At 39.6% G+C, this 72,089-nt stretch overlaps 2 protein-coding genes across 12 annotated transcripts in view; both read right to left on the reverse strand.

Moving 5' to 3' along the window:
- Positions 1-7,076: 7,076 nt before the first annotated feature.
- On the reverse strand, positions 7,077-30,986 carry RAB12 (RAB12, member RAS oncogene family). Its single transcript, XM_015619033.3, has 6 exons — positions 30,594-30,986; positions 19,051-19,111; positions 11,226-11,364; positions 10,608-10,697; positions 9,576-9,680; positions 7,077-9,296 (listed from the first exon to the last, which is right to left on the reverse strand). The coding sequence occupies exons 1-6, from the start codon at positions 30,835-30,837 to the stop codon at positions 9,183-9,185; spliced, it is 753 nt and encodes a 250-aa protein (XP_015474519.1). The 5' UTR covers positions 30,838-30,986; the 3' UTR covers positions 7,077-9,182.
- A 36,469-nt stretch (positions 30,987-67,455) lies between these two features.
- Positions 67,456-72,089, reverse strand: part of PTPRM (protein tyrosine phosphatase receptor type M) — a 441,320-nt gene continuing 436,686 nt past the window's right edge. For all 11 annotated transcript variants that reach the window (XM_015618484.3, XM_015618479.3, XM_015618477.3 and 8 more), the window contains one exon: positions 67,456-68,355. In XM_015618484.3, the coding sequence (XP_015473970.1) occupies positions 68,302-68,355 (54 nt within the window). In that variant the 3' untranslated portion in view covers positions 67,456-68,301. The remainder of the gene's footprint in view (positions 68,356-72,089) is intronic.

Genomic DNA, 72,089 nt, shown 5'->3' on the forward strand with positions numbered 1-72,089 from the left:
AGGTAGCAAATTCCAACTGCTATTGGCAGCCACTGCCCAAGGCCAGATTACAACAAGCCCAGAGCAATCCCCTCCCTAGCAGGGTCCAACACCAACTCATTTCAGCAGAACTGCTCATTTTGGATCACATCACTTGTTAAGATTGACATACCATCCATACCATAAGCAATCACAACCTTTTCCTGTTTTAAGCTGGTGGTGCGTTGCAAGAAGGCACCTATAGAGGATCTACAGCTATGTATAGAAAAGAGTAAGTTATTTTGCTAATCTTTTTGTTGTAAGTGATGCCTCTTCAATCTGATGTTTATTACAATAGTTAATTCTCCCCTTTGTTAATAGTTAGTTCTCCCCTTTGGCTGAACTCATCTCAGCCTGACTGGTAACCTTGGTTTAGCTTGCTTAGTTGTAACATTTTTTTTTTCCTAGTGATCAGATAGCTGCTCCCCACTCTATGTACTTTTGCATATTTTAGTCACATGATGTAAGAGTTTTTATAGAGACAATGGTGGCAGCTGGTTTTTCTACATAGAAAGATGTATTTAGGACTCACACATAGAGCAGCTAGTGCATTTATATAGGAATAATAGCAAGGCCTTCAAAGTGGGAATAGTGGATGTGGTCTAGACAAATACAGGCCTGGGTTGATAAAAGGGGGTTTGGAATCACACTAAGGATTCAAATACTCATAAATGGTAAATTAAAGATACTCACAATTTGGAGCTGGGCAAAACTAGTGTTAGGAGCAAAAGAGAGAAGAAAGCATTATCCAACACATGCAAAATGCACTGTATATTGTAAATGAAGATGAAATGCACTTGCAGACCAGTGAAAAGAAGAAAGGTCCACAGAAGTATCAGCAAACATGAAAACAGCGCCAAATAGAACCTGAAGTGAGGAAGAAGTTGCCAACATCGCATTCCTCTTGGCAAGGAAGAAGAGGATACCCAGTTATCACCACACCCCTCTCAGTGTGAGGAGGGCACGTGCTCATGTGCATTTCTCTGCAACAGTTTAAACTGATTATTTTTCATACAGCCAGAAGTGTAAATTTAGTTGGATAATAGGGAATGTGAAATTTAGTAACTAACTGCAGTAAAATCTTAGAAACTGTTTATTGCATTTTATTTAAGTCTACTAAAACGTCAGTTACGTGAACATTAAACTCTTGACTTCTCAAATAAGGCATGTCCCCATTTTTGCTTATAATAAGACTTTGAGAATAACAAACTGATTTCAATTAAGATGTATTTTGTTGCCAGTTTAAGTGACTCTTTCCTGGATGCATAGAGTTTAAAAAAAAAAAAACAACAAACCTGCAAAAGGTAGTTATTTTGATATAGATGTTAAATGTAACCAAGCTTAAACTTTTAAGTGTGTCAATGTGGAGATTTTCAAAGCTCTTGAACGGCTTTTAATCTGCACATAAGGTGACAGAAATAGTGTAACTTGTCTGTGCTTTCTTTGGAGTGGTGACTATACATGTCTTGTACAAAAACCAGCCCTTTTTTCTTCCCTCCCACACATGTTCCACTGAGGAGAATTCTCTAAGGGACGTTGGAGTGACATTGATTTAGGATAGTTGATAGATACTGTAATCAAAGACTATAAGTCATGTAGAAAAATAATATTGGGTATCTAAGAATATCTGTTATATCCAGCATTCATAGACTGCATGAAAAGGGGTTTAATTTACCTGGATTTATAAAAGCCATTCAACATGTCTCTCACTGAAGGCTCTTAGAGATACTAAGATGCCATGGAACAAAAGTCCTCTTCTGGATAAATTGCAGATTAAATGATAAAAAGTTATTGTGTAAACTGCTGCTGAAACCACATTTTTGAACGCAGTTCTGGCCCTCTTGGAAAGAGATGATAAAAGATATACAGAGGAGGGGTGTAAGGATGTTTAAAGGTATGAAATGCCTTCAATAACAGGAACAACTGAAGATAACAGGACTTGCCAAGACTGCAAAGGATATGACTGATGGAAACACTTGATATAGGACCTTAAAATTATGGGAAGTTATTTTACCATAGAAATGGTAGAAAGGAAACAATTGTTCAACTGTTTCTTCCTGTAAAATAATGCTGGGGAATGAAACAAATTAGCAGATAATAAATTCAAAATTAAAAAAGCTCTTTTTTTCCCATAGTCTATTTTTATGATGTAGCACTTACCACCACAGTATATTGAAGATGCCAATAACTCACATGGGTCTAAAAAAATGCAAACAAATGGACAAATCCTTGAGAAAAAAAAATCCATTTTGCCATTATGATTCATCAGCTCAGGGACAGCAGAAGTTTACCATCAAGACTTCCTGCCCAGCAGGGGAAAAACTTAATTTTCTGTAAATCCTTGTCTATTTTAGGATTGCAGAAGGGAAAAAGCCTTCATTTTATGTCTGTCTATAAAACAGGGGATTAAGTTAATGAGGCTTGAGCCCCTTCCATTTATCTGTTCTTAAAAATCAAAACTGCACTGGAGAAGAGAAAGCAATGCCCTTATCCAGAGGTTATCTCTGGCTGCAAATGGATGTTCTGGTCTCCTCTTCCTTCCAGTGGTTATTGGAGCTCTTTGGATTTTGTCCTTCCCCTCCAACATGCCACTAAAACCCCATTAGAAGCAGCTGCAGTATCCTGCAAGAAGGACTACAGTCAGAAGCCTAGAGCATAAAGCAATTTTATAATTTGGCAGTCAACACATTTTGGCTTCCTTCCCTCTACCGCCTTCCCTCTTTCCAGGCAAGCTTGGACAATTCCATAAAGCCTGTGTTTACATGGCTACTGTGAATCTGCATCACAATCCCTGAGGAAAAAACCCGACTTCTTTCTTCAGGGCTGGCTAGCTTTAGGGACCCAAACTGTTACGCCACCTAGGGAAGGTGTCTGTGGGATTGTTTGTATTAACACACTGAGATACACATGGTAGATTTTATAATCCCTAAATACAACATAAGGCAGCTTTAGAGAACATGATAAGCAACTCTGGGTTAGAAGAAAGCATAACAACTTTAATCTAAACAAGCATCTTAATTCCTTCATCACAACAAAAATCACAGCCAATGCCGACCAGGTCTCCTCTTTTCTAAGAGCTAAAATCATCTTCAGGAAATAAAAATGAAAACTTTCAACTAAAATAAAACTAAATATTTCAGAAATATCTGTTAGGATCTACAGGAAGCTGGATTCTTTTGTAAGGGCTGGCACATGGCCAGACTGACATAAAATTTTGTTTTAATAATATTGACCCTGTAATCCTCTGTGACACAACTCCAGGAATAACTAATTGAAGCAGAACTCTGAAATACGTAGTATTAAAATAAAAAGTTTACCTTTACAATTTGAATGGAAAACACCCTTGACAAGAGACGTTTTGCCTCTATTTTGGCCAGAATTGGAAGGAAAAATAGTTTAATTCCAGACCATCTAATCAAGTATAGAGAACAGATTCCACAGGAAGTTCTAAGAATAATAAAAATTATGAGTCCTGAGCAAAAGCAAGGTAGTAAATCACACTGAGGATGGGTTTGGAGTTTTTTTTGCTTGTTTGTTTGTTTGTTTGTTTTTTTAATATTTTGATTCATTTTTATTAGGAAATTAGGAAAGCCCATCTGGATATTTACTGATTTTTGAATAAGTCACTGAAGGAGGTCACCAAGAAGTACAACTAAACAGCTTGTATCTATCATGCACTTAGCTAACTGGAAGTTAGCTAAGAATAGCTTTTCTGTCAGAAAAGATACTTAGGAAAACAGTTTTGCAAACAGAAAATGAAGTGTCTTTCTAATACTTCAGTACTTCCTTCCTTGTACCAAAACAACACACTCGTGCATTTCTTTGGCTGTATTTTCAGTGCCCACAGCTAAGCCCCACTCAAGCTGCTGCTTTGGAAAAAGCAGGGGTTCTGTCGGAAGAGGCGTTCACTCAGGAGGAAGCAGTGAGGAGGAATTGCTCATCCAGCAGGGCAGGGAACAGGCTCCTCCACTGGCGGAGCTCCACTGACCCCTAATGGACAATCCCCAGCACTGCGCTGCCCTGGCAGGCATTCCCAACCCGGCCCGAAAACCCCACCGTGATCAGCACTCCTCCTTTCAGCCCATTACCAACTCTGACACCTCAGCTTTTCATTATTTACTGTCAACATAGTTATTCCACCTTCGTATCTCACCGTCTGAGGCGTTCTAAGAAGCCAGAAAGAAGAGGAGGGTGAACAGTGTTTAACACAGCCATTTTGACACCTAGCTAGGACAGAGGAAATTCAGATCTTTAAAAACTAAAGCAAACCAGTTTTACATCTTTGAACAAGAAATAGAAAACGTTAAGGACTAGCATCTCTAACTGACCCATTTAAACTACTTTAAAAAGGAAGACGTGAAATCAGCACAATCAAGAATCTGTATAAACGACTGTAGTAATTTTAAAGGCACAGCCCAAGTATTTGTGCCTTTTCTCCCCAAGGAATGCCTATACCTGCCATCAGGAGATAAATGAGATGTTTCCATTAGAGGAAAAGGACTCTGCTTGAGAAAAACCCCAGCTGCTTCCACTGAGTGAGAACCCACCAGCACCATGGCTCTGGAAGGGAGAATGAATCCATGCTGGTCGGGGCAGTTTCTTTTTGTCTTTCACAGACCGCGGAGATGAACTCATGGGAATGAACTCCCAGTACAGAAAAGTGACCAAGTTGGATACAGGCTGTGTTTCCCATTCCCTGTCTAGAAAAGGGTTTTGTTATTTTTTTACTAGTTTGGGTGCTCTGCTCCACTTTTCCTATGCACCTTTCCTACTCCAGAAACGTAGCTGCTATAAATCTTCCAAACTAGAGAGATTTTGATGTGAGGAAGTAATGGCATGGAACGAAAAGGATCCCAGAGCTAATGCCCGCATTGACAGCCAGGAGAACAGCCCCATTTAGACAAGCAGCACTAGTCTGTAAGAAAACTACTGGCTTACAAAGTTAATTGGATTAACTAAAAATCCTTGCCCAAGTCAAAAAGATCCACCAGATTTCAAACCCTGCTTAAATCTAGCACTCAAAATAACGATCATTTTATGGTATCACTTTCACAAACAATGATAAAAGGGAAACCAGTTCAGGCAAACTCTTTGCTGCCAGAAACTCCTGCCCCTTCAGTGTGGTGACATAAATAACAGATTAAATTAAATTACATTAACTTCTGGTTAACAGAGCCCCTTGGGAGACAGTCTTGAAGGGTAAAGGACTCCAAGAAGGCTGGACATGCTTCCAGAAGGAAATCCTGAAGCTGTAGTAGCAGGCCATCCCCTTATGCTGAAAGATGAGCAGCCAGGAAGAAGACTGGCCTGGCTGAACAGTTTTGGCTGAAACTCAGAAAAAAAGGGTTTATGATCTTTGGAAGAATGGGCAGGCAACTAAGGACGACTACATGGATGTGTTAAGGTTATATAGAGATAAAATTAGAAGCAACAGGGCCCAGCTAGAACTTAATCTGGCTATTGCCATACAAGACAATAAAAAATGCTTCCGTAAGTACATCAGCAACAAAAGGAGGGCTAAGGAGAATTACTGTGCTTTATAAGAGGCAGGGGTAAACATAGTGACAAAGGATGAGGAAAAGGCTGAGGGACTTAATGCCCTCATTGCCTTGGTCTTTAATAGTAAAGCCAGCTGCCCTTTGGGTACCCAGCCTCTAAGATGGAAGACAGGGATGGGGAGCAGAATGAAGCCCTCACAATCCAAAGGGAAATAGTGTCCTGCTACACCAGTAAAGACACATGCAAGTCTATGGGGCTGGATGGGATCCAAGGGTCCTGAGGTAGCTGCTGATAGTGTTCAGTAGGCCACCTTCTGTCATTTTGAATCCTGTGTTTGATTTCACAACAAAATAGACATTGAGTTGCTGGAGTGTCCAGGAAAGGGCAATGTAGCTGGTGCAGGGTCTGGAGCACAAGGCTTATGAGGAGTGGCTGAGGGACCACTCACCTTCTCATCTTTCTTCAAAGAATCTTGACATTAGTTGTGTATCTCAAAATCTAGTGAAAGGAAGATCAGTCACTATTTCTCTAGCACACAGCACAACAGTGCATAATTCAAGATGTCCTGGTAAGCCAGTGGTTTCAGTTTTTTCTGTGCCATGACTAATAGAAACAAGGCGAATTTCCAGTGTTCCTATTTTCTATTCACTTGTGAAGAAATGATCTGTTAACCCACTGGTTGAATACCCATTACAGTCAGGTTAAAAAGTTTAGGGACACAATCAAATATTGTTTTAGTCTCCTGACAGAGATGAATTTTAGCTTTGGTAAAAGACACAGTGCTAACTGGATGCAATACAATATCAGGAATTTACTGTATTAAATCCTCACTACATTGAAATCAGTGGCAAACCACCCTTCAATGACCATAATCTATCTAATAATTTCAGTATTTCATTATTTCTCTGATTCAAGAAAGTAAAAAAACCCCAATATTTCAGAGCAGATGGTACTAACCAATTTCTGACACTCCTGAGATTTCTGCTTGCCATTCTTGCTCATCAAAGTGCTCTCACGTTTATTTTGTCTGTCACGAAGAACCTGCCAGGGACTAAAGGATCTCAGCAGCACCTGGTGAGTTTAGTGGTAAAAAGCATTTTGGGCTCAGTGTTAGAAGGAAACAATCCCCACACACTCCCTGAAGAGTGGGAATGCTGCCTCTTCTAACCAGGGCTTCTAAAGAACAGGGATCTGCTAACACAGATGTCTCTGTGCCCATCTTCCCTTTTTTCTCCCATCCTATGATCCTCAATGATTGTGCAGACCATTCAAGTAGTCCATCATTAGATGCTAACATAGGTTGGGGTGACTGCTGAACTTCCATATCCTGCATGACTAACTTTTTTCCCCCTCCCCTCTTCCCACATCACACCACTAATGCCTGCTCTGGGTGGAGCAAGGGCAAAAATAAACTGGTTTTGATTCATATAACAGTTGTAGAGATAAAATCAGGAGACAAAACCATCATCACAGTATAATGGATGTAAAGCAAACAGGTTTCCTGAAAATTTTATGATTTATAATGAATAATAAAACATTCAAGCACTCAAATAAATATGTCCTTCTTAAATGCAATAGTTTTTAATTTTTGGTACAAGAGACTGAGATCCCAATCTGCCTATATACAAACAGCACAGAATTACAAAAAGAAAGTTTATCTAAGTCAAATTTCTTAATTTTTATTAAATTCATAAACTGCAGGAAAAATCACAAGTTTCTAAGTACAAATAAAAACAAATCAGCTAAAATAAAATGGTTGTCAAGTTAAAACCCACTTTCCATAATTTTCCCTTCCTTGCTATTGCCCACAGTATCTGAACTCCTAGAAGTGCTTTAGAAATTCACTTTATCTTACCAATAGGATAGTAAACTGTAAGTTTACTATTTAAAAAAGCAAACTGCTTAGGCACAAGGTGGCAGAAGACATAAGCACAAATATCAACCATGCTTTCCTTAATTTTTCAGTAGAAAGCCAGGTGTGCTACAGGCCTGCATGGCATTGAATTCAGAATGTCAGAGCTTATTCAGTGAAATAAGGGCTTTTTTTTTTTTTCCCTGTGTGTGTTAACAGTTTGTTGTGTCTTTTTTCTCCCATAAAACAGAGAGAATCTGTTTAAGTCAGTGGTATACTTTACTGTTCAGTGCCAGTGCTCTGGCTAGAAGAGTGGCAAAAGTGACAAAATAGGTTCCAGCACCAGAGAATGCAAAGTAGAGAAGCTGTAGTGCGAAAAAGACTGGTTCATACTTGTGTTGTCAGTGTAATTAATAGTCTGGCGACCACCTGCTAAGACAGCATGACAAGCAGTCACATGCTATTTGAAGATATCAGCTGGGCCAGGTCATCAGCTGCTCTCCCAACAGAGCAGTGACCAAGGTGAACAACTAACGTCTGCTGCTCTTCCAACTACACCTAAAGGAACTGTCAAACAGAAAGTTAAATCATAACAAAATTAACACAAGTATTGTTCCATATTCCAGATTCTACCTTTTACCCATCACTTGATACTTGCCATTCTAATAACAGGTGCAGTTCCACTGTCATTCATAAATACAAAATTTTATTTGCACTTCATTAGTTTAGAAAGACCACAATGTTTTTCAATACCACAACATTCAGGACACACCAAGTTATTCAAATATGCATCTACTGATTTACCACAGCTAAACTAAACAGTGCATTTAATAAAAGATATACCAAAGATATAATTCACAAGTTCATTATCAGACAAAATCCTAACACAGTATTTGCTTGATGGGAATAATTTCCACCATTAGGAAAGAAAATAATTTTACCTTAGGTTCCCTTCCCCCATCCCTACAGATGTCCAGACAAAAATACACATATATATTCCTTAACACAGGAAAATGTATCATCTTATTTTTTTTTTTTTAATCAAGAATTTGTCTAGGACAGCAGCATTGCTTTTTTATACCTTCTTTTAGAACTTGATATATCTCCATTCCTTTATTGAAACTTAATGATTCTTGTAACCAAATTTATGTTTATGCAAAAAATTATATATGCTTTTTCAAAGTGCAATCTTAGATCTGCACCAGATGTGATGTCTTAGTACATAAAGAAAGGGTGCAGCATTAAACAAAATAAATAAAAGACTGCCAAAAATTAAACTTAGCTTTTCAATAAATCCAGTCAGCAGAGGATGCTACAGCCAAAAATGTTTTCACTACATTAAAAGGAAACATAGTGCTGATTATGGAAGCTTTGTACATAAAGTCCTCTGTTTTTAAAAAATTTGTCTTTAAAATAGTTAGCAAAGCACCATATACTTATCTTCATACCAGAAGAGCTTCTGCCTGCCTGTTTATAATAACAAAGAACTATTACAACATTTATGTCAAGAATAGGTATAGATTTAACTTCTCCTCCTCCTCAACTGGATGTGTGGCAAACCCCCACCAACTGTACAGTATTTATAACACTGGGGCAATGAATGAAACATCATTGTGAGGGAGAGGGGTAATAATTAAATGTTATAGTTGAATCCTACATAGGATCGCATATTTGCATATTTACAAGTTAGTGTGTAGCTCTGACTCGAATAACAAAGTGCAACGAGAAACTGCCAAATGATTGTAGTGCAGAGTAGTACAGATATTTTCTTTACCCTCCTGCTCATATTTTTCATTCTGGAGGAAGGAACAAGTCAACAGCAACGGACATGTGGCCTTGGAGGAGGCAGTTCTGGTGGGATTTCTGGCTCTGGTTGCAGGGACAGGATACTGTTGGACAACTCATTTCTTATAACATCCAGTGGCATCTTAAAGAAAAGAAAAATCACTTGTAACAGTCATCTGCATAGAAAGAACTCATTTCAAGAGTTCACTGACAGCTAAAGCCTCAATTCTGGGGTCTTTTGTGTCTTATTAATGAAATGCAGTAGTCAGCAGCCTGTGAACTGCATCATGCCCACTACGCATTATTCAAAAATTTCACCTGACAATCTGTACTTGCTCTCTGTCCTCCAAGTATGTGCAGTCATTATTTAAACATTGACCATTTGTGTGACCAGAGGAATACTACCACCTGAGTATTTTACCTTTTTCAGAATGTCATCAACAAGTTTTAGAAATATTTCATCCACATTAAAATTATCCTTGGCACTTGCTTCACAGAACCGCATCCCAGTTATTTGCTGTGCAAACTGATGGGAGAGAAAATAAAATAACTCCATGAAGATATGTGCAAACAGCCACAGACAGCAAGTATATTTGCCTCATAAAACCTTAAAAAAACCCCAAACACACAACTTTCCCCAAATCTGTGACAGAGGTCTAATTCAATAAATAATCTAGAATCTGCATGGTACAGCAAATATTGCAACATATACCTAATTTTTGCTTAAAATACATTTATTGGAAAAGTGCTCTACATTTTTCCAGACTTAATTCATGTATTCAGTTGACACGTATTGCTGCAGACTGCCAAAAAGGAAGAACTTCTCAGAACAGCTAGTCTCAACTTTATTATTCAAAATGTAGAAAAGGGAAGTACAGATGCAAGAATCAGTTCCAAAATTACTTGAAAAGTTTGTAATAAGCCTTCACTTCCAAATGTTTGTGTATGCCCATACTGACATCATTCTGGTCAAGATGGTGCTGAGTATCACACTAAAACAAACATACTCTCTTGGCAGTTTCCTTAACACTTCTGGGGTTGCAAGAGAAAAAAGGAACATGAAAACAGAGGTGAGCCAAGTAATCAACCAGGGCTGTTGCCTGTCCAAAAACAGTACTGAGAAGCAAACATCTGAAAGAAGGCCCACAAAGATTTCATGAGTAGAGATCTCCATTTGTTCTTCAAGTCTTCACTATGTCCCCCAAAAAGGAGTATCCCCTACACTACTGGTACAGTGTAAGCCAACTTGTAGCTTACTCTTTCTTTAGACCTAAAATGCACTACTCCAACAGGAACACTTATAACTGCATAATATATACAAATGAGCACCACATGGATTTTGAGACCACCACCACTCTCAATATGCTCCCTTACGTGCAACAGTCCAAACAAGAGTAGCCATGGACCACCAGCAGCAATGTCACAACAGCTTTGCCTCTAAACCTGTCCTTACCTTCTCTCCCTGCTGCCGAGTAATCTCTCGATCAACTTCACAGTCCAGTTTATTTCCAACTAATAGAAGCTCTGCATCTTCTGAAGCATACTGCAATTAGAACATTTCTAATTAACTAAGATTTTGTAATGCAAACACAACACAAAAAAGGGCAATTCCACTACTAAATAAGGAACCATACTGACACAGTTTATAGGTAAGTGTTCTTCCCAAACATTATTTCAAAAAATCCCAATTTTTAAATTCCATTTTTAAAACATGACTTGAGAACTAGCTGCTCTAGTTTATCTAAGAATGAACACAATGACCTTATTTCACAGACAGGAAACAAACACCACCCCCACCCCCCCCCACCACCCACAAAGGTAAGTGAGCAACATTAGAGATTTTCACTGACACTTCTAACTGGGACAATTCTAGTTCAAGAAAGCAGGAATGGACAACCATTTTGCAACAAAAACACATCAATATTAAATTCTGGCTAAAAGTAATCAATGAAAATTAGCTGACAGTAGTTTATTAATCCTAAACTGATGCTATAAATTTATTTGAGGGGAAATAAAAAAAAATCCTTGTTAAAAAAAAAAAGCACATGAAAAGAAAATACTTAAGGCATACCTTATCAATCATTTTCATCCATTTTGGTAAATCATCAAATGTTTCCTTCTTGGTGATATCATACACCAAAATAATTCCCTTGGCACTTCTGTAATAAGCTGAGGTAATGCTGTTGAATCTCTCCTGACCTGCTGTGTCCCTAAGAAGCAGCAGCAAACAGTGGCACAAATATTTCACCAATTTGCAAAGTACAGAGTAACTTTGTTTACATTTTAATAATAACACTCCCACATTCATTAGAGACACTACATTTCCTTCCATATGTGTGAATTTAAGGAAAAAAAAAAGGAGGAACAGTACATTCAATCATAAAAAGTTTTCATATTAAAACTATTTATCCCATACTAACTTCACCAAGAAAGGCCACCAAACATTTCTACATCTGAGTGAAGCTATCCAGTGAAAATGTACCAGGAGATAAAGCCGGTTTTGTGTTATTGGGGTTTGTTGTTTGTTTTGTGGACTTTTGGTTTGGTTCTTTAACAGCCCTGAAAAATTGAAAAAATAAATGGATACATGCTTATTAAACACAGCCAACTATAAAATAAGCAATGTACTAATCAATATAATTTGAGCTTTCAGATTCTTTTTTGATCAACCATAGCACTTCAGCCACAGTTCTAGAACTACTACAAAACCTACTGGCACAGAAGTGAACGATAAGAGTGAGAAGACACTAAGTGATACAACTTTTGCACTAGATATGTGGCTTTCCAGCTTGCATCTACTTATCTGAGGTGTGCAAGTAACATTTTTGTGCTCACTGTCAGCACTGTAGGCATTTCAGACAGGCTGCATTCACATTGGAGACAGATTTCCAGCAATGACACTAAGTCACCCATACTAGCTATGGCTTCTGTTCCAAAGTAGACGAGACAGAAGAGTTATTTTTTACTGAACCATGAAAACTTTTGAACTGCTTTTAATCACATCATCAAGCCTGCCTAGGGAAGATTTTTTGGCAGTTATACTAAAAAAATAGCTGGTGCATATCCTAAGTCTTAAAATGTGACTGGCATCTCAACTGGAAAGTAAGTTATATGGTGTTCCAAAGTGATCAAGCATTTGCTGCTTGAGTTCAGCCCCCAAAGTCAATTGATAATTTTGAAATTTCACTGTTAGAACAAATTAAAAGATGGATCACAATTAAGAGTGGAGGGAGGAAAACTGTGTGCATGTATGTTGGGACTCAAAACTTCAAAATTAATCCTCTTCAACAGTCACATTTTAGACAAAAGGAGGAGGAGAATGAGCTTGGGAATGAGATTAACAATGGAGACCTGAAACACTTGTTACCAAAAAAAAAAAAAAAGTCATGTCCACAAAATGCCACATTGATTGTCCTAAAGTTTTAATCCTTTTAAGGTTCTATCCACAACAAGCAGTAGAATAGACTACCACAAGCCTATCTTACTCTGCACAAAATCTTTAGGAATTTCAAGCAAGTTTCAAAGTGAAGTATTTAACTTGCCCCTGAAATTGCCACAAGTGTACTTGATAGCAACAAATATTTGCTAGTGATTTTAAAAAGTAAAGCAGTGTCCACTAGAAAAAGATTTGGAACTTCTGCTTCATAGCTTGCGGGAAAATAATGACTTATACTTCACTGCAAGCCAAGGACGCAGCAACAAGGGCCAGAAAAGAGCAAATTCCTACTACATCCATTTTTGTTTTATTTTTATTCAAACCCCACTCTCAGAACTTAAGAATTATATTCATATAAACCTCTGGCACCCTACAGAAAATGAAAATAGGTAGCCTGTTTCAATAAAGTCAAACACCAGTAGTATTGCAGACCAGTTTTAGATAGTTAATTGGTTGTTTTCTTAATACTAATGAGGCATTTTTTGTAAGGCAATACAAGTTCTGGCAGCTGATATTATATATATATAATATTATTCAGAGCAAGTAACTCTACATTCTTTTTCATTACTTCTTATGGTCAGATTCATTCTTTGGAAGGTCCTTTGGATGTTCAGTCTTAAAAATTTAATAATTTTAGTATGAACCGTTGATTTTCCACATATGGATAACATTGCTCTAGTGCTTATGAACAGAACTCTCAGAATTATGACCTTGCAGACCAGCCCCTGTCATGTGTTGCTAACCCAGCCTACTGATGAGGTCTACTAGGGATGGGAGTTCCATCATTCTGAGCACAAATAACTACACGGTAGGTGGAAGGGCACATCTCATGTGGGAGAATATACCAATTCTATCTTTGTTCAGAGTAATAGGAAAAGTTGCTTTTTGGTTTTGTTTGTCAGTTTGTTTTGCTGGCAGTCTTTTCCCTCTTTTCTGTGTCCTTAGTGTTACACAGAAATAAAGAGGATATTTCAGAGTCACCTGTCTGCACCTTCAGATGAGTGCTAAGGACCTGTAGTAACTCCATCACAGGGTACCAGATCACGGAGTACATAAATTATAAAAACAGAGGAGAAACAAATGTTCACTAATGTTCAACCACCCTCCCTGAAGGCAGTCATCAGTGGATAAGTAGGCCATGAAGAGAACTATGCAACAGCACACAACTCTCCCACTCCAGCTGTCTCCAGCCCCCCATTTCCCCAGCTCTGCTGAGTACTCTGTCTCCAAGTCCACCTGGTACTATCAACTTCTCCTCTCTCCACAACACTCTCAGGCTCTTTAAAAGTTTATAGCATTCCTAGGCAGCTGCACCCTGCGCTCCTGTTTGTGTAGGTCCTTCACCCAAATGTCACACAACCTGTGGTTTGGCTTGCTGACTGTTTGGGAAACACCACATGCTGTGGCCAGTTTAGAACACCCGTGGACAGTCTGGCTGCTGACTACTTATAATAAATGGCCAGATGACCACTGACTGACACTCGAGTCATGCCAATTACAGTGGATCATGGCTGACTTTCTTTGCCTTGACTCTCCCACACTTCACCTCTCCTGCAGCAGGTGGAAATGAAAGCAGTCAGCAGGTTTCTAATTGTGAGCATGATATTCTAACACTTATTTCATTTGAGAAGTGGAAGAAAAATAGCTCAATTTGTTGTCTCTAACCTTACCCTTATGTTGTACTAGTCTTCAAACTGTAAGGTGAAAGCTGGAAAACTATTTCTGCAATAAGTAAGTTTAAAATGCAACCCCAGGCTACCTAAGTAAACTGCAGTTTGAGTATCAAGTTGATCTTCAGCATGGAAAATCTTGTTTTCTACCAGGTGCTGTCATATTTTTCATGAAAATGTGCAGCAAATTTATCCAATGTTGAGGAAAAAAATTACAACCCCTAATGCAGAGCTAACATTAAAAGCACATCCTACTTCAAATGCTTTCTTCTAATGTGCAGGGCTGGAGTAATTATTCTTGCTATACTATTTTCTTGCTGCACTCCTGCAGCTGGAGTATTTTAGTATGAATAGCTATTGAAGCACTAGTGGAAAGCTGGAAGAAGAGATGACCACTGTTTAACTGGGCTAACAGTACATAGCTTCATGACTTTCAGAAGTGATACTAAGTGCTACTAGTTCTTTATTTGCTCTGGTCAGAATCAACACAATAGAAGAAGTCAGTTCAATTTAATTCCAATTAAATTAAACTCGAGAAGTTCAAATAAGAAGTTACTACAACTTAAATAATGACATGGCATAACTGAAAAACCTCATCAGATTACTTTTTTTAATGCTAAAAGCAGTTTTCTAAATGAAAAGCATTGGTCTTTCTAATTTGTAATCAGAAACATACAGTGTATGACTCCTCAACCAGCTATAATGTGCAATTAGAGAATCCAACTGCTTGATCGTTTTTACTTCCCAAACAGAAACTAGACATTGCTCCAAAACTACAAACACACATTACAACAAACAAAAGCAAATTAAAAAATCACACAAAGGCCATTTTCAAGTGTTGACTTGTCATGTTCTATGGCAGACTGCATAAAACACAATACAAATACAGTTAATTAAAATATCTTTGGATAATTTCTCTTTTATATAAATGTTCTCTGTGTCTATCTAAACCAGCTGAAACAAACACATGGACAGACTCAAAACTGTCTCTGGCTCTCTAGTTAAATTAACTTTTTATGAGTGGTGGTGTAAAGCAGTAATAGGAGTGAAAATATTTTGAAATTACCTAAAAACTTAACACTAATTTAACACTTTCACATGCTCTATATAATTCTATGGAACCTACAGGCAATATTTTCAAAAATGCTTTAAAGTATTTTTAGAGGCTAGTTCTACCTGTGAGACAGTTTTTTTTTCCTCCCCTAAACCACAAATATATTTAAGATTTTTTATTATATAAATAATTTATTTCAGAGGTACTGAACCAAAGAAACTACATTCTTACATATTCTAGAACTGGGACTTTCCAAGACAACTGTCTCTCAGGAAACAGAGCAGGCTGAATGTGAATTTTTTATGAGAATGCACCGGTTTAAAACACCTTCAGAAAAAAAACAAGCTTGTTTTGTTCCCAGGTTGCTGGCTACCTTGAGCATTACGCCCCCTGAGGTATTGGAGAGCTCCCTTGGAGACACAGTGACAAACTGGGCACAGTGGCAGGGCAGCAGGGCAGGGCAGCACTGCTTCCCACAGCCAGGTCCTTCCCTTCAGAGGGGAAGTTGCTGACTGCTGTGTCTGTGACTGCCCAGATTACTCAGGTGAGAGGGCACAGTTCCTGTCCTGCTTCAAAGCATCAGAGAGGGCTTCCTATTATTTAATCCAGTTTTCCAGCTTTGAAGAAGCACTGATTCACAGATGCTTTGATTTACCTGGACACTCGCAATATCCAGCAGTTCTGGTTACTCTACCTCATGACTTGAGCTGCATGCAGGTATTACTTCTTACAGGACACAGGAGCTTTTGTCAGCCCAGGACTGCATGGCAGAAGCTGATTTACCACATCCTACAACTTTTGGCAACACAAGGGGCACTATTAGGTGTTCCAGGTGGCACAGAAAAGGTGGATACTACTCTGTGTCTTCAGTGAAGCACTATCATTGCATAATCTAAGGTGCAGAAGGATGTTTCCTGACTGGAAGTCAGGGAAATAGGGAAAGCAGGGACTAGATAGGAAGCTAGAGGCAAGAGCAGATACCTCTGTGATCCTCAGGGCACAGATCCCCATTATTGAAGGAACACAGGAGATAAGTCTTTTTGTATTCTACTCTCCTAACAGCAGCAGGTGTGAAAGCTGCTTTCAAAAGGATGTCTTGCACACCTGATTGCTTGAAATATTCAGCACTGTACTATTCTAATGTATCTTTTGATAAACTCAAGTAGAGTTTTGTGGAAAACACTCTGCTGATAGTGGTCAGGGGAGAGACAGGTCAAGTGACCATAAAAATACCAAAGTAAACTTTTTAAAAACCATTCTTGTTTGACTCTAGAAGTAGAATCTTTGGATTGCTAAAAAAATAAGTAAAATTTCATGCTTTGAAATGTAACTTTAGTAATTTTAAGAAAAGAGGTAAGTGTAAACTTCAGAAATTATCTGTTCACTGAACAAAACAGGTCTTTTTGTAGTAAAGTTACCACAATCAATGTATATAACACTACCAAGGAAGTATGAGGCAGCCTAAATTCTGTCACTGTGTAGGCATGAAAGGAGGCTGACTTATGATCAGCCATGCAATTGAAGTCTGCATTTCTAAACCTCCAAGTGTTTGACTTGGTAAATTGCTTTCCTCTTGAATCCAACAACTGGAGGTACAATAAGGAGCTGAGGCAGCTGGGGTTGTTTAGCCTGGAGGAGGCCCAAGGGGAGACCTTGTCACTCTCTACAACTCCCAGAAAGGTGGCTGCAGCCAGGTGGGGGTCGGCCTCTTCTCCCAAGTAACAGGGGACAGAACAAGAGAAAACAGCCTCAAGTTCCACTAGGGGAGATTTAGATTGGCTACTAGGAAAAAAAATCTCTTTACCAAAAGGATTGCCAAGCACTGGAACAGGCTGCCCAGGGCAACCCGAACAGATATGCAGACATGACCCTTGGGGCCAGGGTTTAGTGGTGGACTTAGCAGCACTGGGTTAATGGTTGGATTCACTGATCTTAAGGGTCTTTTTAAACCTAAATTATTCTGTGGTAGTAAGAGTTTATATATGTAGGCCAAATAACAAGCACAACAGAATTCAGAATTAATTAGCAAAAGTTGTGCTTATCTAACTGCTTTTCTAAAAAAAAAAAAATGGAAGCATGCCAAGGCAGTTTTAAAGATTAAGTATAAGAACAACATTTTAACAGCTACGGTTGGAGAGAAAGTGATACTTAGGAGCAGGATGTCATGTTTATGGATTTGATCATATTTTGAAGTATTATCTCTTAATATTGTGTTTTCCTTGCCATTTTAGTAAGGCTTCCCATAGGGGTAATTATCACATCTTAGCAGCCTATCAGCTTTGAATTCAATTTTTAACATTTCCTATATCCTACTAGCATATTCTCAATATGTGGAAAATAATGGTTTAAACATCTCTTTTCCAAAAAAACTTCACTCCTGTAAAATATTTATTCAACACGAGAATTTTTTGTTATAGGCTTAGCACATTTCATAGTAAGAATGCATATTAGGCGTACATTAGCATCTCCACATCAGAATTTTTTGTTACCTCTGTCAGCTCCAGCAGACCCTGGCTAACAATTGCTGGCTCAACTGCCAGTCTTGTGGTCATAGGTTTCCAAACATGGACAGATGAATGAAGACATGCCACTAACATTCAAGTATTAGGTGATGGATGAGACCAAAGATGAAGCAGCAGTTAACTCAGAGGGAAGCAAGACAGACACATGGTGTGACAGACAGAATTGATGGTGACCTGCCAAGAGGAGTTAGTAAACTGAATTCACTGCATCCATGTAGTTAAGAATGAAAAACTACCAGAATATCCCAAAAGTGTAATAAAAAATATTTAGAGCTTTTTCCCCCCCTCTATGGATTGTTAAGAAGCTTTAACAGTTTAACTACAATGCCAATTATGCATCACACACTGTTAAGAAACCAAAGCTAAGCTTCTACATAGCAGTATATAAGATTAATGTATAGAACATAGCTGGTTTATTCTCTCATAATTACGTTTATGTATTGTACTACTCTGCAAAAGAAAGGAGTGTTTAGCTCAATAATTTCTAAACAATAAAAACTGTATCAATCACCAACATGGAGAACCATTACCAAAAATCAAGTAACCTACTCCAGAAAGGTAGAGTTTAGCTCTTTGACACTGAGCTTTCTGTAGCAGGACATCAGTACCAGTTAAGGTATAATCTTATTTGCATGGGATTGCTTTATTTTTCCACGCTGTTTAGAGTGGATATGATTTACTTAAGTCTTGAATGCCCTCCACTTTGAAGTTATTTAAAAACAGTGTTAAAGAAACAGCACTGCCTATACCAAATTTTAGAAAAAGTTTAGAAAATACTTTACAGTTGCTTTATAATTGCTGCTACAATGAAGGTCAGTTTTAATCAGTCCAGAAAAATAAAGAAAACAAAATATACTTTCCCTAGTGTCTATTTAACACAGTCCACTTTTGTTGTTTGTAGAACTCCTATTTCTTGTGTAGGTGATATCATTCTTCCAGGAAAAGGGGCTCAAGGCCTCTGTGATGCATTAATATTTCAGTAATTACATTCATGCCCTACTTCTAACTTTATCTCTCCTTCTCCTCCTTTACCCTCACAAAAATCGAAGATCTATTTGGTTTTGTTTAAGTCTTGTGGGAATGGAGGAGAGAAGTAATAGGGTAAGAGCTAAACCAGCTTATAACAGTTAATAGTAGTATTAGACAAGCATATTAATTCATGCTAGAACATAAAAATTAAAACATACTGCTGGTTGCATGTTTGTTTTACTTACCAGATTTGTAATCTAATTTTCTTTCCTCTTAGCTCTACTGTTTTGATTTTAAAATCAACACCTATAAATAAAATACAGTAAACAGAAAAGGAGGAATAAGAAGCAAAAGTAATGAGGGTGTAATTATTAATTTTCGATACTTTTTTTTTTTTTTTAGATCAACTTTTAACAGTCTGAACAAGCAGAAGGGTTTGCACCACTATGGTCAACTCAGGAACATCATGGGGACTTGACAACCACTATACAGCCTGTAAGCCATCCAATTTGGTAGCATCACAACATAAACCTTCCACTTTGTGCAAAATTTCCAGCAGCAGGTAAACCCAACACAACAGTAAAACAACAGGCACAGTATGATTCTCTCCTATTCACCTTGACTGTCAAGGACAAGCCTGCTCTACTTCCAACTGGCACAGATGCCCCAGAGGCATGGAGCAGAACCAATCCCTCCGCATCAATTTTGCTGTTTGTGAAGCAGGAACTACACAGATCTGGCTCCCAGGATGGATGCTTAGCATCTGTAAAGTGCTGTAGTAGAGTGCTGGAATTGAGGTTGGTTTATGAAGAAGTTTGTCAAGACTGGCATTGTTAAGTCCTGCGAATATTTATTAACAAACTTCTTACATTCAAAGAGGTTATTTGATTTTTAAAATTTTGTTTTATACCTGTATGGTACTTTTATTCATTGTCTCAAAACCCCAGTCAAATTTTGAATGCATGCTAAATATCAAAGATAGAAACATGATGACTTTGTTATACAGAAAGATTTAACTTCTATTAAAAAAATAATGCTGGCCAGCAACACATAAGACATATTGTGGTCAATAATAAGGTCGACAATACCTAGACACAACAGATTACCACCTTAACTACAAAAATGTGTCAGGAATAAACGTCTTGGAATATCATAGATTTGCAGATTGTGAACCTGTTCATTTTAGGATACATTTGTATGAAGATTTTTGCTTCAGTTCTTCCTTCTACACATCATCTCTCCTAACAGAGCTAAATTAAAAAGGGAGAAATAGAAAGACATGAGAACATGCTTCAGACCTGTACACTTAAAACTCACACAGAAGTGTAGAAGCATAATGTGTTGGAAACACTTCTGCTATTTCACATGCAATTGTAAACTAAGAACAAGGATGAAACTTAAGAGGAAAAATGGGTTTTATTTTCTCTAACAAAAATGACACATTTTCCCAAAGACTACCCATGGTAAAAGCTGAGTGTCCCTGCTGATATTAAGAATTGAGACTGAATTTAAACTTTGACAGAAGGGACTGAACTTGACCATTGTGTCCATATTTTTAGTTTGCAAATCAGGTGGGCATTGTTCACCCAGAATAAATAAATGGAAGTATCACTGACCTTCATTCTCCTGAACAAATATCCCCGCTAACAGCTTGCATATTGCATATGATAAAAGTAATAGTCATCACACCATGACATTTTCCCTCGTTCTCCATGTCCTTAATAGTGTCTAGCACACTTAATCACCAATTCTTGGAGAGATATTCAGGACATATGATGCCTGTACTTACAAACATGTATCTCTGTCAAACCTCAGGAGGTAATGTGTTAAACTGATTTGTACTAAACAGTCTAAAACTTTATTGGCAATTTTCAAGTATTCATATGCATATTGACAAAGATATTAAAATGATTAAAATTTCAAAGAATTTATTAATCCTAACTTCAAGAAATCTTTTTGCACACTTCTGAAAAGCAACTGTCTTAGTGCAAAAGCAGAAGAGAAATGATCCAGCTATGTTCTAGTATCCAAAGTGTGTGAAATGAGATTTTTTGTAATTGTATTCTAATAATATTTTTTAAAGAAACACATATCCATTTCGACTGTTATAAGACTTTTCTCTATATAAATGCATTTAAACTATAAAATGCAATTGTCTTAATAGTCGCAACTTTGTCTACGAGACAGAACTTTACTTAATTAACCATAATTGCTTGCCTCAAAGCTCTCCTGTCCTCAAAGAAGTTAGAATGTAACTGCCCAGACACCTCAATCCCAATTCCCAATCCTGTCATTCTGTCATACACAACATACTCTATGATCTGCCATTCATCTGGTGTTAAAGAAGTCTAAATTATCTCTGATCCCAAGCTGAGTATTAAAACCACAACAGGGATTTCATGTAGGTTTCAGTAACTACAAAAAGAAAATATTTTTATTTTTATGGAAGTGGTTTATACAAACCACTGCTCTCTTATAAAAACAAACAAACAAACAAAAAAAAAATGAAAAGCTTTTGCTATATTTTTAATAACTAAAATAATTAACTATGGAGAGAAAATCCAACTGTTGTAATAAACCACGTTTTCAACATGGGACTTGAAGGCACAATATATGAATAAAATGAAGCAGAAAAAAGTGTACACATTGAAGAGATGGTTTCAAAATAAATAATATATCAACAGCAGTCCTACTTTAAAGGCAGATCTTTCTACTGATCATCTGAAAGTCATACCATGAAATATTTCCCTACTGTGAAATTTTGGAAGGAATAATACAAGCAAGTAACAGTTTTGGAGAAGCAGACACAATCTTCTACAGAATTGTTTGAATCATTTAACACTTAAGTCAGACAGAGTGCCAGAACTCTGCAAAGGTTGCTCAACTACTTTTTATAATTAGTAATGCTCAGCAAGCATCAACACAATACCAGAAGCTGCATGTCTGCCAATACCAAAGGAAAAAATCTGGCAGCTTTCCTTTTGCACACAAAGAAACAAATTCCTAAGCCTGTCAGGTTTCATTAGCGTGTTTCACCATAGACTGCCAAAGCCAGTGCTTCAAGTTTACATACAAATTAGTAATTCAATTAAAACAACAACACAATAATTTGTTTTCCACTTCAATTTCAAATATTGCATTGAGTTAAGAAAAAGGTTAATGAAAGAAATTATTTAGCTTGACATATGCTAATGGAATTACCTCAATGGAAAGTTTTGCTATCCATACGATTACTATGGCATGGTTTTATATATAGTTCAATAAAACAGAAGAATCAACAATTACTGTTGACAACTACATTAAATCTGAATAACATGTCTTATACAAAGAAAGGATTAAAAAAAACTCACTTTAGCTGCTACAATACCAGCAAACTATCAGTGGTTTGCATGCTACCTAGCTTGGATTTAAAGGTCTGCTGGCCAATTTATTGTCAGTGAATAACAGAATACACACATGCCAGGAAATCTGACAAGTACATGTGCTTATGACCATACTGAAGCATGCCATTTGACAGGTCACACTGATGTAAGAGGAACCAAAAGGCTTGTTACAATCTCCCATTAAAAAGTCAGCCTTGTCTCTATGTATCAGGCTTGCATGGACAACAGGCAATCAATAATTTTCCAAAATTATTACACTCAGACAACAAGTAAATCCAAATCACCATCTCTCTTTTTTTTTTCTTTTTAATTTTATGGATTAAAATGTTATGTGTCTTGGATGTCACATTTTGACCTTCATTTTTTGCTGGAAAGGCCTTTTTCAGGAGTCCAAACAAACATCCTCCAAAAACTAATGAAAAAGGCACAAAAACACAGATCTCAGCCTCTTGTTTGGGTCTCTGATTTTGCATTTACTGAAGCATTTGAAAGTATACTGATTGAGTTTGCACTACGACTTAAATCTGCAAAGAAGCATCACCTCTCCCCACAGGCTAGATATATGTCAAATAAGGCATTAAGGACAGCAACACTAACCTGGTGTGTTTAATGTAAGGAATTGGAACATTTTATTTAATGTGCACAGTTGTTGTTAGTAGCACATGAACTTTGGATGAAAAATATACTTCATGCAAAGAACATCTATCATAACATGGGCTCAACTGAACCTATGCCTCCTCCAGGAAAAACTAAGGGCTACCAAGATACAAGGGTTTAAAGTATATTAAACACACAGCCAAACAACCTGTCTGCACTCTGTTTAAAACTAAACAGCCTTAAAAGAAAGAGAACAGAGACTCAAAACAAAAGTGCATTAATGAAGTTCTAGATAAGGGCAAGTCACTGAGGATGACATCTCTTGTCAATGAACCAAACTTGAGACTGTTTCAAAGTTGAGACTGGAATCCTACAGAAAATGAAGCCTAGCCCAGAACTGACTACAGTACATTAATTTCTCACCCCAAACAGGAACTAGAGATTACCTGCTAAAGCACAAACTGGGATACACACAACTGGGTGCAGCCTTTCTTCTTAAAGCTAAAAGTATTTGTTTAGAAATAAAATAGTAAAGAAACTTCTTACAATGCATTTTATGTTTAAATTTGCAACGTGTAATTTCCTCATAAGGGACAGAAAAAGAAAGTGGAAACAGTTTTGCTTTATGCAAACATAGTGACCTTTCAGTGGACAAGATTTCCTGGTAACAAAGTTAATGGAAGAGCTGGGAAAACAGATGCAAATAGAGCACAAAAAACCCCCTCCAACTAAAATCAATTCCAATGGATTCAATTTTCAGAGGCCTGTTAGTGATTTGCATCAAAGTAATTCAATCAGTGAAAGATAATCAGACCATGCTTAAAGAAACACAGTTTAAAAATTCAGAAGTTATATATCAATTAACCCTTAAAACAGATATATAATTTGAAGGCTATGACAGGTTATTGAATTTGGACATCTGACAGCATTATGCAGAAAAATTTTCTTACTTATCCTGCATTTGATAACTGAGGTCACATGACTTTTCAACTAACAACCATCTTTATTAGTCCTGGTTTGTAACTCAAACAATACTTACACCTATCCCCAAACTGCCAAAGTCAATGAAAAGAGCATGCCTTCTGATTTCTATGTCTTGCTTGAGGGGAGAAAGCAATCAACAACAAAAGGTACATAGGGAGGACAGGAAAAGGTTACAGAAACTGTTACCAGGAAAAAATACCCTAAACCATTTTGTCTTCTTTTAATGTAATTTTGGCTGTTTTTAAAACACACCAAAGTGAAAATGCCTCTTTCAAACTGCACATTCCAAATTAAAAAAAAAATTGAAGAAGAGACTTGGAATCATTTAGTCCTAAATCAGATATAAGTATGTCTGGGGATTATTTTAGAGGCAGGTAAAATACGTTGTCCATAGAGCTCCAAGTTTGTAATTCTAGAACGATTAACATGCAGACATTTGAGACTGCTTGCCTAAAATAAAAGTGTACCCATACCTCAACTGGCAACTGGGCTACAGACTAGAATAAAACAGATACCAATTTTCTTTTTTTTCTGTGTGATATACACAAGTGAGTAAATGTTGAAGGTGTAGCCAAATTATTTTATGGGTTTTTTTGAGCGTCCGATATACAGCTTCTAAACATTTCAGACACTTGGTGCTTCCCAATTCAGTGAGAAATGAGGAAATTAACATTTCTTTACATTCTTGTGGACAGTAAAATCATAAGACCCTCCAGAAAACCTAGGTTTTTGATGCTATTTAAGACACTAAGTTCAAAGCTCGTACCAAAATGCTGTCAAACAGAATGAGGTGGAAGAGGAAATTGGAAGGAATAAGCCTCTCTGTGGCTTCATGAACAAGACTTCTTTTCAAATTTCTGATTATAAATCAGAAAAACACACTAAGCTACTGGTCAACAACTACTTGACCTGAAGGGAAAACTGAATGGAGAAAGAAAGGTTATTTCATGAGCAACAACATTGATTTTTAGAAGGCAGTACCTATAAGCATTTTGTTTTGGGTATCAAGTTTCCCTCTCCTTAGAATATCAGCAGAAATAAGTAGTAAAAGTGTTGCTAACCAACTTGCAGAAGTCCTTGAGAATCATATGGCCCTATTTTCTTTTTTTTTTTCTTTGCTATGACACGCTCAGCTGTTCACAGCAGAGACTGAGTCTGACAGCTGCATTCCACTCTCCTGCAAACCTAACTTCCCATTTGACACCATTCAAGTGGCCTCTTCACTCTGCCTGTTGTTTTATTTGCGCATTCTCATATATGTCCTGACTAGGGACTACAAGGCTCTCTGACAGTCCTCTAGTGTTGATATAACCCAGTGCCTGAATATTTCTATCAGCTGAAGTTAACAAATGAAAAAAAAACAAAGTTGAAATTTACTCTTTCTTGTAATTTCTTGTTAATTAAAATCCCAATACGTCCACAAAACCCTATTCCTAAACCCTAATAATTTATATTATCTACCTTTTCGTGTTTGAAATTACAATTTTTCTCACTTAAGAAGATTCAAATGATTATGCATAGCAAACCATTGCTGGCTATACCAAACACTGTAAAATACACTTAGTTGACATATCTGGGGCAAACAATGACTGGCCAGGTGTTTTCACTTGCTGGAGTCTCTATGTTGTCCATTACAAGTGACTACACTGCTCCAAAAGGTAAGAGGCATCTCCCAGGGCACAGGCTTCTGTCATAATTTGCACCTCCAAAGACAAACAACAAGGTTCATACATGCCCCCTAATTATCTTAAGGTTTTGTGTAAGACAAAACTGTTTTTCTCTTCAAGTTTCCAGCCTCCTGCTCCTCTCTGTTTATAGTTAGGCAAGAAACTGCAGCACACCATTAATAATGTACCAGTATGGCTTATTTACACTATTCTGCACTAGTCAAAAAGCCAACACATAAAACCAGATGTATTAACACCCTGGATACGCAAAAGTAAGAACAGTTAATTCTCTCAGAATTACTTATCCCTCATCAAAACTTCTTTCCTTTTAACAGTGGAAGAAATTGCTCACATTAAAAGCTATTTCTTGATTAAAGCAAGAACATCTTACTGTTACTATGTCATGATATGGTAAACTAAGAAAGATCTATTTCTACTCTTTCTCCCTTTCCCCACACCAAGTAAGCTTTCAGGGCAATCTTACTGAATGGGGAGGAAAAGCTTTAAAGAAAAATTAAAATTAATTATACTTGTCAGAGAGCCCATAGTGTATTAAAGAAATACATAAACACAATAGATACAAGTGTATCAAAGAAAGGAATGCTTAGTTGACTCACAAATTTCTGAAAATTTTATACAGATTGTTCTTCATCTCAGATTGCATCAAATTACAAAATTTATTTTTAAGCCATAGTTTTGATTTACTGAAAACAAAAATCAAATTATTAGTAAAACACGTACTATATTTACAGTGGCTGTGAGAATACTGATTAGATAACTAAAAAGATTGAAGAGTAGTAATTTAAAAGGCAGCTCTGAAAAATTATACTTTAAAAGTAAGTAGTCTGATACTTTTAAGTGAAAATCATTATGTTATATGACATGCTTATGGGAATGAAACCAAACATTTATGTTGCTAGCCCACATTTTTAAGGATAAAGAGAATGAAGACAGGTTTGAATTGTGACAGAAGCCCCAAACATATGTATAAGTACGTATAAAAAGGTACATATGTATATACTTGTATACCATACACAAATGCCTATATATTAAAGACAGAAGTTGCCTTACCTAAGAGCATTCTGATAGAAGATAAAGCTATTGTTTATTTGATAGACTCTAGGAATTTTGCATGGACATGGGCATTTTAAAAATAAATAATAAAATAACACTTGTAGCGAAAACCTATGGACCTCCATAAATCTCAGGAGTTTCTGACTTCCACACCATTTCACATGAAGGTGAAACAAGGTCAAAGAGCATTTCTTTGAAGTCAAAGGAATCTTGCATTTACATGCCACTGATCTGGATCCCTCAGGCTACAATTAGCCCAGAACAGATCATAGGTCACTAAATTCCCATCCTGATCCACAACAAACCTTCCCCATTACAAACTTCACTATCATTTTGCTTGTAAACGAGGATGGAAGGAAGCTTTACTACGAGTGACACTTTGTTTTCCTATGAACAGCTGCTAAAACAGCCAGCAATGCATAAGGCACATAAACTGCACGGGCATTATCAAGGCCAAGGCCTCTTTCCTGGGATGGTTTTGGACCTGGTAGAAAAGAGCTGAAAGATAAGATGAGGTCTCAAGAGACTTTACATACTGAGGCAGCATGTAAAAGAAAAGCTGAGGAGCTCAACTTGATTTGAGGAACCGGGACAATCAGCACCCTAAGAGGTGAGTCAGTGCAGGCCGTCATGTTTGGGAGAGCAGGAACCTCAGGTTCAGAGAATAAAACCCAGAGAGAAGTGTAATGTCTGCAGAAAAATTAGATCAACAGGAAGTACTGCTGAGTACAGGAATTCTGTAGATCTGTCATGGAAGAAAAACAGCAGGGAGATGGAGTGAAGTAAAAATTGGTGAATTAGGTAGGACATATAACCTCGAGACTGAGCAGTAGCTGGACGGACACTGGGAAGAGAACAGAGGTCACTGAACATTTAATAAAGGGACTCTGGTGAAAAAGATGTTGAGAAAATACCATTTAAAAAAAATAAATTTAACACCACAACTATGGAGATCTGAATTACGATGTATTTCTTTCAGGATAAGAACTAGTTGAGGTGTGATAAGGGGGTGGATGAATCAGAAGGAAACACTGTTTCTTCATCCCCATGCTTGAATTTTTTACAAAAGTGGCAGTGAGTATTTATCCACTATCCTTGGAAAGATCACTCTTCTTCACACCATATTTGGTGCACATTTTTTTAAATTGTCAAGTCTGGAAAACCTACAAGTGATAGCTTTGGAATCTGCTTCTGAGTGAATAATGCAGGCAACAAATAATAAATGGAGACCAAATTTTACTTTAAAAGAAAAAGTGTACATTTGTACTTGTTGACAAAGCTAATATGATCCCAGTATTAGCCCTGATCAAGTTATTATTCCATTATGGAAAGACAGTGGATTTAACACTGGCATGGAGAAATTTTACATTTTTCAAAAATCAGTAAATATTTGAGCATATTGGGTAGTCTCAGTGCTATGTAAATAGCAAATTTAAAGAGAGACAATATTCCATGCAACTAATTTTATGCCCAAAATAAATACATCAAAAGAATTTTAGATCAACAGCACACTGTGTGCTGTTATGAATAATGTGCTGAATTCTGCCAAGCTATTTTTGAACACTTTCAAAGAAGTTCTGTATCTGAGCTGAGACTGAAGACATGTTGATGTGTTTTCATTACAGAACTTTTTTTTACCTATCTGGCAATGTCTTCTTAAATTAGCATTTAAATACTGTATCTTTCTTAATTGAATCCACACCTTCCCTTTTCTGCAGAAATGCTCCACTTTTCAATAACACGGCACTATTATCAGCACTTGGGGACCAGAGACAGAAAATGTCTTTGGACATTTGCAATTCTGCCACTGCTGAAGGAAGTCCTCTGAGTAGCCTCTGCTTTCATACAAAAGCTTAAGGTAGTAAATATTCTTTTTGTCTTATACAGCCACAGGTTTTAGTATAAAAACATGAAAGTAAGGTTGAGACTATTAATGTCAAGGTAAGGAAGTAAATACATACTCTAGCATTCCATTTTAAATACAGCTTTGCTAATATAAGGTACATACAACAACATGTAGCTTTTTGGTTGGTTACATGGCCTTTTCAAATTTAATCTCAAGGTATATTTACTTTATGTAACTGGATCAGTTACAGCATTTTCACTGATGTTTCAAAACATTCTCCACTTGCAAATTCTTGAAAACCACGGCAGCTAAGTGATGGCAAAGCAAGAGCTTTGTGATTTCAACAGTGTATGAGAGGCTGAACTCAGGTTGTTTTGGAGTGTCGGTTATTTTCAATCTATATGAAATGTAAATAGCAGAGGTTACTTTTTCTTTATAGCGCAAAAAAAATCTAGAGAACAAGCTGACTGTGAAAAGCTCTTTCATACAGCAGTCAAAAGATCTGGGGGAATCTCAACAGCTCTCAAGTTTAGTCTGAGGACCTTGAAAGAATGGCATTACTATCAAGTCCTTCTACATGTATTTTGGCACAAGTTGATTTCCCTATGCTGCTTTATGTTGGCACATTTTGTACAACAAACATTACGTAACCTTCTGTCTAGCAGCATATCACTACTTATTTCCTGTTTCTTCCCTAAAATAACGAAGCTTCTCTGCTTAAATCACTGTCTCAGTTATTTAGGAAATCAGTTTTGTTCAAAAGGCACCAGCCTGGAAGTCTGGACCAGTGTCTAGACCAACCCCCCTCACTTCCCAAGATTCACAGCAGGAAACTAACCCCAGTTACAGAGAGCAGCCCAGGCTTGACAGCACCCTTAATGTGGGTCAGCGTGAGGAAGATGCAGGAGAATTAAAATCAATGTCCAGACTTGGAGAATTTATGAAGAATACATTCCTCTATTAACTATACTTCAGTTGTACCATAAATTCAATTAATCTGTTTATCTAGGCAAGCCATCTACATTTCTTCATTACAACACATCCCTTGAGGATTAATGCCTCTGAAACCGTCTAACTTCTACAAGGTTAAGTTGCCAACTTCAAAAAATTTATCAACATAACAGTGCTAATCTGTACTACCAGATCTGGATTCATAACCTAGGAAAGAATTAAGTAACTGGCAAAACACACATTAAAACAGAAGTATGAGTAACTGTGCATCATTTTGTTATAGGAAGATAATTCTGGATAGTAATCACTCAACTTCTAAAAGGCAATACAACCACTTTTCATCAGATGCTATAAATTCCCCCGCGTTCCAAGCTACAATTAAGCTAAGCATACATATTTTCCAGTGACACAGACTTTAACAATCACCTTGCTGCAATACTCAAGAGTTCAACTCAAGGATAGGACTCTAATAACAACACAGACTAACTAGCTTGTTTTCCTCCCTTTACACACTTGTGTATTAAAAGACAGCAGGCGTTAAATTACCTCTGAGACTCGCACAGATGACTAAACCATGAATAAGGCAGCACACTACAGAACTAGGAGCTTGCTCGCTAGTTAGTTGTATAAAGAGTCAAACACGCAGCGTTATCAAGAAACAAAACATTAACCTCGGATCTAACATCACCGGGGTGCTCTTCACGAAGCCATAGCAGCCACCTGGAGTTAATCTGACTGCGGTCTGGAAGAGCAGTTGAATAATACATTGGAAGAGTACACAAAATGCACACTGCAACTTTTCAACTACTGAAATATTTCTGTCTCCTTACACGCAACATCTAAGACTTATGCACAAAAAACCTGCTTTACCAACCATGCCTAATTTTTTAACTGTTTGCTAAACGTTAGCGAGGCTGAAACAGGACAGCCAGCAGCTTCACAGTACTCGCAAAGGTAACTAGGACATCCACGATCTTTCCAAGAAGCGCTGCTGAAGTCCGGCACCAATCAATCCCCCTGAGCTTCCCACGGCCGAGGAACCCACCCGGGAAGACCCAACCCCGCAGTCCTGGGCGGGAAGGGGACGGGGACCACGGCGCGCCCCGGAGTGGGAAAGGTCTGGGAGGGAATGCCTGGCAGGCGGGGAGCGGGCCCGCACTCGGAGAGAGGGGGGACAGGGGCCGGGGAAGGGCGGCCGCCGCACCGAGCCCCGCGTTCCCACGGCCGGGCCCTGCGAGAAGCGCCCCCTCCCCCGGGACGGGACGGGACGGGACGCGCTCCCTTACCCACGGTGGACTTGCAGGCCTCGCAGAAGGTGTCGTCGGTGAATCGCTCCATGAGGCTGGTCTTGCCCACCCCCCGCGACCCGATAATGATCACCTGCAGCTTGAAGTCGGCCGGGCGCGGCGGCTGCTTCCTGCGGCGGGACTGTCCCCCCGAGAGCGCCGGCGACCCCGCCGCCGAGCCCGCCCCGAGGTCCAGCCCGCCGCCCCCCGCCCTGCGCTGCGGCAGCCCCGAGCCCGGCTCCATCAGCGATGCATGCGGCAGCGCCGCGCTCCCTCCCCGCCCTCCCCGCCACCGGCGCCGACCACTGCGAGGCACGGGGAGGAGGGGGCAGCGAGGACGAGACGCGGCCGCCGCCCGGCCCTGCCCGAGGGGAACGGGAACAGCCACAGGAACGGGAACTGCGCCGCCGCCGCCGGGAGCGGCGCGCCCAGGCCCGGGCCCGCCCGCGCAGCGCCCTCTGCTGCGCCGGAGCCGCGGCCGGGCCGCGCCGCAGAGCTGGGGGCGGGAGCGCCCGCCTGGCCCGCCCGGCCTGCCCTGGCCCGGCCTGCCCTGCCCCGGCCTGGCCCCGCCCGGCCCGGCCTTGCCGCTGGACGCCCCGACAGCGGTGTGAGCAGTGTTGCCCAGGGGACTCAGCCTTTCCCCGGCCGCCTGCCGGAGTGGCCCGTGGTGCGCTCCGGCGCTGCAGAGTCACATCTTGCTTCGAGCTCCCAGTGAGAGCTGCCTCTACCTCTGGCCGGGTCTCCATCCTCGTTTGAGGGATTGGAGCGTTACTCCTACGAGGAAAGGTTGAAGGAGTTGCGCTTGTTTAGCCTCAAGTAGAGACAACTAAGAGTGTGTATATAAATATCTAGGAAGGGGTCCCAAGAAAATCAGGCGTTTCTCCGTGGTGCCGAGAAATAGGACAAGAGGCAGCGGGGGAAGAGAGTGCACAGAAAGTTCCATCGGAACATGAGGAAGAACTTTTTCACTGTGCAGTCCAGTGCACTGGAACAGGTGTCCCAGAGGGATGTGGAGCCTCCCTCACCGGGGATAATCAAGAGCCCTCTGGACGCAATTCTGTGTACTGTGCTTTGGGATGACCCTGATTGAGCAGGGAGGTGGGGCCAGATGACCCACTGTGGACCTTCCCTACAAGACCTGTTCTGTAATTCTTGATTTTCTGATTGCCTAATTTTGTCTGATTTAAATTTACCTTCAGGTAGTCAAGCAGACCTCAGCCCTGGGTGGACTCTGTGTGTAGTAGCACTCACAAGGGTCTGGTGTCATCCAGGGATGGACTTCACTGTCAGATTTCTGAACCTGGTACCCAGTTGCTCCTGGGCACTGACCTTTTTATAGCAACCACCTGTGCCAGCTCGGTCAAATTCCAAGTGAAGGAAAATATGGGTATAGAGGTAGTGTAATAAGTCATATGAGGGAAAAATGATTGGGATGGCTATTGCTCATTGTAGTTTTTGAAGAAATTCCTATCTCTCCAACTCTGAGGACCTAGAGTTCAGAGTATATGGATTTTTCAGACACAGCTAGCAGCAAAGGGCACAGAATCATAGAATGGCCTGGGTTGGAAGGGACCTTCAAGATACATCTAATTCCAATCACACTGCTATGGGCAGGGACAACTTCTGCTAGACCAAGTTGCTCAGAGCTCCATCTAACTTGGCTTCCAGCACTTTCTGGACTGAGGCAACCACAGCTTCTCTTCCAGACATAGGAGGGATTCATGGTATTAAGAGAATCTGAAATCCACATGTAGGATAAAGTAATATGAACATGAGAAGCATGGACAGCCAAAGCTGGTGGAGATGTGAGAACAATCAGTCCTGTTTTCTAGATTCTTACTACCATTTGTAAACTAAGAAAATTTGTCAAGGGAAATTGGGGGTACATTTAGGAAACCACTGCTATACAGGAACTGCTTTTTCAACAGCTAATTTTCTTGACCAAGTGAGGCTATTTGATAGTGAGGCCAAGTTTCCAAGAACAACAAACAAACAAGCAAAAATAGAAAAAAAACTAAACCCAAAACCTCACAAATAAGCAAATAAAAAAATCCTACAAACAAAATGAGAACTAGAACCAATTTAACATTTTTCTTAGTTGTCACTTATTTTCATTACAAGAAAAACTGGCAGTTCTTCAGACAAATAAAGTGGTCTAAACCTTAAAACAAACAAACAAAAACCATATAAATCCCAACACTTCTGCATTACATTCACCCCACTGTCTCCTTACTGATTATATATGTAATGCTGTAATTAGGTATTTGAAGGGGCAATTCATCACTGAGAGTGAATTAATCTAGCAAGTACAGTGTCATGACAAGATAACCTTTTTTGTTTGAGTTGGGTTATTTTATCCCTTAGGTCCATCCTCTAGAATTATAATGTTCTTCCAAATCTCTAACTCTGATAGATCCTCAAGACTGCTCTGTTCTTCCTAAAGGGTGCAGGCCACTAGGTATGTTGTAGACTGCTCCTGCACATTCACTATTGGTCATTAGAATAGCCACAGTTCCACTCATTATTTTGTGTGCTACCAATTCACTTTCAAACGAGGTAAATACCAACAAGCAAATCTGTGCTGACCACCCTATTCCTGTATCTGCACACAAACATTCAGCAATAGTAATATTTTCAGTCCTTCATTACATGAACTGAACTGTGAATACCAGGCTTCAATTCCCTAGCCTTGAGTGGTTTACACCATTTGTTCAGCAGAAGAGCTTTTTCCTGATTAGTCCACAGCTGTGGAACCCGCAAACATGAAATTAATTCCTTTGTGCCTCCAGTCTGTCACCAGCCATTGCCACTCTTCCTTTTTATGTCTTTGGCTATTTGGTGGGGTCATTTTGGTAAGCATGCATGTATTTTTCATGTTAACTAGTTCCCAGGATCCAGACCTTTCCTTCAGCATGTTACCATTCACTGTGTAACTGCTCTTAGTTTTATAAAGAGATTTATATTGGTATGGTTCATACACTTTCCCTAAATGGGAGCCTGTATATATGAAGTACTAAGTGTATGTGCATCTGCAGAATCTTGCCAACATACATACATACATAAGATTATACTGATATTACTATATAAAAGGTTTTGGTAAAGCTGTACAACTTTTATGGATATCCTGGCCTGCACTTCAATACATTTATAAACAAATAAAAAATGAACATGGGTATAAAAAGACAATCAAAAACTACCTCAAAAAACAGAGAAAGAGATGGGATTTTGATTTCCTTGTAATTGTTTGGTGAAAAATAATCGATGTGCTAGTAGGTAGTGTAGTCTGAGTTGCAATGTTTTCATTACAAATTAAATTGGTATTGGCCAGCAGAAAAAAGGTTGGAGCAGAACTCACTGGGTTGCTGCAGCAGCAGGGATGAAATAGAAAAACAGCTTCTACCCTCTTGAAAAGCAAAGAAACAAAAGGGAAAAAAGGCTCCCAAACCCTCAAACCTCTCATTTTATTAATAAGCATATGTATGGGAAAAAAGGCTATTTTAATACATGATTCAGCTGTGCTCTTAGGGCAAACGGTAGCTGAAATTTCCATCCCTCCTCTGCATCCTAGACACTCTTAGGGCAGCCAACACATGTGTTTACCTTTAGAAATGTGAAGGGAGGCTTGCTTCAATGTGGGGCGCTGCTTGGAAATGTCACTTTGTGTCTGTACATTGAATTTCCACTGTACAGCCTTTAGTATATGACCCCTATATGTCATCTGTCATGCCCCCAGCCTAAACTCTTTCTTTTCATGCAGTTTTCTTTTTGCCTTCTGCTATGTCTTCTAGATTTGATCCAGGTGGAATTTATTTCAAGATAATTATTTAAAAGAAAATACATGAAGTATTCCTTTGGAGGGAGCGGGGCAGAGCAGGGCTGGTTGGATAGATCAGCTTCCCTGGCTGTCAAACTCAGTCTCCCTAAGCTTAAAAGATATTGATGGAATATTGACTGGCTGGTTACTGTTCCAGTGGAAGGAACTCTTGCTACTCAATTGACTGCAACAGCATAGTTAATTTGAATGTCTCTTTAATCAATCTTTCTCACAGGCTGTTCTGTGATACTTGTGCCATGACATCTGAGCTATGTTGCTTTTATGTTTATCTTTTCAGTACACATCTAAAGGGATACTGTTATGTCCACATTACAGGTGGGAAACTGAGGCCTTGGAATTTTTGGCTGTGTAGTCTTTGAGACTGGTTGGAAAAATTTTAGATTATTATCTCATGTGTTAAGTCTTGAGTATTTCCTTCATAAACTGCTTGAAATATACTGTTTTGGAAAGGGTGGCAAGAAGATTTTTAAGACAATGGCAGTCAAAATGAACCCTAGACAAGGACTGGAAGTTTACAGTGCTAAAGTGGTGTAAAAATGGGATTCCAAAGGCTTCTGCTATAGTACATTGGAAAATTTATAGCACTTCAGAAGAGTGATCCAAGAAATAGAGTCCTGACCTACACTGGAAGAAATGCTAAGCACAGGGGTATAGCTAACATCTTTCTTTCCCTGAGAGCTCAAAGTTTTATAGAGCTTCTTCAAGGTGCATAGCAGAATGCAGATTCTCCCTCCCAGATTAATATCCTAAGACAATCTCTTATCAAATAAAAATTAAGTCAGTGGCTTTTGTTAGCTTCATTGCTCCTCTTTTTACTACGTGAGCTTGTGAAAAGATATCTATCTTCTTTTTTTCCTCTTCTATATTTTTTTCCAGAAGGAACAATTACCTTTTCTATGCTGTTTTCAGAAACTTCATCAACTCTGAATATTTTTCCCTTGCAGTTCAGTGGTTAACTGTGATTCCCATATGAATTTTATGTGTAGTCTGTGAACAGGTTTTATTCTGAGCAAGAAATGTCCTTTTTAATGTTTGTTCTGTTCTAGACTTGAATATTTTATTTTCTGTGTGAATGAACTGAAAAACTTTTTCCAAGGCCAAGAACCCATTTTGATATTTGAAAAACAGCAATTTTGAGTGAAATCACACCCTGCTTTAGTTCCTTAGTATATTTCCCCCCTTATAATTCAGTATTAGCCTTATTTCATCCATATTAGTCTCATTTTTGGGAAATTCCTTACATTTGTGGGATATTTATCATCTAGTGTCAACATGTCAAATTGAGTATGACTAAATCCAAGAAGAAATCAAATAAAAATTAGGAAAAGTCCTACTGTAAACAAATTTGAAAATTCTTTATTGTACTATCAATTTTAAGCAGGTCTTGTCATTGATTTCAGCATGGAGTTTGGCCTCCTGATTGTACATTTAAATTTGAACAAAGAAAATAAATGGATTTTATGTGAGGAAGGGACTTTATTACTAGCACTATTAGTGTGAGGGTTAATAGGCTGCCTTCTGATCACTGTCACTTCTGAGTAGGTTTTCCTTTGACACATCTTGCACACAGAGAACAGTTTCACACGTAATCTATACCTTTCTTCAGGCAGGAGTGAACAGTTTTCCACATCTTCTTGGAAACTGGATTAACTTCTACATATGCAGGGACTCTTGGGAGAACTGGAAGTAAGCAGGAGAAGCAGGCACTCACTTAGCCTTCATTTTTTAACGAATTTGGGGATGTAGAACACCTAATACCCTTTAGCTCTTGCCATGGGTTTGTGTGGTCTGTCTTGTGAAGGTAAGCAGCTCCCTATCCCCAGTGGAAGGTTGTCTTAGGACTATATTTTGCTGAATTCCTTGGTTCACAGAAAAACGTTCATTGACATCTATGGAATCAAACTGGTGCATACTTTTTTTTTTTTTTGTGGTTGAAATTTCCAATGAAGTTCTGAAGTACACTAAAAAATTTACAGAGCAATTTTCCTGATGCAAGCATATCTACCTCAGTCCTGTTTCTAGCAATGCTTCAAATAAAATATGTTTTCTATTGAAATGAGAAACTTGGTAGAGTGCAAAAAATAAATCCTGAAGATAAATGGACCTACAAACAAATTCTTAGATTAAAATTAAAGCTAATGATCCAATAATCTCTGACTGCTGTAATATGACAAAATGTAAAACAAACCTTCAAAGTATGCAATCTTATGGAGCTCAGGTTGTTACAATAAGCTTGACTGATGAGGTTTTCTCCTTACTTTTAATTCTGCACTTTTCTTAGCAAGTTCAGAGAGCTATTGAATAGTTTTCAAATTTTGGATTCATTTAAAGAGAAATAAACTCTGAGGTTTGATATCAATATTGCTAATTATTGTGATTAACTTGAAGGCCTTGATTTAAATATGGAAGGATTACGATTAGATGAAGACATTAAAATACTTTGCTCACTGTAAGGAGTATTAGATTTTTTTATAAAACATGCAGTGTGTATATGGGTTGCCTTTATTGTAAGCAATGACTTAAAAAACACAGGAGTTTTTTTCTTTCTTGTATTTGTCTGTGAAATACTAAAGGAAAAATTCACTAGATAAAGATCTAGATCCCAGCAAAAGTCAGAAATTACTGTTAAGAAAATGATCTGTTTATGCATTTCAAGGCCACTAGGTGCTGCCTATTCACTGCAGCAAATGTTACAGTCTCTTCTATAGTGAGTTAGAGGAATTATGTGAATTATTCATAGTATCAAACTGAATTTGAGGCCTTTTGCCCCCAATCCAAATAACTGAGAATAAAGCTAAAAATATGGTAGAGGGCTTATGTTGTGTAGTTAAGAGGAGCATTTTCTTGGCCACTTAGTTTTGAGCCCTCAATTACTGACATGGTGAATAATAGGTATCACGAAAATCCTGCAAAAAGCCTTTCCAGTGTTTTAAGAAAGGAGAACACAAAAAGGCCTCTTGTATTCTAGTCTGACTGGCATAGGAGGGATTTACTGTCAGGCAATTACTGAAAATTGAAAAATGTAATTAAGGTTCACTTAAAAGTTTATAATCTTACTTAGCTCTGATGCTCATTATCATCTTAAATGTGACAACTATTGTTGTATAAACAACATGGGAAGAGCTGGTTTCTTACAGTTAGCAGTCAATCCTTCCTAATATATTTCATTACCTGCTAATTCTGTACATGCTACTGCAGATTAAGGACAGACAGGAGTAGAAGAATAGTTTGTTCTGCATGGTTATAATAAAAAAAAAAAAATACTGCAGATCTCTAGCATTAAACAAAGCCTGTCCAGCACAGTTGTAAATAATGCTTAAGAATGAAATGCCAACAGCAATCACAGCATGTGAGTCACCTATCCACACACAAATTGAAGCTCATGGCTGCATCAAATTTCATGGAATCAGTTGTGGTTTTGTTGTGTTTTACAAGCTGTGTTTTGTTGTATTTCTGTGTTCTACAAAATGGACTGAAGTATGAAGTTTAACACCAACCGTATGAAGTTAAACAAGGACAAGTGCTGGATTCTGCAGCTGGAGCAGGGCAACCCTGGATGAATGTACATGCCTGGAGAATGAGAGGCTGAAGAGCAGTGCCATGGAAAGGAACTTTGAATTCTTGGTCTTTGGCAAGCTGAACTCGAGTCAGCAGTGCTCTGGCAGCAAGGAGGGCCAACCGTGTTCTTGGGTGGCACCACCAGCCGGTCAAGGGAGGGGATTGTCCTGCTCTGCTCTGCTCTGCTCTGCTCTGCTCTGCTCTGCTCTGCTCTGCTCTGCTCTGCACTGGGGTGGCTTCACCTCAAGTCCTGTATGCAGTGTTGGGAGCTACAATATCGGAAATACATTGAGCTCTTTGAGAGCATCCAAAGGAGGGTCTAAAGGATGGTGAAGGGCCTTGAGGGGAATCCATACGAGGAGCGGCTGAGGTCACTTGGTCTGTTCAGCCTGGAGAAAAAGAGGCTGAGGGGAGATCTCATAGCAGGTACAACTTCCTCATTGTAGGAAGGGGAAGAACAGGAGCAGGCACTGATCTCTGCTCTGTGCTGACCAGTGACAGGAACAAGGGAATGGCCTGAAGTTGTGTCAGGGGAGGTTTAGGTTGGATATCAGGAAAAATTCTTCACCCAGAGGGTGGCTGGGCACTGGAACATGGAAGTGGTCACAGCACCAGCCTGACAGAGTTCAAGAAGCATTTAGACAATGCTCTCAGGCACACAGTGTGACTCTTGGGTTGTCTTGTGCAGGGCCAGGAGCTGGACTTTGATGATCTCTGTGGGCCACTTCCAACTCAGGAAATTCTGTGGTTCTATGACTAGTTTAGAAATAAATATGGGACAAGAAATAGAATTAAAGAGCATTGATACTTTTTCTATATTATGATAAATGAAAAATTGAAGTAAAGTTTGCGGTATGCAGAAAGCTGGGTTATTGTTACTATGTGTGTGTTTGATACCACTTTCTCTTTTCTAATGAAGAAGAGATGAAGTTTCATTTTTCTTTTGACTCGAGTAGACCATTTTTTCAGCAGGGAGAATCATAAAGATGTGAAACTAATGTTGAAAAGCAGAATTAAGCATTATCAAAAGTTTTGGAAAGATTCAGATAAAAAATTGCTAAAGTCCAGTTATTCTTTTCATCTCAGTGAAATAACTAAGAATGAAGCTGTATCCACATTATTTTTGAGGTCTGGAAAAAGAAGTAATGCTTGAATAAACAATGCAATAAAGAAAATTAGTAGTCTAAGTGAAAAGCGTCATCACTTCTATAAAATATCTCTCTATTAATACTTCATGTAAAGATTGTCATAAGACAACATATACTTATGTGACAGAAAGCCCAAGGGACCAATGTCATGGTAAGAGCATGGGTAAGAGTCTGAAGCAAAGTTTAGAAACCATGAACCCCCTGCATGTTCAGCTTTTGCTTTCCCCTCTCTTTATTTGCAAGGTGCAAGTTACATATCCCAGAATGATGTTATGATCCAGAAAATGTAACAGGAATCAAAACACTCTCAGTGTTCTATTTTCCAGTGGTAAATCCCAAATCCATTTAAGCTAGTGGGAGGTTAGTTTTTTCCACCTGTAATTTCAGTACAGTGAAAATCCATTGGTGTTTCATTTTAACCACTGGCTGGGAAGTGCAGGTTGCTACCAGCTGTATGGAACAGGCATGATATTCCCATCCATGTTTCTGAAACCCTTGTTTTTTACAGCCACTGCCAGGTTTGAGGCCGTCCAATCAGTCTTCTCTGCTGATTTCCTTTCCTTTTTCAGAGCAAGAGACTTGGCATCCACTATTCATACTGACAGCACTGTGTAACATTCATTAAATAGAATAAATGTTATGTCCTGGAGGTGGGAAGCATCAAGCTCATCTTGTCCATGTCACTACTTTGTAGTGCATGTTTTGTTTCTCAGCAGTAAAAATGAGAATTATGTGGGGAACACTCTAATGTCTTGCATCATTCCCTTCTCTAGTGATCTGCCAGAAAAACAGCTTTCAGTCATGTCTGTGGTATGGAAGAGACTGTTGCAGAGCCCACCCCGGTGAATATTGACCAGCTGTGTGAGGTCTAAGCTTTAAATTCTAAATTCTTGAAAACCATCAGTTATTTAATGGTGTTATTTTCAGCTATGTATGGCAAACCTGACCAAAGGACCTGCTCAGTGAGTGTCACTGTTCAGAAATTTTTGTGTAAATAGCAGACTTGTGTCTGATCACACAGTACTCAAGTTACAAGGCAGAGACCTGCATTTGTAGGGAAGGTGTCTTCTTTATGACAGTAATGACAAGATCACCACAACAAACATCTCATTTTCAGGATGGGACAGAACATTTACTCTACCTAAGGAAGGTAGAAAGGAGATTTATGGTAGCATCTTTTAAAATTAAATATATCAATAATTTATGTGCTGTTAAAGTTCTTCTTGAAATAATATTAAATAACACTGATTTTCAAATTAACTTGGAAACCAGAGGACATGTCAGTGGCAGTGAGGATGTCCAGCATTGTTTTATAGAAAGGGAAGGAAACCTGAGGATCTACTTGTTTGCTTAAATCTCATACAAAGTGAAAAAAAAGAAAAAAGAAAAAAGAAAAAAGAAAAAAGAAAAAAGAAAAAAAATTATTAATTAAGTAATTGACAGTAAATAGTCATTAAGTGTTATTTCATGGAAAGTAGAACTTTCCAAACAGCTGTGTTTTTTTCATAGTGAACTGGGTTCTGATGGAACAAGACAGTTGTATTGATATGGCAGTGTTGGAATTCTCCAGTGGGTTTGATATAAAAAGCACATTCTGGAAAAAAAAAAAGGTTATGATTCTCATTCTCATGGGGTAGCCAGTGTGCACACCATATAGAATTAAAGTTGGATGGAAGAGATCATGAAATACTGCAGCTGATACCAGGCTGTCAGAGCTGAGTACCTTGTGCAGGTTCCAAAGGGGTCATTAAATGCTCTTTTTAAAATCAGTTGTGTAGGTGATGATACAGAATCTTTGCCTGGATGGTTTGAAGATGATATAAAGATCGACCAGGGAGTATAATGAATACAAGTTGCTTTACAGAAAGGACCTCATTACCTAATTAAATGCAATTACAGAGTCCAAAGAACTGTGATTCAGAAGAAACACATCTATAACTAGGAGTCATTACAGCTCACAGCAAAGTCTTTGCCAGCACTGAGTATTCTTCAGCAGGGCTACATGGTCTTGGCATGTGGTTTTGGCTGTGCTGTCCACTGTATTCTGATTAACTCTTTAGGGGCCATCTCAGTCATGTCTGAATTGGATTGGATCCAGCTGGTTCCAGTGGGATTGGATCTTGCTTACTCTCTGTCTTGGTAGATGAGTGATGCCAAGGAAAGCTGAAAGTTCAGTGTAGGTGATCATCTCAAAATCAAACATTAAGGCTATGTTTTAGGAGGAAGGAGCAAAGGGAAACAAAGAAGTGACTTTATCAACAGGAGCACCATTAATACATTAGTAGACCATACTAGTCTTAATTTTTCATAGTTATGCTGTGAGAAGTATGTGGAGATATGATTGAAAGATGCAGAAAGGTACAATCATACTGCAAATCCAGCATGAGGTCTGTAGATATCCCAGCCCGGTTTATTGACACCTAACTCTTAGGGAATTTAAAAGAAAGGAGAATACCTTTCCAGCAGTAGCACCCGTGTTCATAGCTTCACCTCCAAGTTGATTACTGGCTTAGAGAAAGTCTGGGCTAAAAACATGCAGCATTGTGCTGACACTCACACCTGCCCACTCTCCAGTCTGTGCACTGAAGCATTTTCTCTTGTTAGGCAGATAGACTAGGGGATCATTGTAGGTCCCTTCCAAATAAATATTCTAATCTAGTACAGACAATTCTGTTCTTCAGGATTAACCCTGTCATTGACCCTTTTTCCTTTGGCTTTCCCCCTTCCCCTCCCCCAGCTGATTTTTAAGTGGTCCACATCCTGTGACTTTTTTTTAGTGAAAGCCTATTGGCCACCTGGAACAAATATCAGACAAGATAAGCAAAGGAGATTAACTAAATAAGTCCTGCAGAGGCAATTGCATAATGCTGTGGGTTTTTTTTAAAAAGGTAAACCTGAATTATTTTAGAAAAGATGTTAATCATTATATGCTACTCTGAAGACCCTCTATAATTACCTTTTCATTTTCACTGACTTCACTGATAGCAGAGGGTGGACCACTAATGATCTTTGGCTACATGGTGCTTTTTTCCTTTCAATGAAAGGACAATAGATAATTACAGCTTATTAATGGACAAGAGAACAGTTTTATATATATATACAGGGAAAAAATGTTAGGGTCTCATTCTAAGCTGCAGGGGGAAATTTTCAATGCATAGAGGCATTCTTTTTTATCAAAGGGCTTGTTTTTTTTCTTCTCTCCAAACACTGATTCTTTCGAAGCTCAGTGGTATTTTGCACTCTGCATTATTTTGTTATGTAGCAGTGGGCAAGGATTTGCATCTTATGGAAGGAGGAATCTGCCAAAATTCAAAGACGTTTCATAATTTGGTTTATTGACTATAGTTCAATTCTGTTGATCCTTTTCAGTTAACTGCAGATTTGAAAATGGGAATTTGAAGTGTGATGTCAAAGGTCCCTGCCACTGGAAGATTGTAATCTGTCAGCGTCCTGAATGACATTTCAACATGTACTTTTGCTATTATTAAAAATCAAATTTTTTTTTATAACAACAAATGTTATTTGAATTTAAATGGTTTCCAGGATGTTTTATAAGTCTCATGGCTGAAAAAAAAAAAAAAATCATGTATCTCATTAATAGAGCTAGACTATCTGCCTCCTGCTTTGATCAGTACATTGGGTGTTAGGAAGGAATAAAACTGTGCTGTAAATTGTAGCTATTTGCTTGCACTCCAAACCCTTTTAATTCTTCCTTTTTTTTTTTTTTCTTTTTTCATTTTTTTAATTTGAAGGAAGAGAATTATGTCCTTTTCCCCAGTCCCTAACAAATACTGCTATGACTCAGAAGTGCAATTTGAGATTAGGCAATTCCCATTTCAAAAGGAGCTTTGGGGAGTGTGGATACGTGGAAGATGCAAAACCACCTGAGTCTTTATAGACAACAATTTCTGAACTGTAATACACTGGGGTTTGTTTTTTTTACTTATTACTAATAAGATGCACCACAAGATGGCTCTCTAATAACAAAAATAGTCACCACATCCGGCACTTGTTCTAAAAATAGTTGCTGAGCTCTGAGTGTGAGCAAATTCACCATCACAAACCTGCGTGTGGTGCTGTTGGAGCTGAGGAGAAACACTGACCACACGGACAATGCCACATGAATCCTCGTTTTTTTCCTGCAGGTTGTTATTTGCTAACAGGAAGCAAGAAGAATATAAAAGCACTCTTAAAAGTTCAACAGCAAATAGCCATGGCTACCTGTGACAAATCAACAGTGTATTTGTTACATGGCTGCTGAGGGCAACAGCAGAACTCAATGGCATATTTAGATAAAGAACAATTTCAAAATAATTTAAACCAAATTTTGTGCGAAAAAGTGAAGTATTTGTTCTTAATTTGCAGAGTACTGTTTTCCTACTATCCTATCCTATTAAAAGGAAGATAAGCATGTTTCAAACTTCCATTTATTATAAAAAAATGATGTACAGAGCTATTATTTGACTGACTTGCTTGCTGGAAACAAAAATTTGTATGTATGCAAAAGTGAGGGGAGAAGATGTGCATGTGGAGAATGAATAGCAAATAAATGTATATCAATGGCAACTTGTGTGCAGTAATAGGCTTGAGCAGGTGCAGTCAGAGGTAACTACTGGGAAAGGCCATCTCCCAGGAAGTATACACTGACTTTGCTGAAGACAAAGCACCAAAATTTTGTATTCTTGTCCTTCATCTCATAGGTTACCATCAAAAAGCTGAGTTTTCCTGCCTGTAGCAAAGGCTAAAACAAACTTCAGATTTTTTAAAGGCAGCATCTGTTTTTGGAGAGCCATTGAGTAGATGTAGACAGTCCCAGCACAGGACATTTCATGCCCCAGGCAATTAAAAGACAAAGACACTAGTCTAACAAGACTAGTTTAGTCCAATCAAACTCTCCTTGGATCCTAAGTGCAAATTTCACAACCCAGTGGAAGAAACAGGGTTAGCATCTTGCTGAGCAGATCAGAACACATGGAAGCAAGATGAGAAAGTCAGAAGCTGTCCTTAGCTGCTCCTCATCTGTTAGTCATGGCCAACAGCTGTAACTCAGTAACTGCCCATGTGAGCACTTAGGAATTGTGTTAGGACAAAAATCAGCTTGAAGTCACCTGTTTGAATTTTCCCATAGATGGAGCAGAAGAGCCCCTGTAGTCAGTTACCAGCTCTCAGACAGGAGTTATACATTATCCAATTCATAGAAGGCAAAATAACAGATAAGTTTGAACTATCTTCAGCAGCTTGTTAAGATAACAGGTCCTGAAATGAAGTGCTTCCATAGTCAGGCACAGCAGAGATGTGATGCTAGAATATCTTTTACCTCCCTTCACAGCTGCTAGCTGCTGTCTCAGACCCATACCTGGCTGTGGAAAGGCTTAGGGAGTACTAATAAATCAAAGGCAGGCACAGATTTAATGTGTTAGTGGGTTTGCTGTGACTGAACTTGGGATAGAGAGCTTAGCCACAACTCAGTGTTATTATGGTTCTGATAGAGACCACTTCACAGAGGCTTGTGGTGCTAGTAATGAAATATAAGAGGATTACTGTTTTGGACAGAGATTTATATCTAGTCTTTCTAGCTCTAATAAGAAATGGTCCAAAGCCACATAAAATGGGATTTAAGACTTTCTTAAAGTTTAGTTCTGCTCTGAATGGGGACTTTGGTTCAGGGGAAGTATTTATAAATGTATGGATCCTGAAATGTCTACTGTCTGAGACTCCCTAGCTCTCTCTATGGCTCCCTGTGGAGCAGTCCAGCAAAATTACTGTGATGAAAGTTCTGCCTTGCAATTCCTCAGTCCTAACCCTGTCCACATTTCTTATAAAGGGCTCTTGTTGCTGAGCTGGGATCTTTGGTTACTGTCCTTCGGGTAACTTATCTTTCACAGGGGTGAGCTAAGGTCACAGACAATGCCAACAGAGTTCTCCTAATTTGTTATGATGTGACCATTGTTGGATTGCCCTTATGAAATCATGGGATAGACTGTGTCTGTTGACTGGCACCAAGGGAGGTGATGTATTAGACACTGAAATGGCTGGATCAAACTGGAAGTCATGGCTGATTCTTTTCCTTATCCTGATCAATCTCTTCATTGGATGTGTACCCTCCAGTTATGATACAGTTGCAAAATTTTGTCTGATGAAAACAACCCATTGTAGGTGGTAATGAAATAAAAAAGGATCCCTAAATATGTAGAATGGACCAGACAGATTATATTCATTGTTACAGAATCACAGAATGGATGATGTTAGAAGGTACCATCCCAGGAATTGTTCAAGGGGCCTGAGAAATCTGATCTCTTGAGTGACACCCCTGCCCATGGTAGGGGGTTGGAACTAGATGATACTGAAAGTCCCTTCAAACCCGAGCCACACAATGATTCTATGACCCTCAACCCCACTGCTCATATATGTCTAGTGAGACCTTCAATTTCTCCACAGATGGAGTATCCACAGCCCTTTGGGGCAACCTGATCCAGTGTTAGGCCACCTTTATGGTAGAAATGTGTTTTACCATGTTCAGATGGAATTTCATGTGATTTAATGTGTCCTTTGATTCTTCTCTATTCATTGGACACCACTGACAGGAACCAGGCCCTGTCTTTTTCACTCCTTCTCATAAGATATTTATATAAATTGTTAAGTTACCCCTGAAACTTCTCCAGGCTGAGCAGTCCCATCCCTCTCAGCCTTTCCTCATATGAGAGATGCCTCCATCCCTTCATCATCTTAGTGGCCCTTAGCTGAACTTGATCCAGAAAATCAAAAATCTGTCTTCTACTGGTGAGCCTAGAACTGAACCCAACATGCCAGGTGTGGTCCCCCCAGTGCTGAATACACAGGAGGAATCAACTGCTGGCAACATCCCTCCTAGTGCAGCCCAGGGCACTGTTGGCCTTTTTATTGCCACAGGGGTGCACTGCTGGCTCAAGGGCAGCTTGTTATCCACCAGGAATCCAAGGTCTTTCTTGGCAGAGCTGCTTTCCAGACTCTTGCCCCCAGTGTGTGCTGCTGCCTTGAATTATTCCTCTCCGTGTGTGGGACTCTGTACTCTCCCTTCATGAGATTCATCTCTGCCCCAAAGTCTCTCAACGGTGGCACAACCATCTGGTCTATCAACCACTCCTCTCTTTTATATAATTTGTGAACTTGCAGAGATGGGGATTCTACCCCATCACTGATGTCATTAATGAAGGTGTTGAACAGTATTGGCCCCAGCATTAAGCCCCATGACGTGTGTCCCTAGGGATTTTCCTCCAGCTGGACTTATGGCCACAGATCACAAAGCTCTGGACCTGGTCGTTCAGCTACCTTCTATTGCACATCACTGTCCACTTTTCTGATCTATATTTTGTCAGCTAGTCTATGATGATACTACAGGACTTGATCTCAAAGTCTTTATTTAATGGATAAACAGTGTCCACTGCTCTCCCCTTGTCCACTAGAGCACTCATGAGTGTAGAAGGCTACCAGGTTGTCAAACATGTTCCTCCCTTTGTAAATCCTTGCTGACTACTCCCCATAACCTTCTTGTCCTTCTTATATTTGGAAATGCTTTCCAGGAAGATCTTCTCCTAAACCTTCATAGAGACTAAGATAAGACTGAATGTCCTGTACTTCTCTAGATAGTTATTCTGGGCTTCTTGATGATAGGAGTGATATTTTCTCCCAGTTGCCATGACCATTCAAAGGTAATCAAGATTGTCCTTGCAATATTAGCCAGCTCCCTCATTGTGAGTGCAGCCTGTCAGGCCACAGCAGCTATGTACATCCACTTGGTTCTAGTGTTCCCTAAACTGCCCCTCTTCCACTAGGGTAAGTCTTCCTGGCCCCAAATCCTTCCCTCTGGTCTTAAGTGCCTGGGATTCCTGAAGGATAGTTTTCCTTGTAGAGACTAAGGCAAAAAAGGAACTGAGTACCTCAGCCTCTCCACATCATATGTCACCAGGTCCCTTGATCCATTCAGCAGTGGGGCCGTGTTTTCCATGATGTTTATGAACTTGTAGAGCCCCTTCTGGTAGTCCTTCACACCCCTTGCCAGACCCAGCTCCAAGTTAGCCTGTATATATCAGACTCTGTGCTCCTCCTGGGATGTCTTCCACCCTTCATACACTTACTTTCATAGCCATGTACCTGCTGAAAATGCTTCAGCAGACATGGAGAAGAGCAACAAGATTCTTCATTCTCCACCAGCCCTTTGCAAGACAGGTTGTGCTGGGTTTGTCAGCTTCTCCTTTCATTTGCTCACACCTCAGTGCTGTCAGCAGATTCTGCCCCAGAGGGTGTAGCATCACTGGACTTTTTTGCCTTTCACAGTATATTTACAAGAGCAATGTAGTTTTAAAACATAAAGGATGAGGGTAAAGAACATACAATTATATTGCCTATGTTGTTTCATTTATTTCTGTTTAAAAATTTGTTATTGAAACTCAAAATGACAAAAGTGACTTGGCCAGTCAGAATATGCAATCCACTGTACTGCTCTTTGGCAAGTGATGTTTTGGGATGCACAGGACACATTATCATTGCAGTTAGTATACCATGGGGTCAACTGGGAAAAGATACCAGACAGAAGAAATCTCTTGATCTTGTTCTAGGTTAAAATTCACAAATCTTTGTGGATTTAAATGAAGGAAAACCATGTATTTAATTAATTTTGGGTGGTTTGTTTGTTTGTTTGTTTGTTTGTTTGTTTTAAGGATTAAACTATAGAACATTAATAATGAAAACAATAACAATGCTTTGGAAATAGATGTGTAACAGTATACTCTTCAATATATTCTCAGTAGTTAGCAACTTGAGTGAATTCAATACAAATGAAAATAAAACAAAATAAATTTCATCTATGGTCTTCAAATGTTTTACTGGTGTCTTGTGAAATTGACATCTGTGACTCAAGTAATAATACTTGAAAGTCTTAAGTGATAAAACACAAAGCAGTGGCTCATTTGGGCACAGAAATCGTATCAACAGGCACTTAACAGGTACAGTCACAATGGGGAGCAACAGAAAGGAAAATTATGGATATGCCATCATTGCTTTCAATGTGGGGATGGGAAGGGAAGATCTGTTTGCAAAAATACTTAATTAAAAAAAATCTATTGACTTTAGGCAGCAGCAAATAATCTTGGTGTACTAAAGCATCAACCACCATATTTCATCTTGTGAGAGCTGTATCATTAATCCATATGTGCCCCCAGTGCAATGCTAGGTTATGTAGGTGCATGAGGTTTATCAAAGTGTGCAATATTTTCTTAGATCTGGCAGGCTCTGAGGTGTCACACTACTAATTGGCAATAGAAGAGGGAAAATTGTTTCCCTCTCCATGTGGGGTGTGTTTATGTTCCTGAGCAACTGACAGGACACCAGAGACTTTAATTATCTCATTATTAAAGCTGAGTGTGCCACCATCACATGCCCAGTTTCCACTGAAAGACGTGTTTCAAAGCTCTTGTTGATAAAGACGTTGGTCAAGAGATGCACTGAATGGACAATTTAACTCCCAAATGTTTGTGCAGCCAGACCTGCATTGGAATCGTGCCTGTATGACCTCACCAACATCAGAACTATTGACTAACAGTAAGAATTTGAAACACTGAAGGTCAGGCTGCCAACACTCCGTTGAACCATCAAAGGACACGTTCCAAGAGGATGCAGATCAGCAGCAAGCTGCCCCTGAGTGAGTAGCACTGGAGTGGGCAATGCCTTCCAAATTTTCTCTTGCACTCATCCAGTTGTGAGAGATAAAGATCAGGTTGATCTGAGGTTTTAGCCCCGAATCCTAAAGTTCATCTCCCAAGGGAGAACAAATGTTTTCTGCTGTGCCCCATAAATTCCTCATGGGTGAAAATTTGCTGATGCAAGAGTTGGGGTTCAAAATTCCCAGGCTTTAGCCTTCTTGCTACACAATATCTTTTTGTGTTGAATACAATTGTTTTCCGACTGGTAAATATAAGGACAGGCATTTGCAGTGTCTGAATGTCCTAAAGTAGATTCTTGCACCTGGTACTGAGTATGGCAGGAAGAGCAGGTTGTCTGGTTCTCTGTTGTTGTGCCAAGGTTTTCAGATGTTCTTTTAAAATCAGTGGTCCTTCAAGGTGTGTTCAGTACAAAGAATGTATTTCATTGTTTTCTAGTGAGAATGTAGCTATCAGTGCAGGTGGCAATAAATATATTTAAAAATGATAAAAAATCTGCTCATCTAGCAGTGATATCTTTCAGGCTTGTATTCTACCACATACACTCATAGCAGGTCTTCCAGGGTTAGTCCTCTGAGCTGGGTGCATGAACTCCTTAATACAGATATGTAATCTGCAGCAGAGCTGGTCTCCTGGAAGGAATTACTCCCATGCCTTACTGTGGACAGGGCTCGGCAGATCTGCCTTTGCATTGTGCAGTTGCAAATGCCAAGGGGAAAGGCACTGAAGTGGTTAAATTTTTGCATGAAGGGGATACTATAGCACAGTCATAGATATCTGTGCATTGGACCAAGGCAGTGTTTTCTACAAAATTCTGAACTGAATTACAATAATAATACCTTATTTGCTTAATGTCAAGCTATCATCAATCCCATACAAATTGTTAGCTTTGCAACAAAACACCATGTAATTGTCACTACAATCTTAAGCCTCAGCAGTCTTGATTTTCAAAATACTAGTTCATCAATAAACAATTGTAAAGGCTTTAAGCTCCAACAGGAATGCAGTAAAGAAGCTCTTTTCATCTGTGATGTCAATAAACTGAGATGAGAAAAGAAACTAGATTCATCCAAGTGACAAGTGGAGATATATATTTTAACCATAATGAATAAATGACATCCCTATTAATGATTTATCTGCTTTCAACTTTAACAAACAGTTCTAGTGATAACAACTAAATTTTTTTTGTACTAGAAAACTAAACTGACACATAGCTAACATAGTCAATTAGAGCCTAGTTCGATATTCATAAATGCTAGCTTAGAGTATGGAAACTGAGTTGGTAATTACAACTAGAACTATTCATTTTCTTTTTTAAGAGTAGATATCTAGGAATGCCATTTAGTCATTACTCAGAATTACTTGTTATCTTTGATGAACTTAGTCTGTGCTTTCATCTGGTACCAGACTGCATGCTAATGCCAATCAACAGTGTAAATATGCAAAGAAAAAATATTTGGGATGCAAATTTTAAATAAGCCTGGTGTCATTTTCATTCTGATCCCATTGAATCAGAAACTGCAGTGGCGGCGCCCTCTTCAAAAATGCTACCGCTGGGGCAAGAGGGGATATCATTGTGCTTAGAAAAATCCATCTCTATTCTTGTGACAAGAAATGCACTGCAAATGGACATTTTTCCTATCCCTCAGTCCATTCCATTTGTTCCTATTCTTATGCCAATTTTAAGCCACTCACCCGTATGCTGCCCATTAGAGCTGGTTAGTACGTGCTGTTCATTTATCATACAGGAAACAGGCTGCTTCGCCATTCAGATCTCTTCACAGGAAGGTGGCCGTGTCATCAAGGTGTTTCTGAAGGCTTGAAAAGTGAGAGCAGAGCCCTGTGTCCCGTGGCAGCCTTGCCATCGCCAGGGGCCACAGGTGCAGGCATTGGAGACTGAAACCCAGTGCTTCTGTTTTGTGCAAACAACGGAAACAGGTTGTTTTTGTCCCTGTACAGAGAAAAAAGCACAGCAGCAACAATAAATGTTACAACCTGAAGAGCTGCCACAAAACAGAAATGTCATCCTCTGGTCAAGTTTTGGAGACATTTAGTTTGGGGATCCAACTCAGCATCTAAGAAACACACACACACACACAGAGAAAAAGATGGTGCAGCTGTTTTTCTGCAACTGGATTCTATTTTTTTTTTCCATCCTTATGTTTAAAATACTTATTTTAAGCTTTTCTGTAGTGTCTGTCATAAACCCCTTTAGGTACTGCAGAGGAAATTTTGAAACACAAATACTCGATAATAACAACAACAATAACAATAAATATGAATGTCAGAAAGACAATTACTCCTATTTTTGCCTTTGAAAAGTTCTACCACCGTGTCTATAAACATCCCCAGTGTTCTCTAACCTCAGTACCATTTATCTGTAGGGAGATAAATGCTCTTTTGAAGTTGTGGTAATTTTTCAAAATGTTGGTTTCCTCCTGTTTTCTCTTCATTTTTCTCACGATGCCTCTGCTCCATGGAGATGCTAGTTAGTGCATTAGCTCTTTGCTTCTGAAGAGCTAGATGAAAGATTTTAACCTTTCACACTTGCCCCTTGTATTTACTCAGTCATAAAACACAGCACACCTAGCAGAAAAGCAGGAGGAAACATAGAGCAGAGCTGGAGCACATGGCTGGATAATGTGAGTACAGCTGCAAGGGAAATACTCACTAAAGCCAGCAGATCTGGTTAAACCTGGGTTAGGCTGTCAGCACTGAGGTCAATGCACTGTCACAGCTGGACCAAGGTGAAATTGGGACTTAACCTCTTTTCTTTTCTGCTGGTTGCAGATTCAGTGCCTCATTCTAGCAAGACTGTAAGAACTCTGCCCCCACCTTTGGAGAACAGACATTAACCTTGAAGGACAGCTATTTGCATAAAATATGTTGCAAATACTGGATTTCTGAACACAGGCTTCTGTTAACATATTTCAGTGGAAGCACATTTTAAAAAAAGATGGTTATTTGGAATTGTCACACATTACAGTGAATACAAATACACTCTTATAAATGAATAAAATGCTAAAGCTTCTTATGTTAGGATCTGTCACTCAGTCTCAGTGGAACTTTATCCTCTTCATAAAGGCTTAAACTTTCTACTGAAATAAATATAAATCAGCACCTCATTCTAAGTCATTGAAATGGTGGTATGCTTTGTTTTTCTGGACAAAAATCAGATGGGATCCAGTTAGCAAGCTGGCAGTAAATGTCTTAGTGGTCAGACTAATCACCTTTAATCATTTCAAGCCCTGAGCCACACTGAGATAAAAAGGGGAAATCCAGGCATTGCTGTCTGCACCTTCCTGAGAAAGTGTCTTTGGGTGCAAAGCCCAGTGGAGACCACAACCTCAGAAAGAGGGGCCAGAATAAATAACAAAGTAAGTTCAGCTTAGCCTGAAAATGTTTTTTGTCCCGGTGGGGACCCTCCCAAGGCTCAGAAGGATGCTCCTGTGACCCTTCAGGCATGCTTTAACCTAACTGGAGAGGTTCACAGGAAGCAGGGGGGAAAATGACATAGTCCCTCCTGTCATGGTGTGTGATAGGCTGTGCAGTTAAGCAGGGTGGTGCTTTTCAGGAGCTTCAGAAAGCAGGCTTTGAGAAGCTGTCTGGCAGGAAGAAGTGGGTGTGTTGTGTATGATGGCTTGCTCCCAGGAAGAGGGCCCTCAATCTCTTTTCCAATGAGGATCTTTTATAGAAAGTCATAGCAAATATCAGACCAGGCATCAGATAGTTCTGTGGTCTCACTTCAGACTTCAAAAACAGTGTGTATAGGCCATTTTGTTATTTACACTGGAAATCACAGCTTCCTAGCAGAGACTGAGGAGGTTAAATGAGATTTTTTAACTTCTCTAGGAGTCCTGCTGGGCTTAGGTCCACGGTCTGCATGCAGGTGTTGATAATGTCTCTGTATGACAAGGAAATAGCAAATTGAAATCAAAATGGTTTTTCGTTGTGAATGTGCTTTGTGACCACAGCCTCTGCAGTACCCATGAGCCATCTCTGATCTTGTAAATAATAAGATGTAGATGAAAATTTCCTTTGGAAAAAACGAAGTTAACAGAGTTAAAGTCAAGTCTCTACCCTTTGCCCTGCTTCTTTCACTTATTATAAGATTTGATAAGGATGTATTTGCTTCTCCCCTTCCCTCCCTCTTTCAGCTCTCTTTTCTCCCTGCTCCTCTAGCTCTGCTAGGGCCTGTCTGCTGTGCCTGAAGTACTCTTGTAGCTGACTGCTTCCAAACAACATTTAGGAAAAAGTTTCTGGCTTGGGACCAGAAAAAAGTGAATGAAAAGGAGGGGAACAAGGTGTGTCTTACAGACCATTTGTTTCCAAACCTTTCTGTCCCCCACATTACCATGCAACCAGATCTTGATTATCCACATTAAAAGAGACTTAACACAGCTTGCATAAAGCAAAAATATAGCTAATGCAAACCATGTGGCAATTAGGCTACCAGGACATTGAGTGAAAAAGTAATGGGGAACGGAAGTAAGGCCAGTAAAACTCTCAAGCCCTTTAAAATTGGGCTTTAAAATTATTGATTCCACTCTGTCTTCTCTGTGGGCTCCCAGAAGAAAACTTTGTCCATGTTCAGCAAACAGCCACTGCAGGTTAAGTTACCCAGTGGTCAAGCCCTGAGGGAGAGTACCTGAAATCACAACAAATGAACACCTGCTTAATGCCCTGGCTGAGAAATGGAAAACCTGGAATCAGAAAAAGTTCCTACTGATGAACTGAAAATGACAGCCTTTGAGCAGTTCATTGGTTAATTGCCCCATCAGATTTCAAAGTGCTTTTCTCACCTGGAAGATAAACCTGAAGAAGTTAATTGACCAAGATGCATCAGAATATCTCATTAGTTTGCAAGTTTATCCTATCTTAGGACACTCCATTTCTCAGTAGAAGGAAACAAGAAATAATTCCTGTAAAAAATGTTTCAAAACCCGCTGTCTGCTGATAATTTAATCAAGATACAAAAATCCCTTTTCTGTTTGGAAACATTAAGTGCTACCCTATGGACTTAAAAGCAAAGACTCTGTAGTGCATTGTGAAATGGATCCCGGGACTTCAGGACACGGCAAAAACCTTTGGAGGACTTAGATGCAAAGCTATTGGGAGGGAAAGCAGTAATAAGGCATCTTAAAATGGTAGGACTGAAACCACCAGATTCCTCATGTGCTATGGGTCACTTGGGATGTCACTTGTCTTAAAATCTAGCTTACTGATTTTCACTATATTGCAGTGGAATGACTGAATCTTCTTCTTACCTGCCACAGCTGTCAGATTGTGAATCTGGTGAGTCTTATATCAGACTGTTGTTCAGTAATGAAATACTAAGTGGAAAAGAACTCCACGCATCTCTGGGAGATAGAAAACCCCAAGGAAAAAAAATCTGTGCACGTTCACAAAGAACAAATCGTACCACCCAAGCTAGATTATTTTTTGATAGAATTACTAAATTAATGGATGATGGGAATGAAATCGATTAAGCGGTTCTGAGCTTTCAGTAAGGCTTTTGATATGGTGTGTCACAAAATCTGGTGTGAAAAATGAGTAGCCATCTGAGCTGCAAAGAAACTGTCATGGATTGAATCAAGGACTTAAGGGGAGGAAAAAAAAGTTCAAAAAATAAATGGCAATGACAAACCAGAAGGACGTATTTGCTCTGGGCTCTCCAAAATCTGGTGTTCATTTCACTGGTGTTTCATGCCCTATTAGGGAGCTGTTACAAAAGGTGGAGGTGACAATAAATTAGGAGGTTCAACTGAGTTAGAAATATGAGCAGGAATTAGTAGAAAGATGAATTTCCCCTCAGCCTCAGATTCACTCGACATCACCTCTCCACACACACTCCAGACCCCCTGTAAAATATTGAATCACACCCATTAGGCTGGGAGAAGGGGAGGGAAACACAGCAGGACTGAAACGTGTGCCCAGAGGAACAGCATGGCAAGGTCAGCACAGACCTTGGTGGAGAGACCTCTTGAGCACCTGAGCATCCAGCTGGTGACCCTCTGGGTTTTGATTCTCTCACAGCTTGCTTTGCCTGACAGCTGTGCTCTGCTTAGAAGGCTGAAAAGCCAGCAGAGACCTATAGAGATGGGAATTGAAAAAAAGAAAGAAAATTCACCAATCTGACTCACGTAGCACAGAAAAAAGGGTATTTTAAGGAATGTGTGGGAATGTTTCCTATCATGTCACAGGAAGATCCTGTCTGCATGCTGATGAAACTAGGCTTCACATACAGCTTTGCTGTACTGATTTTTACTCCCGTTTCTGTGTCTTTTCAATAATAACTTGGAGAATTAAAGGTGACACAACCAAGCCAAAGGACCAGCAAGGGTCTGTGACATACCCTAGGACACATCCCTGAGCACTTGATGCCTTAAAACTGAATGCCAACAGTTTTAAGCACTTTATAAGCATTTAAGTCCCTCCCTCCCTCTTAGCGTTAGCATTTACTTCCAAATGTTGTTGGATAAAACCACTTGAAGACCTGGAAAGCGCCTTTTATTCCTGTGTGTGTGTTGTAGCAATTTCTATTCCGAAGGTCTCAGACCTTCTGTGACTCATTTTCTCAGGTGATTTCAGATTTTTGAGCAAGTGAAGTAGCAAACATGAGTGACAGTACCACTTTGCCAAGCAGAGAGACTAATTTTCTTCTGTTACAGAGATTAATGTCATTCTTTTTGGATACAAAAGAAATCTCCTGGCTGATGAACTTTGCTCTGACACTGGGTGGGAATGGTTCCAGACTGTTGTTATTCTCTCTCTTTCCCCGGAATCGCTTTGCTCAACAGCTATTTATTTGTAGGATACTGAATAAGCCAAGGAGCTGCGCCAGTTCCTGCTGAGAATCAGTGATCAGCTCTTGTGCTGGGGGAAAAGGCAATAGGAGCTGAGCCCTTCTGAGGGAAAGCTGCCTAGTTAAAGACCTCTCAGCTGCTGCCAAAACCAACAAGGCAAACAGCCTCGTGGGCAGCCGTGAACCCATGGGGTTGAGAGGTCTTTGCTGGTGGCGCAGTCCACTGGCTGAGAACACCTGCGATTTGGAGGAGCCAGCAGTCCTTTCTGATTAACAACCTCCTACAAAGCACATTTTCATCTAATTTACCTCTTTTGGCTTTCAGATAAGCAAGTGTAATGTCACACCTGCTAAGCAGCTAGAATTATGCAGCATCATAAATTAAACTTTTTAATTTGCCAAGATTCCTGGCTTATGCCGTTTATCATTCAGAGTCATCCTTCAGAGAGGCAGGAGTGTTTCCTGCATGGCTGCATGTGAGAGGGGAATCTTTTCCCCTAGTCCTGCAGCACAGGAGGAGGCACGGATGGCAGTGGGCAGGGAGTGCCAGCACCGGGAGCTCTCCAGAAGGATGCATCATTAGCAAGGTCATTAAGCCAGGACACCTGTGTGGCACCTGTGTGTTTTCCACCACGTAGCCCCACAGCTGCTGGAGTGGCTGGCGAGGTCCTGCTCCTCGTGGTGCAGACCAGAGCCCTCTGTGGCTCAGGCACTTTCTGTCAGCGGGGCAGCACTGAGGAGCCAACAGCTTTGCAGCTGTCAGGTTCTCTGAGAAGTCCTTACAAACAGGAGCATGATGCTCACATTAGTGCTGCTGTTCCAGCTGAGTAGGCTGGCATCAGCTTCAAACGTTCTGCTGTGCAGGAAGGGAAAGTGTCTTTATGAAGTTGGGTATTTTCAGCCTCCTTCCTCCTGTCCCTCGACTCAAGGCCCAAAGCTATTTACTGCATGAGAGAGGGAATTAGTGAAGAGCATCCTTCTGTAAATGCATTTCACTGATGGAAGCTGGCTTTGGAGATTGTTATCTCTTGAAAAGTATTTGATGCAGTGGGTATCTGTTGGAAAAGTATTGATGAGACTAGATTTTACATAAAAAGAGCAAAATGGTGCTGCTGCTTAGCACAAGTTCCCTGAAGTAGAAATCAGAAGCGTGAGCTAGTCACAGGTCTGTTAATTGCAGAAAAAATGGGGTGACTGTACTGTCTTTTCCTGTGAAATTTTTCAATGGCCTTTTTCCAAAAGCTGAATCCTTCTCATTGTTTGGAGAATTGCGATAGATTCTCCTTCTCAACAAGAAATAGGCTTATTCATGGACTACAACAGTTTGAGGTCAGGGAATGTGGAGTGAAAACACTAAAGTGAAAAAATAATTTCCTTTTGAAGAAACATTTGAAGTAACAACAAATTGCTTTTTGAACAAATCTATGAAGAGTTATCTAGGCAGAAAGTAATACAAATGAGTTAAACTGCTCATAAGCATTTGACCTTTTCCATAAATGAAAAGTCTGTATCAAAATAGATATAGTTATATGTGGATGTGCTTAGGGTAAAATAACTGAATTTAAAGAACTTGACCCAAAAATAGTAGCACACATAGTCTAGATATTGTGATGCTAGAATATCTAGACTATGTGATGCTAGAAAATGAGGGTGATTAGTGGTACCTTGCAGGGAAAAAGAGCTTAATTTGGATGCTATCCCTTCTTTCTGTACAACATACACATAGCTGCTCAGAAAACAAGCTGAGAAGGAGCCCAGAAGGACAGCAGTGAATGGCATGAACCCCCCATAAGGGAAAACAAAGTTCACCAACTGTGTAGAGCACAGCTCAGCTTTCCCTATCTGCCCTTGGCTTTGCTGGGGCCAGAGGGCAGAAGGCGGATTCCTTCTGTACAGCCTTCTCGTGGTGAGATCCTGAGCTTGTCAAGGGAAGAGCAAAGGAGCTGTGAAGGCTCAGAGATGTACCTGCTTATGAGACACCAAAACTGCTCTTTGGTATCGTGCAATCAGGACAATCCATGGAGGTTTTGTTTCATTGTGGTCTCCTCTGAAGGAAGATAAACTCAAGTTAAATATGCACATTGCCTATGCAATACTGATGAAGAATCTTCTACACTCTGTCCCTTAAGGATATGTCCCATTAAGAGACATAAAAATCCTTTGTTTAAATGAAGACTACATTATTGCTGCTCACATCTAAATTAAAGTGTGGAGACCAAGTATGGAGTTGTTACACAGATCTCTTCCCAGAGGACTTAGCCATATTTATTCAGTGTAGGGACAGATGTGGGAGGCTCAGGGTCTGTAATAAGCATATCCATGGCTTGGATGTGCTGGCACCGCTGGGCCCTTCTCAGTCAGCAATGGGAATGCAGCCTATGGGTAGCAGACTGTGTCTTGCTTCAGCTGGGCCTGGAGTAGCAATAATAAATAACAAATAATTCCAAGTCCAGTAGAACAACCCATCTCCACGGGTCAGTAGTGTTAAATGTCTTCTGGAAGCCAAATCAGTTGGATACCTCATCACCATATGAAGTATATTTAGAACTTCACACCTGTGAATCATAATAAAAAAATATGCTAACATATACACCAACAAGGTGTGATTTGAGATGTTAATGACATCTATACATTTACTGACAAAATATATTGCATAATTTGTGGAATCGCTTTAGCACTCAGAGCACTAACAGCACCTCTGATTGGTTCAGATCAGTGCCATATGTTGTAGAGAAAATATGTTTATACTAAATGAAGATATGAATTTTAAGGAAACCTTGAGCAAAATGATAAAATTATTAATGCGTTTTCTGCCTGTTAAACACAGAATTTATATTTGTAATCTTATCTGAGTTGTGTTTCAACAGTCAGCTTGGCTTTTGTTTTCACCCCTTAAGGCTTTCTTCAAATATTCCTGTACTAGAAATGTTCTCTGAAGCTCTACAACCAGACAATTAAGTGAGTACAAAGACCACAATAATTACTCCACACAGCAAGGATCATGTTGTGTATGGTAATGCCTTTCTTCCTTTCAGTTTTTCTTAACTAGAGATAAGTTACACCGACAGTCTGGCTTCTGAGTCCATATCCAGCTCAGTTAGGATGAGTTTTAAGAGAATATTGTGTTTCAGAAAGTACATAAATGCAAATGCTTGAAGACTGGAAAGAGTTAAAGTGATCTAGGGATTTTTCATTCTCACTAATTGATGAGAGCATTTAAATTGTAAACTCTACTGCTATAATTTATATATATATATGTATGTATGTATGATTGCATTTAAACTCCATTTCCTCAATTGTTTATGTTATATTAATGTATAGCATGTTACTTTAAACAGGTTTGTCCTTTCTGAAAGGATTCAGGTGTAAAATATGCAAGAGGAGGTGATGGTAGCCCATCTTACAGGGACACCATCATTGTCAGTTTGTGGAGGCAGACTGGTCTCTTCAAGATGACTCACCCCATGGCCATGGAAAAACAGTTTTGGGGAAGGCAGGCTCCTAGCAGGGTCCTCAGATGGTCATGGTGAGTCAGAGCCCTGGCACGTGTGTTTTATTTGAAAAACAGATTTCTGACAATCCTGGTAGACATTGGCCAAGTTGGCCAAGCTTTTTTTCTTTCCTGCCTCCTTTCCAGAGAGAACTGAAGATGTGTTTAACTGCTGCCAACTTTGTTAGCTGATTGATGGTCTTGCTGGCCTGGCCAAGCTCTGCTCTGAAGGTTAGGTTTCCTGAAAGCAGAAGGAAAATTCCCCCATGACCATTCTGGCGCTTGTAGAACAAGCAATTTGTCTGACTGGCTGCTGAATGTATTAATATTTGAAGTTAATTTGTCTGCTTGAATAATCTGGTGCCAAATCATGTAACCATTTATCAGTTGTAAAGGGAAGACACTGCTCTTGCCCAACCACCTCTAGAAAGTACAACCACCATAAGCTTGGTACATTTGACACAGCTGATCGTGGAAAATTACACTGCAATATTGTTCTGACTGCTTGCTAACAAGAAGTATTTAGTAGTCTTATGCTCAAGGTTGAACTAAATTATATCTTCATTGTCCAGAAGAAATGTAACAAATGAATTTGTAGTTGTATTAGCAGTGCCAGTTATGGAAGGGTGTCCAAATCTTCCTAAGAGTCTCAGCTAAATGGAAATCTCATGCAACAAGTACATGTGTTGCAAAAGAGCATTCTCAGCAGAGGTCTTAGGAAGAGAGAGAATGCTCTGTTTAAAGAAATGGAAGGTAAACACCACCCAAAGCAGTAATACTTTGCCCACCTTCATCAGATGATGCCCTTCCCACAGCTGCGCTGCTGACAGATGGTGGGATGGCAAACAGGAGAGCAATGCTGCCAGCAGGAATGAGAGCCTTCACTGGAGGACTTGGGTTTGGCAAATCTGCCTGTCAAACTGGCCACAGGACGACCACAGACTGATTCTTTAGTGTTGTCACATACCCAAAATAAGGGTCAGAGTGATTTGGCAAGAGGGAAAGCTGGAAATGGGAAGGGAGGAAGGAAGAGAGGAGTGCCAACAGAAGGAGAGAGAAGCTCTATTTGACCAGCAGGCTTTTTCATCTGCTAGGAAGACAGTACAGTTTAATATATCAAAAGCTTTCATTTAACAAATCAAAGGCTTTTATTCAAATCAGTTACAGCAGCACTCATTGCTGGGCCCTTTTGGTTGTCAGGCTGAGCCATAGCTCCATGCAAGGCCGTCTAAAGAGGCTAGAAGTCAGACTGATGTTGTATTTCATTCATTGATTGTCACTGAAAGAGATACAGATCTGTGCATGTGCTATTGTCTTGCTAGGTCTTGACACAGATTGATGCAGCCAGGCTTGAAGAACCAGGATGTGAAAAGTATCTAGCTTGGATGTGGCTTGTATTTTGCTCATACCCTACTGAGAAAAAAATGCAACCTGAATAAAATGAAGCAAAAGCATTGCAAGCCATTGGCAGATGTTTTTTAAGCGCTGTCTCTGGACCTGCTCAAAATCTGGTTTTCAGATGTAGGCTGTAATCATTCCAAAACACAGGACTGCAATCCATGGCTGCAATTCAGTGTGGCTGAGTCTGTCTGATCCCTGTAGCAGCAAAGCTACATTTTGGTTTATGTGGTGTTTACTACTGATTAAATTCCTGTCCATGTCCAACAAAGGTCACTACCCTTATGCCTGGGTGTGCAAGTTTGCCAGGCATTCCCACCTAACTGTGCAGACTGGAGAACACTGAGATAATGAAATCTTCAAGGACCAACATAAAATGTCATCCCACTTCTCACGAGGCAAGGCAGTAACTATATTTCACTCCCAAGACTTTTCATCCCCAAAAGGTTTATATTATAGGCTGATAGTTACATACTGTATAAATCAGAATTTCAAGGGGACACAGCAGCAGGTTAGTTCCCTATGCATTCAGCTCAGCTTTTAAGGGCTACAAATACAGAGAGTAATGAGATTGCATACATATCAGTGTCTCTTCAGAGGCTGCCATTGTTAATCTCATGTGTGGAAGGAGTGTGAAGTATGTGATCCAGCATGGTGCTCTCCCTTCTGAGTTATCTGAAGGTAATAGTTTCTGGAGAAGCAACTCCTCAGGGTCAAATGCCACCTCCTTGTACAGTCTCTACAGTTGTGCAGGTCTGGAAACTCTCAGGAAGGGCTCTGCTGCACTTGTAACATTCATTCATGGCACAGCAAAAACACTAGCTGGAGGGGGTTTGTCATAAGTGCTGGTTATAGAAATTGCTTAAAATGGGCTGAATACCATACAAATAGAGAGGGCCAAACATCTGCCCCAAATTTTCTGCCACACACAATTACTTCCATGTTTTTATCACTTTGAATGAGTGGGCTAATATGCTCCATCTATTTAGGTTCATTTTTAAAATGTACTCTCAATGACATACATCATGTGCTTGAGCACCTGAGCAACCCTATTCATTTTATGACAAGCAAACTGCTTTTAAAACTTTTTCGTTGAAGCATATTGCTGACTGATGTCTGTAGACCTTAGTCCTACAAACATTTATGCACTGTGGTGAACTGACACCAGCCAGCAAAGACACTTACACAGTTCTTTCAGAGAACAGCAAGAGCAAAAGCATGGTAGACATGTGGATTGAGATAAAAAGAGTTTAAGAAGTGAACAAAAGTGGAAGAAATAAAGGGGGAAAAAAGGCCTCAAATAATTAATGCAAAAGCATTCACTCACCAACTCCCACAGACAGACCAGTGTCCAGCCAGTCTCCCAGAAACTGCTTCCCCCTCCTCCATCTCCCTTTTGCTGCTGAGTGTGATGATGTGTTGTATGGGACATCCTGTCTTTGGTCAGTGGAGCAGAGGCAGAGTGAAAACCAGAGAAGGTCTTGATGTTGTGCAAACACTGATCAGCAATAGCTAAAATATTGGTGTGCTATCAACACTGCTTTATCACAAGTACGTAACACAGCACCATATGGGCTGCTATGAAGAAAATGAACTTGCTCCCAATTAGACTCAATATAGCATCATGACAGGACATGCGCAAGGACTGATGAACTCATATATGCAAAATGTGTGTATCAGATTGATTTTTTTGTGTACGTTGGTCTAGACAAGAGGATATTAATGTGTTTGTAGGACTGGGAGCTCTGATTGCATTTACCCAGGGCTGGCAGCAGTATTAATGTATGTCTAGCATGAAAGATACTTAGGCTTTAATTGTGACCCCCAAGCACATAATCACAAAACCCCTCAATTGATAGAAATATCACAACTGTAGAGATACAATTAAAAATCTTGTAGCTGCTACTAAAAACACATCAATTCAAGAGTTTCAGAAGTAAAAATACCATTGCTTGGAAAGACTGTGAGATATTAATCTCCACCGACATATTCCCTCAGACAAGCTACAGCAAGTATCATTCTCACTCTTCATATCCAAGGCCTCCCTTTGCCTTTGTACATTGAATCCTACCAGCAGTATAAAAAAAAATAAAAAATAAAAATCATGGCAGTGTTTGTAGACCCCAGGCCTCTTCAACCTCAAATCTTCCTTCCACCTCTCTCAAGTCATATTACTGAGAAGGAACAGCACATGCTGTGGTGACAGGACTGGAAGGGCAGTGGGAGCACCAGAGGGCACTGCATCATCCAGGAGAGCCCCTGGAGGTGATTTGCCCTGAGAGTAGGTGAAGACCTGGAAGAGACAGACTGGAGAAAGTGTGGGCAGCAGGAAGTGGCTTTCATGCTTGAAGCAGATCAGGTGAGTCTGGAGAAATAACCAGGGCAGGAGCTGCCTGTTCAGCCTTCCACAGAGAGGTCTGCTTGGAAATAGCAGCAGGAGTGAAGAAGGCATTTTGCTGCCGCTGTTTATTGCAGTTTGCTAAGGGTTGTGAGGGCTTTAGAAAGGTTTTTCCTTTAAAGTGGGCTAGGATGCTGAAGGGGAATGCTGGCTGCTGAGCAGGGATGTGCAGAACAAACTCCCTCACGCCACTGGTGTATGGAAAGCTGCTGCAGGCAGAGCATGTGAATGGCTGAGGCAATGCAAATACACCCATTAGTTTGTAAATTTCACCATATAGGCAAGGTCTAAGTGACAAAAATCAACCAAACAAATGAGCTCCACTAGAAACAGCATTATTTTTCACACGGTCTCTTGGGTTTTACTGGTAGTGTGCCCCAAAATTGGTAGGGGTCACTGTCTTCCCTAACAAGCATCACAGAACAGACCTGAGCTGTAGAATTTTTTTTTCTATTCTTAATTTATTTTTTCTTTTAATAAAGCCTTTTGTCTGGCATGAGATGTGGGATGCATGAGATTTTGTAGTGCAAGGCTCCAAGTTGATGAAGGAAGTGTAAAGCCAACAATAAATCAAAAATGATACAACGAATCATTCTGTTACAGTGATCTGCCTATATAACTTGCTGCCTGTGACAGCTAATGCACAAATGCTTTAAGAAGTTACTTTGGGAGGCAGAGCAATCCAGTAACTTTTGAATCAGAAAACGAATGAGGCTGTAAAATCTCAAGTAAACTTCAAATTTACTTACTTTAGTAATTTTTCATATGGGGGAGGGGGCAGGGAGAGAAGGGACAAGACTCAAAACAACCACGAAAGGAGATTCAGCAGCTGATCCTGCTCACTTTTGGAGTGAGTAATGCCAAAAGCTTTAGGTTTGCTACTGCCATTACGGATTCCCCAGGCCTTCCCAAAGGAAGACACCTGGAATAGCTGTTGCTGGAAGTGTCAATTTATCTCCATTGCTACACCTCAAAGAACAAAAGCCTGTTTGTGTCTTTTGTTACATGTTATTGAAGAACTGCAAAGGGACACATACAGTAAGCAGCTGGATCTGGGGGCAGACCCACATACAATGAAGTAGAAGGAAAACATTTCAGAGGTATTAAAGGTGAGCCAAAACCAGATAAAAGGAGATACCCAAAATGAAGATGGTCTTGATGATGCATTACACCTTCAGATCACATCTCTGTGGCACAGACACTTTTTTGAAACACACTGTGTAGAGCTGGGTAAGAAGTTTTTTCTATTTTTTAAATTTTTCTTCTTACTAGATATAGACCTTAAGCTGTTAGTACTCCGTGAAGGTATCCTGCCAGGGACAGTCTAATTTTGCTGATAAAGAAGCCCAGGAAGCCGTCAGGAGCAGTGCTGTTATAAAGATGCAGATTACCTGCCTGCCATCACCTCTCTCACCATCCCCACTGCTGCTCTTTCAGAATAGCTCAGCAAAAATTACCTGCCTCAAGTCCTGAAGAGATGATGAGTTGTGTGATACAACAAATGGCAAACCATTTAAAGCATCTCTTTATTCATTTATATACCTCTTATATACTGGGTACATGGGCATGGAAGAAAACATCTCTGTCCATTCCAGACTGGGACTGATGTCTCCCAAAGTTCTGCAGCTCTACTCGGCCTGCATTTATGTAACTTTCTTCTGAAAAGGGAGGTTTGATTATGAACATTTACAAAGGCTGTCACTGCTGTTCTCTTTGTCTCCTCCAAAATGCTACCATCCAGAAAATTTTAGGAGTTCTGGAATATCAGCCCCACATGTCATATCTTCTTTCTCTTCCTTTCTGTTTCCTTGTATTTTCTCTGTTCCTAACGCCTGATTGAATGGTGTGGGTTGGAATGCACTTGTCCAGCCCTGCTGCCATGGGCAGGAACACCTTTCACTAAGATACAAATTGCTCAGAACTTCATCCAGCATGTCCTTGAATGTTTCCAGGAATGGGCATCTACCACCTCTCTGGACAGCCTGTTCCAGTGTTTTTCCATCCTAACTGGGAAAAAATCATTCTATCTAATCTAAATTCTTCCTTTTAACTTAAAACCATTACCCTCCATCCTACTGCAACAGGTCCTGTTACAAAGTCCGTCACCATCTTTCCTGTAGACTACCCTGAACTACTGAAAGGCTGCAGTGAGGTCTCCATGGAGCCTTCTCTTCTCCAGAGAACAACCCCAGCTCTCTCAGCCTTTTCTTATTGGAGAGGTGCTCCAACCATGTGATCAGCTTCATCTGAAGTCCTCATCTGTTTTTCCTTCTTGGCAAAATACTGTTTTGCCTAAGCCTAGATTTCTCTGTAAGTTGTAAGGATTGATAGCTGTAGCATGAGAGTGAGGACACAAAGCTGCTTGCTGTGCTTTCTTTGGCTGGCTCCAGTTTTACGACACTGAAGTTTGCAGAATGCCTTTTGGAACAACATCAGACAGACTGAAACATAAACTCTGTCAGAAGAACTAGGGAAAAAGAGTAATGTCAGTAAAACAATACGAAACACTGCAGAACTCTTTCCTTCTCATCTCCTTTGACCCCCTTGCCCCACCTCAAGGCCTACCTGTGCAAAGTATGTCTGCAGAAGTGCAGCAGCTGAGATAATGTCTGATTGACACTGGCAATCTCTGTCCTCGGGAGAGAAATCCATGATTCCTGCTGCATTTCACGTTTGGGATCACATTGCCAGCATCACCTTCTGTCCAAGGGCTCCTTTGGCACATGTATTTTACTTATGCTTTTTGAAACACTGGATGTGTCCATGCATATTTCAATGGCTAGATCACAGAACACAACTTTTCACGGTCCCATAATTATTACAAAAAGGTGTGCTTGGCTGGCATGCCTGGCCTGTCAAGCTGGTTGTGAGGAATATGATGTTAGAGGTTTGGATTTTGTTTCCTAACACTAGGGTTTTAAAATGAGTAAGAGCACATTCTGCAACAGGCTGGAGTGCTACAAGGTTTATCCAAGGACCATCATTCTTCTCAGGACTGAGGTTTTATTTCCCAAGTTTTTCAGTACCACTCTTCAATTTATAGCAATGGCCCGTACCTGCCAGCTACACTTTAAAAGAGATGCTTTCCAGATGCAGAGCAAGCCTATCTTAGTGTCTCCAGATCTGAATTTCAGAGTGGTTTTGAACTGGGAGTTGACAAGCTATGAGTCATTCTGTCCAAGCTGGATTGTTGGATTTAGAGCTTCTCAAAATGTTTCAGGTTGACTGATACATTTATATAGACACTGTCCCCATTCCAGACGGCTTAGCAGGATCTTCTAAGAGCTGAAATACTGCGCAGTCAGCCACATCCCTGAATGGGCTTTCCCATAAAGCTTCGGAAGTACTGAGCAGTTGCTATGCTTGCAATGTCTCCTTGAAACTTCTGAGTGAGAAAATGTTCTGAAGTTCTAGCAGATGGCTCAGCAAGCCATTGCTGACTCATTCCCCCTTTTTGCTGCTTTGTTGCTGCAACAAAGGCAATTCTCAGCATATCCAGACATTGGTCAGTGCTTTGTGGAAAGGGGAACCATCCAAACACCATGGAAGATCAGCACAGCCATTCTCAGGAGCTTTAATGGTGTAAACCTGTCCACTGTCAATACTGACAACAGCTCTAGTAATGGAGCAGTTTCATGATTTTTTGAGTTAACTTCCTCACCAGCCATTCTAGTATTGGTGTCCTTAACATCTTTAAGAGAAGGAATTACATTCCCCTCATTGCAGTCATACATCTCAAGAACAAGAGCACCCTCTTGGTGCTCCCACAGCAGCAGCAGGCACAGAGGGAATGGCAGGGAATGCCCAGGGCTGCAGAGGATTGCTGTGACAAGACCAAGTACTGCCAGCACAACACCACCTCTTCTTCAGAGCAGGCCATCTTTCAGGCTCTGCATTTGTGCAAGTGTACTTTTATGCATTCAATTCACCTCTTTCATACACTGGGACAGCATATCTTACTCCACTCTGGTGAGCTGCACCCAGCTCCAGGGATCCCAGCAAAGGCTGAGACAATTGCAATTGTTCAGCCTGGAGAAGAGAAGGCTTCAGGGTGACCTAATTGCAACCCTCCAGTACCTGAAGGGAGCCTACAAGAAGATGCACTTTTTACAAGGGGTTGTAGTGACAGGACAAGAGGGAATGGATTAAAACTGAGAAACAGCCAATTTAGATTAAGTATTAGGAATAATTTTTCACTTTGAGAGTGGTGCCCAGAGAAGCTGTGGATGACCCATTCCTGAAGTGTTCAAGGCCAGGCTGGATGGGGCTTTGAACAACCTGATCTAAGGTGTCCCAACCTGGTGAAACGTGTCCCAACCCATGGCAGGGGCGCTGGAATGAGAGGATCTTTAAGGTCCCTTCCAACCCAAACCATTCTATGATTCTGTGATTCTATGACCTCACTATTGGCTGGATCAACACTGGATCACACAATAAACACTCACTGGAGGTAGCTCAGTATTTACTAGATTTAATCTAGAAAAGAGGCTTAGTTGGAGGCACTCAGATGCCAAGAGATATTAAATTAAACAAAATTTTATCATGTATGTAATTATTTATTGAGCTGAGAATCCATACAAGGTAAACAAATGTTTACACTATCATACAGTAAGCATTTCCAGGGCTTAATAAAAATGATTGTCACTCACTGTGCTTCACCAAAAAAAATCATTTTAATGAATAAATAATTTGATGAAATCAAAAAATATTTACAATATAAACAAATGAAAAAGCTTTGGATATATTAATCTGAGCATCCTGTCTTTTGCATTTTTTAACTGCGTTTCCATCAAAATTCTCTCTCTGAAATGGTACAAAGTGGATAGAAATTACAACTCAACAAAGTTATCATGATTTGGTACATGTCTTTCCGTTAGTTCAGATAAGCTACATATGATTTGTTTGTTATGCACGTGTTAGAATACAAATATAACTAAAATCATATATTATCAAAATGCCAGACAGCATTCTCCACAGAACAGAAATGTACACTAGGCTGTGACAATAACTGAGAATCACAGGCAACGAAATGTAACAGAAAAAGTACAAATTCCTTCATAAGAATATAATTGTGCTCTCTTATTTACCAGAGGACTATGCTGCTTCACCACATCAATGGCTGAGTATGAGTACGGTGTTCAAGGACTGCCACGTGGTTCGGTGTAGGCTCACAGGGGTGCCAAGCAGCGGCTTCAGAGTGGGAATCGGGCAGTGCAAGCGGTTTTATAAACATCTTTTGGGGCTCTTAAAAAGAGCCAATTATACAAAGCAGTAGAAGCATAACACTGAGAAGTCTTCATCTCATTTACACAGACATCATGAAGTGACTTGCTTTGTTTGTGGTAGTGAAAGGAGGAGCTTTGTCTGTGCTGTTTAGACAATCAGCCAGAATTCAAGTATTCTAAAGCCACTTCATAGCAGAATTTGTATTGATCCTGAAAAATCAAAAGAAAACCACAAAGTCAGTTATTGAAGAAACTTAATTAAAGGGGTCAATATCTCTCTCCTGTTAAAATTATTTACTATCAGCTATTGCCAGTGGGAACCAGTTTGCAAATCCAATTTATGTTCAGATAAGAAAATCGTTATATTAACCAGACAATAGACACTACACATAGTAACTTATGGTACTGCTCAGGTTAGATGAGTATTTAGCTGCTCTAACACACTTGTATGAGAAAAACTGACTGCACGTAAGCAAAGTGACTTGCAACCCTTCTGTCATCTGTCAAAATGCTCATGTAGCACTTTGTGAGAACTGGAGTTACTGAAATTCCTCCCTGAAAATATTTATCTTAAAATAGACCCAGTGTTTTGTACTTCCCTTATTGCAGCTTTTATTTTAATGTCATTCAGGCACTTGCTACATTTTAGGGCAAGAGTTGCTTAGTTACTGTTGGTCCTCTGTCTCCAGCCCAAACTTTGCAATAGCCTTGTGAGATGGGGCCTGAGCTAATTTAATTGGATTAATTCCAATTAATTTTTAGCAACAAACAGTGATGCTCAAGTTAGGCTCTCCTGGCTCTCTCCCAGGCTAAGTTTTCAGGTGCCAGCCCTATGCTTCAAACAGAGACCTGCTGGTTTTATTTTTAAGTTCTTGGAAACAGAGCAAGTTCCAGGGAAATCCCCTTCCTGAGGGATGCAAACCCACTCTGCATTTGTGGGAACAAAGGGTTATAACTTGGCCCCTTTCATGTCTTCAGTGGAATGGAGAGGACAGATGTTTGGGACTAACCTTTGTCCACTGTGAAACTTTAAAATGATGCACTCACTGATGACTTCCCAGCTTTATGTGCATACATACCCCTCTCTTGTTTCCATTCTTGCTACTTGCAATACATAAAAATATTACAAGTAATTAAATGAAAAAAAAAGATGAAACAAATAGTAAGTGCAGATTTCCTGAATTTAAGGGCTCTGGCTTCTGAAAATTCAATTTGGAAACACCTGCCAGTTTTAAGACTATTTCTGTTACTGAAATCCCTCTTTTTCTTATGCAATTTATTCAATTAATAAAGGGTAACTAAGCATATATTGCCATTCAGGAACAACAACAGATTTAACAAGCTGACAGCACTCAGCCTTGCCCAACATCATGAGTAGTAAGATCTTCAGATATATTCTCTTTTCACTGAAGCAAAGACTTCAAAAGATTAAATCTTTTGCCCCTTACTTGTGATTATGGGTCACATTTTAGAAGAAGAGTCCACGTAACATGCAAAAGACCATATACTATTAATAAAATGAAAAAGCTATGAACAAGCATGGACCATTTCGAAGTTTTTTTGTTGAGAGATGTCATGTCATAAGAAAGCAAGTCTGAGGTGCACATATAACCTAAGTGATGAGTGAGTGAATTGTATGTGAGGGTTTAAAGTCCTGCAGGGTTCCATAAACTGCTTGTGTCTTCTTCAGAATAAGAAAAGAATATAAAAAGAGAAGAAAGGAAAGAAGAGAGCATTATGTAAATTCATTTTCTGCTTTTATTGCATATATGTTTCCAAATAAATGGAAATTGTTCTATAACTACATAACATATCAAAACAAGAGATCAGCCACTCATCCATTTCCACTCTTCCATGCTCATTTTATGCTGATTTACTGATCCAGCAGAATAACTGTCATTTTCAGGAAACTGAATACCTGTCTTAAAGAGCAGACGTATCTTATTTCCCACTGTGTTCACTTCACTAGTGTCCTTTGTACATTTTTATTATTCACTTGATGGTGGCTATTAAAAATCTCATTAGACTATCTAGCTTCAGAGAGGTTAAATTTAAATTTATTTTCTAGGACACCTGTGGGTAGGCCCAATAACATTTATTACCAAATGCTTTGGGCATTCCATAAGAGATATTTTGCAATATCATGTGTTGCCTTTTTATGACAGCTGAAAAAAATCAGATTTCCATACTATAGGGATGTGGCATTTGGATTTTTACACTTGGAGGAAAACCAAAGGTTTCACTGAAATTAAGAGATGAATCTCTAAGTATGGATGGTAAAGACTGCCTTTTATCTAGTCAGAAAGTGCATGACATGTATTGACAAAGCAGTCTTGAAACTATATTTGTGAAATAATGTCATGATTTTGAGCATTTAATCTTTTACCATAAAATTTTACAAGGTAGATGAATATTACTGTTCCTTTTTCCAATAGAGAAACTGAGGCAAAGGCATTAATAAAAGAAAGGTCATACAGGAAAAAGTCAGTAACAGAATTAGGAAAAGAACTCAAGTGTCCCAATTCCCTTTACCATGAAGTAATCTACATTGGAATTGAATCTTGGCTAATTCAAATATTTGTTCCTATGAGATGACTGACCACAACCAAAGAGATGTCATTCTAATTCTGTTCAGTCAGTGCATTATGTGAGAATGGGAAAGATCCTGGTTGTCCCTTGCCTTTATTCCTCTGTCTGTTAAAATAAGGAAAACAGTACTGATCTCCTTCATGAGTGATTTGAAATTTCCTAATAAAAAAAGGCCCTACAAGGCCTTTCTGTGCCTTCCACATATTCCCAATACCACTCTCAATTTACTAAAAGGAACTTTTATATCTAAAATAATACTTTTAGCTTTTTTGATTAAAAAAACTCTCTGTTGAAAAATGGAGACAACTGCCTGACAAATCTTTATCTGGAGAACTGTCACAAATGGGAATTTATAGAGAGCATTTTCTTTAACTGTACATCTACACTGGTAATTTTCTTTTTATTTCTATAAAATAAGTGAATAAGAGATCAGTGAGTTCTGTGGACTTAAGCTCTAGGAGAATGGAGAACATCAGGCCTGCCAAATCCCTGTCTAAACTCTACTACATGAATGAAGAAGTAGGACATTTTTCTTCATATCTAGGAAATAAAAATGTATGGTTCTCAGCGAGATGATTCTCCTCCTGAGAATATAAACTAGAGGAAAAGAAGCCAAACAAGCTTCTCCCTCCCACCATTGTGGAAGTTTGATAGTTTCTTGCTGATACAAGACTCACAGTTCTACACTGCTGGCTCATGGCCCTGTGGTGCTGCTCATGAACTCCCTCCTTGCTTTGCACAGCTGACAACATCTGGCCTTTTTCCATGTGCTTGGCCAGAGCTGGGCCTAGGGAAGATTTTGGGACTTCAGAGGCAGGCAAGGAGAGAGCACTGTGATGGGGGATGTGGTGGGAGCAATTCTCCCACAGGAGAGAGGAGGCACAGCCATCCATGTTTTGGGGAGGTGGAGATCCCTCCCTACCTGCCTTCACCTGTCCGTGAAAGCCTCACTCTTCCTGCCTATTCTCCAGTGTGCGCCACACTCAGCTCATCTGAGGGGGTCCTCTCCTAAAATGACAAGAGGTTGGACCTGCTCAGTGAGAAGTATCCTGCCTCACCCTGGGTGTGCTATAGAAAAGTTGCTGAAATTACCCCAGCTTTTTTAACCAGAGCTTGCAAGATTGGCTCAGATTGGGTTAACATCCCTGAAAGTGCCCAGATGCTGCTTCCTCCTGCCTGTGATACTAAATCAAATGCAGCTGCCTCTTAAGCAGCCACCTCTGCAGCAGGATGTTGTAAAAGTGTCTTTTATAGCCCAGGCTTCAGAACAGGGAATCATGCTACACCCATCTCCAAGTACAAAACTACACACTGGAGTGTAAGAACCTGCTGGTTTAAGCTGTTCTGCAGCTCTT

Source organism: Parus major, chromosome 2, assembly GCF_001522545.3.
Source record: "Parus major isolate Abel chromosome 2, Parus_major1.1, whole genome shotgun sequence".
In the NCBI taxonomy this organism is placed as follows: domain Eukaryota; kingdom Metazoa; phylum Chordata; class Aves; order Passeriformes; family Paridae; genus Parus; species Parus major.

What these genes read in the sequence shown, in the direction of transcription:
- RAB12 (XM_015619033.3), bottom strand. Translation starts at nt 30,837, where the DNA reads ATGGAGCCGGGCTCGGGGCTGCCGCAGCGCAGGGCGGGGGGCGGCGGG. An exon ending in CTCGGCAGCAGGGAGAGAAG is followed by an intron (nt 9,681 to 10,607) that starts GTAAGGACAGGT and finishes CTCTCCCATCAG; the next exon opens with TTTGCACAGCAAATAACTGG. An exon ending in TTGATGACATTCTGAAAAAG is followed by an intron (nt 9,297 to 9,575) that starts GTAAAATACTCA and finishes CTTTTCTTTAAG; the next exon opens with ATGCCACTGGATGTTATAAG.